This window comes from Phacochoerus africanus, chromosome 1 (assembly GCF_016906955.1).
Source record: "Phacochoerus africanus isolate WHEZ1 chromosome 1, ROS_Pafr_v1, whole genome shotgun sequence".
NCBI classification, from domain to species: domain Eukaryota; kingdom Metazoa; phylum Chordata; class Mammalia; order Artiodactyla; family Suidae; genus Phacochoerus; species Phacochoerus africanus.
Window position 1 is genome coordinate 227,734,082 of NC_062544.1, and position 72,089 is coordinate 227,806,170.

Below are 72,089 nucleotides of genomic sequence, written 5' to 3' on the forward strand. Positions count from 1 at the left end.
GATGTAAAAAGAGCTTGCTTTGGTCACTTGGGGAGGGCGGGTCCCATTTCTATGAGACCTCTGTACACTAATTCAGTTTTTTTCCTTCTGTCAATCTGCTATGTGTCAATTTAATTAGACCAACCAAAAGAACTCAAAAGGGGTAAGAGGAAATTTCCCCCTCCCCAACAGTACAGCTGACTCTTGAACAACATGGGTTGGAACTACTCAAGTCCACTTACATGTAGACTTTTTCAACAGGAAATACTACAACACCATAGGCTGGTTAGATCTGCAGCCCATGGCACTGTGGGGCTGTGTAGGGAGGCCCTGTCCAAACTATAAAATAAAAAGATATTTTCTCTCACTCCCGGCATGAGCCCCCTCCCCACTTTATCCTGGGGAAGTAAGACTTTAGTCTGGAAAACCTACGCTCAGGAAAGTAGACTCAGAAATAAATCTGTTGAGGAGATACAAATCAATGTCACATCATTGAAAAGTTTTCAAAATACTAAGCATCTCAGGGTGGGGAAGGGGAACAAAAAATCTTAAAACGCATATGAAGATTGTGTTTGATGTCCTTTGAATTAGTGCTGGAGGAAGAGCATAGAGGTACCAGCCTCCGCCCACAGAATTTTTAGGGTAGAGAGGACTTAGAAACCTCAGAGGTTGACTAATTTTTTTGTTTTCCAGGAACCTTGTCTGCTGGAGTCCTTATCTAATGGTGGCTCCTTGCCCCTTCAAATTATTACTATTATTATTATTATTATTATTATTATTATTATTATTATTATTGTCTTAGGGCTGCACGCACAGCATATGGAAATTCCCAGGCTGGAGGTCGAATCAAATCAGAGCTACAGATGACAGCCTACTCCACAGCCACAGCAACACAGATCTGAGCCACATCTGTGACCTAAACTACAGCTCACGGCAACACTGGATACTTAACCCACTGAGTGAGGCCAGGAGTCAAATCCACATCCTCATGGATACTAGATTCTCATTACCGCTGAGCCATGCCAGGAAATTCCTGCGCCTTCAAATTAGACATTGTTTTGCTGACACGTTTTGGGGTGGAAAAGAGTTCTGCGAATTGGTCCTGGCAGAGACGGTGTCAATTTTACTGAGGCTCACTCTTTGAGACAAAGTTTTCCTGAAACATGAAACAAAACCAGCTTCCCCATTTTGCCACATCCCTCTTCCCTACTCTCCTTTAATCAGAAGCATGGTGCTGTGACCAGAGCAGGGAAGAAGTGAGCTGGCTCAGTGTTCCCACTTAGTAGGAGCCTGTAGAGCACAGAACGACGGGCTCAAGATAGTCATCGTCACTACCTGCGGGCTCTGACCTGTGGCAGAAGGACAGAGTGAGGAGCAAGATGCCAGGGAGAGAAATTAAGAGGCCAGACTTAAAGAACATTCGTGAATGTTTTCAATTAAGGTTGGAGTTTACACGTATGTCAATTCTATAAATACACATTCTAGAGAAATTCTAAATTTGTTCATTTTCACAATTGAAGGCCAAATTGAAGGTATCATTTTTGTAGTAATGCAACATACCTCTGTCCCATTTCCCATTCAACCCCATTACTGCTGCAGCCAGAGGTTAAGATTTTACAAGTTGAGGGAGTTCCCACTGTGGCTCAGTGAGTTACTCGTACCCATGAGGACTCCGGTTCAATCTATGGCCTTGCTCAGTGGGTTATGGATCCGGCACTGCTGCAAGTGGCACAGATTGACAGCTGCTGCTCCGATTCTACCCCTAGCCTGAAAATATCTATATGCTGAGGCTGTGGCCCTAAAAAAAAAAAAAAAAAGATATTACGACTTGAGTTTTGACTTTTGACATTAGATATGTTTGTAAATATAAAGTAAACTGCCTTTGAAAATCTAGAAGTGAATGGCTTTTAGTCTGTCATCCACATGGAGAGAATCCGAGTTTGGGGGGCACTTTTATACATGCCCCCACCCCCTTTACCTTTCATCCTCTGCCCCGTGGACATACTTGCCCACCTCTACTCTCGCCTGCTGCCCCTGAAAGAACCTTGGTTACTGTTCACAGTTCTATGGGGTTTAATGGAAGAGTGGTTAAGGCCACATTCTGAAGGCTGGACTGCCTGAGATCAAAACGTGACTTTGCCACTTCCTGTCTGTGTGACTTTGGGCAAGTCACTTAATCTCTCTGTGCTGTATTTGCCTCCTATTTAATATAGGGGATAATTTAGTACTTATCTCATAAGGATATTTTAAGGAATAAAATAAAAGTTCTTGAAATAGAGCCTGACAATGTTACATAAAAGTTGGACATTCCATTCCAATTCTAGAATTCACATTATTCCTCCATGACCTGCTCCTGGGTTACTTTTCTCTTCGGGGATAATCTTAACCCTTCTTATTGCTTTTAATATCTGATAATGCTCCTCTCCTCTGTGAAACCATTGTCTGGACAACATACTTAATACATACCATAATTTACCTTATTGTGTTATTTATTTTTCCTTATGTACCTTTTAATCTGCTTCAGTTAGACTGAAGTCTTTAAAAAGAACTCCTAAAATAACACACACTATTTTCATTTACATGATATGGACCAAAATCAATCACATGATTAGCTCAAATTGAAAGAGATATTGATCATATGTGTTTTTTGCTCTATTCCAAGCTGAAATATGGGTTTCTAATTACTAAAGAAGGGGACAATTGATATTAAAAGATAGGTAACTGTCTCTCTCATACCTCTCATTCCTCCCTTTATTTCATATTTTATAAATTTTTTTTTGTCTTTTTGCCATTTCTTGGGCCGCTCCCATGGCATATGGAATTTCCCAGGCTAGGGGTCTAATCGGAGCTGTAGCTGCCAGCCTACGCCAGAGCCACAGCAATGTGGGATCCGAGCCGCGTCTGCAACCTACACCACAGCTCACGGCAACGCCGGATCCTTAACCCACTGAGCAAGGGCAGGGATGGAACCCGCAACCTCATGGTTCCTAGTCGGATTCGTTAACCACTGCGCCACAAAGGGAACTCCAATATAAAAAATTTTTAAAAAGCCCATCTCAATTATGTAAATGGGATCCTTTTGTATTATGGAATCTAATTCCTTTTGTTCTATTTTCCAAGGAATTTTGAGGTTTAGGTCCCCAGACCAAATTCCAGAAGGCTAGAGTAGACTGCTCTTAATGTAATTCATATCTTTCTTCCAATCCAAAGGCCAGCGATTCTTCCAGCCATTTTTTTCATTAATGATTCCACTCTATATTTTGTTATTAATAGCCATTGGAAACTGGTTAATCTCAAAGATATTCAGATTCACAACATGTACTCAAATGGCTTAAACTCTAAACTGTGCTACTCAAAGTGTGAATTATCTTTTTGAGATAATTCTGGTCAAATTCCAAAGTTTGGAATGATCATCTTGGTATTTCAGATTATTCTGTAAGGATTTTGTGAGCTATTTATGATGTCTACCATCTTTAATTTGACATGTGTTAACTCCACCTTTTTATTGTAGCTATCTTCTTAGTATTCTTAGCATTACCTTAATATCATGAGCCTTCTTCTCAACAATTCTCAAAACTTCTAGAAGAAATCCTGATAATAGAGCCCACATATGTATGAATAATAGTGTATTCCTCTTTCAATCCTCACAAAAATATCTCTGTGCCAGGAAGACATGAAAAGAGCATAAGGATTTCTAGGAAACCCTAGTCCTCAGGTATAGTCAAGTGTTCCTTTCACATGTACTTTATACATAACATTTTTGATGTGGCCAACTGATCAAAGAAAAGAACAGGGATCTGCATATTGTCCTTGTGAGATGTTTCCTAAAATCCATTTTGGTTTTGAAATAGAGGAGTTAAAATTAATTTATATAAATGAATATTTGCATAAAATTTGATTATACCTTTCAACAGGTTCTCATGGATTTTCTGGCTTATTCCTCATCAACTGAAGTTGTCGGAGTTGTTCCCTTAGTGTTGTTTTAGTGATTTTATCTCCTTTCTCTCATTATTCTGCTTCATACTCCCATATTAGAAGAGTGAAGTAAAAAAGAGCTAGAAGCACATAAAGAATAAGAAAAAATGACAGAGCTCGTAGGCAATATAGGCTATCTTATGACATTAATTAGGCAACCCTTGCCTTCAAAAATCATTATTTCCTTTCATTATAATGTGCACTCACAGGGTATATCTTGCCAAAACCTGAAGGGTGAACGTCCTCTGGGTCAACCAGCTGTGGTTATACTTTTTAGAGCAGGAGAAAACTTTAGATAGCTATTAAGGTGGGAAAGTCCAGGGGAGGAAGGGGACCAGAGAAGTTTACAAATGGCAGTAAGGACTGGAAGTAGGCCAGAGCTCCACAAAGACCAGAATCAGACAACTGAAGTGGGATGATGTTCAACCTGGTGGCCAAGAAATGATGGTTAACATCAAGGGGCATGACAGTTATAAATTCGGAGAGATCGGGACTAAGGTAAGGCAAGGAAATGGTGCTCATCACATGCAGACAGAGGTAACAGGGGTGATGGACAGAGATCTAGAGACATTTGCAAGGATCTCTTCTCTGGCTTAGTGGTTCTTGAAGGATGCTGATCTCTCTGGACCAGGGATGATTCAGAACTGCCCTGGAGCCCTGGAGTATGTCTGTGGATGCAGAGGCCCATCAAAGAAAAGACTACTTCCCTAACTTCAGAAAAGGAACTTCTGTTTATATTGAAATTGATGCAATTATTTAGAAAACTCTATTTAGAAGGTGCATTTTAATTTTTTTTAAGTTGACAGTTCAATACCCCAGATTCTGCAGCTGTCTCTTTCGAGGAGCCCTTGCTATAAAAGGGCAACAAATTTGAAGTGAGACCAAGAAGACAGTACTAAGAAAACATGAGATGATATCCTTTCAATACAGACTTTGAAAAATTTGGGTTCCCATAAATATTTTGCACTGCAAGAGTAGACACAGGAACAGAAATTTCTACAAGAGATTCTGTGTGATGTCAGTTTTGGATCACATTTTGAGAGTAATGGTTCCATCCAGGAGTGATTAGATGTTGCTAATCTGCCATGTTTTAAAAAGCTTTGTTTAAATCCTTATCACAAAGATAAGAACATGCTGCGGAAACCAAGCAGTTTCATGGGAATGGCATTAAAGGACCATTAAGCTTTGGCCTTAAGGTTTTTTGATCAAATATGCTTTGTGAAAACTAATTGTTTACCAGTAGTTTATTCATTGAGATCCACACAAAAACAAAGCAAAACACATTGTGACTAAAGACACATATTAAATAGTAAAGATTTGTTAAATATTAAACATGCAAATTAGATGATGGGTAGTAAAGATACATTAACACATCTTTGTAAAATATGAATAAACTGAATTCCTCCTTAGAAATCATGTTGAAACATACTACCTTTCAAAGTAAGTAGTTTCAGACCTGGCTTCCCAAATGTATCTTGAGAAGAATTTAAAGAAATATGTAGATCTTGTGACAAAAAGAAAACAAATACGTTAAATCATCACCATCATCATCAGATGTTATTTAACTCCATTTTTGCACACTTTGGTATGAACCAAACACAAAATTTTGGATCCATTGACAACTGCGGTATTTAAAACGCTATGAAGGAAGACTGAAAAAATACAAATTTAAAGTTACCTCTTTTGACTTTAGATATGAAAAATGCTATTAAATCAGAAGAAAATCTTTCCCCAAATTTTACGTAAAAAGAAAGTATATTTGGATAATTCAATGATATATTCAATTTTTCATTTGGATTTTAATAACTATGAAAATAAACTGTGTTCAGAAATAAAAACAATACTCTCTTTCCTTGTAAAATAGGGGAGATAACACCTCATCAGTTATTCCCCTAAATAAATCTCATCACAGGGATATTGCTCAACATATGTTCATTTCCTCTCTTCAATGACAGTGATCAAACTGTAACTATGGGAGTTCCCGTCGTGGATCAGCGGAAATGAATCCAACTAGGAACCATGAGGTTGCAGGTTTGATCCCTGGCCCTGCTCAGTGGGTTAAGTATCCCGTATTGTTATCAGCTGTGGTGTAGATCGCAGATCAGGCTCGAATCTGGCATTGCTGTGGCTGTGATGTAGGCTAGTGGCTACAGCTCCAATTCAACCCTGAGAGTGGGAACCTCCACATGCCATGAGTGTGGCCCTAGAAAGACAAAATAAAATAAAAGAAAATAAATAGAATATACAATTGAGTCACTGATTTAAAAAAATGTAATTATGAATATTCCTCTGGATCACTTAGGACAAAATAAATTGTGACCAGAATTTAATTATTTTCATTCTTAGATCAAAAGCAGGAAACTGCAGTGGTAGAGAAATCTGTAGAAAATTATTTCCCCCCTTCCAAGAGTGCACTCCCATCTACCCTCGGTAATATTATTGAACTTGGCGATACTAACACCGCATCCAGTATTTTGTAACTCTGATGTCTGTAATTAACAGAGCTAGATATTTAAGAGTTACTCTTAAAATTTATTTTTTAAGCAAAACTATAAAGTAATTCAGGGTTAAGCAATAACAACACAAAATAAAGGCAACTTGAAGACACTGATTTTATGACGGAAAACACGTAATATCTATAATCACGAGATCTGGGTTTCAATTCCAGCTACACACATAAGCACTGTGTGCTGGAAACCTAATTTCCTTTCCTGTGAGATAGAGATGATGCTTGCTGCGAGAGTAAAATAGTTTATATAGGACATCCAACCCACTGCTTATCTTATAATATTCACTCATTCATTCATTCAGCAATATTCAATGAGTTTTTACGCTATGTCCAGCAATGTGTTAGGCACTGGAAATACAACAGTGAAAAAACAAACATGGTTTTGTTCTTACGGAGCTTAAAAATTAGGGCAGAAGAAGCAGACCTTAGGAATAACACGAATAATTGTTTGATAAATAAGTAAAATTTATTCTAACTAAAAATTAATTCCCTTTTCCCTTTCCTCATTTGTCATAAAGGGAACATTTGGCTTTCCACTGTCACTTATGAGATTTAAGTGAATTAATTAATGTGAATCCACTTTTGAAATTTTAAAGCTCTCTATAAATGTCTATTGATATATTTGCCATAAAAATCTATCAAGTGCATTCTAATTGTAAGGCTGTAGTGGAAGTATAAAGATGAACTGGATGCAAGTTCGTCCTGCTCCTGCGGGGGGAGGTAAGACAACTGGCACTGTGAGCTATGATTCCAGCATAAAGTACTAAAAGGTGCTTTGAGAGAAGAAGGAGGGAGTACAGGAATTTTTGGAGGAGGCAGAGATAGGGTCAGTTAAGCCTTAATGGAGCAGGTGCAGTTGGACTTGACAGTTAGGAGGCACCTGCTCTCGAGGAGATCAGGCAATAAAATGAGCAAGAGTACAAAAGGGGAGATCATCAAGAGGCAACAAAGAAACAGTAGGCAGTGCATCTTGTCCTGACTGAAGAAGGCACTAATGGCAGTAGTTGGCAATAAGAATCTGGACAAGCAAGTTTAAGATCAGATCATAGAGGAGTTTGGAGGCCGAGCTAAAAAGTGTGTGGCCTGTATTTTTGACAGCTGCAAGCCATTAAAGGAGTTTGAGCAAGACAGTAACATGACGGGAGCTGTGACTCAGCAAGAGTAATCATCCTACAACAGCATGTCAAGTGGATGGTTACAACTGCTGCTATGATTTGGCTCAAGGGTTTGGAGAAAGAGCTTTTGAGGTCTTATATTTTGGTCTTCTTGAAATCTAGGGTCCTGAAGCCATCAGAGTTGGAGCGATCCAGGGAACTTGAAGTATTTTTCTATTTGCTGGTGCTGATGCATCTAGAAAACAAACTTCCTTTTTTGAATAATATGGAACTCATAGAACCAGAGAGCGTATTTCTTTGGTGAAAGTAAAGCACTCTGTAACTACATCTCTCATTTGCCTTAGCACAGGTCGCATTATGTATAACCTTGTATCATAGAAATAGGGAAGAGAGACACCCGGAGGTAAAAACAATTAAAAACTAAGCTGCGGAGTTCCCGTAGTCGTGGCGCAGTGGAAACGAATTGGACTAGGAACCATGAGATTTCAGGTTCAATCCCTGGCCTCGCTCAGTGGGTTAAGGATCCAGTGTTGCCCTGAGCTGTGGTATAGGTCACAGACGTGGCTCGGATCTGGCGTGGCTGTGGCTGTGGCATAGGCTGGAGGCAACAGCTCCAATTAGACCCCTAGCCTGAGAGTGCTGCCCTAAAAAAAAAAAAAAAAAAAAAAAAAAAGACAAATAGAGAAATAAAAACTAAGCTGTCATGACTCACCATTCCAAAAGGTACAGACCAGACCCTCTGCTTCACATACACATCATGCAATAATGGCTGGCTGATCAGAGCAGCTTAATGAAATATCCCTGCTCCTGGAACTCCCATGGGCTATGCACATAGGACAAGCTGACCCTGACGCCCTCCTTCCCCACCCTTGAGCCTCTCAGAGCCAAAACAGCTGTGGGAGATGAGTGGTGGCTGGTCAGCCAATCAACAAACAGCTGACAGATGACAGGCTCCATTTGTGACTTGCAGAGATGGTGGAAGAAGCCAAGTTGCCCTGCCCAGCTGGGTTCAGAACCTTTCGACTGAAAGAGAATAACAGATGTTCATTTAAAAAAAAATGAAAAAAAAAAACAAACCTACAAACCCCAAACATAATTTTATTACAAAAATTCATGCCAGTGAATATTTGGAGAATAAGAACATTTTTGCCAGCTCTCACAGGGTGTCTGGAAGACGGACAGAGAGAAGGATCTACATATTTCTAATCTCCATCACATTTCCATGATGAACTCCAGAAAGTGTGAGACATTGTCTTGGTATGTCTCACAGAGGAGTTTTCAGGGCTAGCTCTGGGTTTGTTTAGAGCCAGGGGCAAACATGGGACTGGCTTTCCTATTCCCAAGGTGAGAAGACCTACTTAAGTAGGAGCAAGATAAGTAGGTAGCTGAAGATGTTGTCCTGTTACTTCATGTAAAAGTCGTTACATTAAGTAAATGCATATTTGGCCTGCATTTACCAATGTAGAAGAAAATGATACTAAACCACCCAGAGAAGCTCAATGTCCAGTATTTAATATTCTCTTCATCCAAATAAGCAACCAGCAACTAGGGTTGGGCCCTCAATGAAGAACAGATTATGCAATAAATGGAGGCAGCCAGAGGTTAAGCCCTTTCTCCCAACAATCGCAAATAAGTGAAAAACTCCCATAAAGGGGAGTGCTACCTCAGGACCTGTTCTTCAAAAGCTTCACCTTGCTGCTTTGGCTCAAAAGCCAGTGTGTTTATGACCAGGGTGTGAGGTCATGAGGTCACAAACTCTTCAAAGGGCAAGGAAAGGGCCAGAAAGCTCTTGAAAGACTGTTTGGACTGATCATCTACATCTGAGGCTATGTCTTATCGGAAACCTCCTCCAAAGTCTTCCTAGTCCAAGTATGAAAAGACCTAAACGTCCACCTCAGTATCAGGATTTCCTGAGTTCCCAGCTGTCTCCTGGGGGATTGATTTGTAACTAGGAAAGAACCAAGTTGGCTTCTGGTAAACTTGAAGTTGTGCCTGTCCAAAGCAATCTTTCTTGATGATTTACTGTTGAAGTGGAGCCTTGGGTTAGAGATCAATTTACACCAAGAACCCTAGGCAATGCCCATGAAAGAATCTCATCTAAAATAGAACTGGAGACTATAAAGAGAATCTCACACACATGCCCTCAAGAAGACAAAACTTAAAGACTAAGGGACTAATTTCCTATAAACCTCTGATTTACAGAAAACTGAGAGTGTCAGAATTTTCTCAGATAATCCAGGCCGATCAGAGGTTGTCTCATATCAACCCTGGGAAGTTTTGTCAAAGGCACAAATAAGAGATGACCTAGGTTGCTTTGGTCTCATGAAGTGGGCTGAATTGAGCTTTGTGTGACTGAACTGATTCTGTCTGCTCAGGAAGTTTTTGAGGCTAGTCTCCATTTGTTTTTTATTTTAACAGACTCTAACTGAACTCTCCCCTCTGCTTTCCCTGCCTATAAATACTACCTGTTTCAAACTCTCAACAGACTTGCCTGTGGCTTACTGCAATTTGCCTGTCCAGAATTGCAAATCCTCTGCTACTCCCAGATAAACTCATTTTTTTGAGTTTGTCTCAGTTTACTTTTTATTTAGGTCAGCACACCTTCGAGGATTGTGGCAGCAAAATTAACGCCAGCAGGCACCTAGACAGATGTTCTGGACCCTGAAACCCTAGGGTTAGGTCAAGAGGTCAAGGCAGGGGTCACAGGAAGATGTGAAACAGCACTAATCCAGGAATAAAGGCATCTGTGAAGTTATGCTACATCGCCAGGAAATACGACCCATAGTCACACTTACTTACATTCAACAACCGCCATCTCAGGGGATGCTTCCTGCCTTGTGCGAACTGTTTTTGGTATAATTAATTGATGGAATTATCTTAGATATCCAAAGAGGCTTCTGACACAACAGGCTCAGACTTTTCCCTTTGAGGTTGACATACATAGGCTATTTCTGCTGTGGATTTGTGTACAGTGGAAAATCTTAAATAATTTCTATAAAGGTTTTAGTACAATGCACTCATTTTATATGTTTGTTTCCAGATCCTTTTGAGGAGATCTTTGTGAAAGTACGAGAGGTCCGTGTAACTCAACAAAAATTTAGTCCTGAGGAAAGATCATTAACATTAATCTACTTCAGCAGTCACTAAATGTCATAGCGAATGGTTTAAAGTTTGTTTGCAACCTTACCTTGAAATCTGACAGAAAAATATGAAATTTATTTTATTTTAGATTTGACAAATTGGGTTGTAATTGCAAATGTGCACTAAATTCTTAGGATGATGAAAAAGTGACTCACCTGTTGATTTGGGGAAGAGTAAGGTTTTCCAAACAAAATTGCAGAATGTGGCCTAGTATCCATCACTTCGCAGTTGGACTTTTACAGCACAGTCTCCATGAGGATCACATTTTTAAGCTTATTCAATGGCTTTCCTTTCTTCTTTCTTTTTTTAAATTTTATTTTTAAATTTTTAATTAAAGTAAGTTGATTTTTCTTTTTTTAAAGCATGAAACATTATTTAAATTCTACAATGCTTTACTCCTCAAAGGTTTCACACACATGATTTCACATAATCCCATAATAACCCCTTTTTAAAATTCCCTACCCCTACATTGCCTTGCCCCCATTCCTTCTCCCTACTGGTAACCACTAGTTTATTCTCTATATATGCTAGTCTTCTTCTTTATTTTATTCACTAGTTTGTGGTATTTTTAAATTCCTCATAAAGGTGATATCATACTTGTATTTGTCTTTCTCTGACTTATTTCACTTAGCATAGAGCTCTCCAAGTCCATGCATGTTGCTGCAGATGGCAAAATTTCATTCTTTTTTATGATTGTGTAGTATTCCATTGCATGTATATATGTGTGTGTGTGTGTGTGTGTGTGTATACAACGATCTTTATCCATTCATCTGTTAGTGGACTCTTAGATTGCTTCATCCATTGGCAGTTGTAAATAATTTATACTCTTATACAAAAATTTTGATAATTTAGACATATCACTCACCACAAAAAAGTGTACATATGTCGTGTTATAAGGTACCTCTATTCTGAAATGTTAAATTAAAAAGTCACAATCTGGGAGTTCCTCTCATGGCTTAGTGTGTAACGAATCCAACTAGGAACCATGAGGTTGTGGGTTCAATCCCTAGCCTCGCTCAGTGGGTTAAGGATCTGGTGCTTCCATAAGCTGTGATGTAGGTTGCAGATGCAGCTTGGATCCCGCATTGCTGTGGTTGTGGCATAGGCCGGCAGCTACAGCTCCGATTTGACCCCTGCCTGGCCTGGGAACCTCCATATGCCACAGTAGGGCCCTAGAAAAGACAAAAAGACAAAAAAAATAAAATAAAATAAAAAGTCACAATCTTTTAAAAATAACATGTTATTTTATTTCTAAAAGTAATTAAAACCACAATCTTCTTTCTGCCTTTTTTTCTTTTTCTAAGTTTTAAGTGTAATCAGGTTAATTTAGACCTACTGTGGTGAAAATAAATTCTTTCCATCTTATTCCAAGTTTACACTCCAGCAAACTTTCTTATAACCAAGTTGTTAAAACCCATAATTAATGGAATCAGTGCTCCTTGATTTCCAAATCATGCAATTAAGCTGCTCTTTAATTGGAAACAGAAGCCCTGGGGCTCTGCTTTCCCTTAATACATGGTGATGTTCTCTATTCCATGTACCCTGTTGAGATGTGTCTCTGGGGGGGTTTCATAGTTCCAGTAAATCTGTAGATCTTATAGTCACACTATATGTTCTCCTGAAGACCATGGCTTGAGGCATACACTTTGCTTGCTCCTTAAGGCATCTTCTACAACATGCTCATCTGTTGGTTTCCTTTTATGGGAGGAAATCTCAGGATGCCAAACTCCACTTGGGTATTATACTGCAGGCACACAGTCTAGACTTCCTTTCAACTTGATCCAAATTCACACCATTACCAGGTTTCCTTCAGTATGGCTGGCATTAGCACCTACTTTCCCATCTCACTTCTAGGGGTGGGGAGCCTTGAGTTTTCTCTCTGAAGTTCTCTTCTCACTGTTGAGGAACTTGTAGCAGGAATGAAACATTGCTGTTGGAAGAAAGTTATACTGACACTCATTTGGAGGATGGTTTGGAAAGGATGAGTCTGGTGGCCAGAAGACCAGTTGGAAGACTAGGACAAGCTTAGAAGTGAGAGCCAACAGGAGACACAAAGTGTAATAAACACTGCTCTGGCTTCTGATTTCATGACAGATTGGCACAAAATACATAATAGGTGAATTTCCTTCCAATGCTTAATCATTTCTCTTTGTGTTTGGTGCTTAGCACCTCTGTCTGACCCTTAGCTCCTTCTGCCACGCTGTTTTGCTAGCCTTCAACTTAGTTTCTGACTGCTCTTGTGCATACACCATATTCCTCACCATCAGCTGAGTGTCAGACAGATTTCATGCATTAAAAAAAGCATTCTCAGTCATAGAGACAGAAAGTAGAAGAGTGGTTACCTGGGCCTGAAGAAAGGGAAGAACAAGTAGCTGTTGTTTAATAGATACAGAATATCAATTTGAGAAGATGAAAAAGTTGTGGAGGTGGACAGTAGTGATGGTTGCACAACAATGTGAGTGTATTCGATGCCACTGAACTCTACACTCAACATCGTTGAAATGGTAAGTGTTATGTATATTTTACAATAAACAACAAAAAAGATAGTGAACAAAAGCTTGCCACACTTCAACATGTTTCATTTGTGTGAGCTGACAAATTTCCTGTTGTTTATAGAAGTTAGCTGTACATTTGCTGTTGTTTGAACCAGGAAGCCCTCTAATAAAATTATTTTTAGAAAAAAATTAACCCAATTATTTAAATTCAAAAAACCATTCACATTTTTATAGTTGAAGAAACTAAAGTTCATGGAGGTTGACACATTGCCCACATCACACAACTAGTGAACAGTGAAACTAGGATTCCAGTCTAAGGTTTGTATGGCTGCAAATTTTGAGCTGCTTTCTCAGAGGCAAAACAAATCTTATCCAATGAATGAGTGAAATCTCCAAACACGGAAAATGTTCTTTAATCAGGATTTTTTTTTTCAATCTAAACTGTTCCTCTCATTTTGATGTAGTTACTCACTAGCATTTATTTATACTGACTCTGAACTTTCCCAATAGTTAATGCCAAGAATTCTGCCAAAATCTGCCATTGCAAATTGTTTGTAAAGCAACCACATGCTTTTACTTTCCATACTTAATTTTAAATAAAAATATGATATAAAACTTTGGAAAGTCACCTGTTAACATATTCAGAATGATCCTACATTGAACTTTTTAACTTGCTTTGAAGACCACATGGTATTTTATCTTCATTCTGGAGTTTTTGTGACAGACTTTGGTTAAACCATTCAAGTTATAACAATATAGCTTTTAAACAGAGATTTTTGAGATATAATTACAATTGAATGTGTCTGCTTTTTTTTAAAGAAAAAAAAAGCAGAGTTCAAATTAATGTGATTGACTTCAAAGTTGTCATCTTGGGAGACTGTAGATAGTGATGTTTTGATTATTCATTCATTGAAACACATAGTAAGTATTTATTCTATGCCAGACACTCAGAGCACTTTTAAAATTCCTTTTTCATAATTCTTCCAAAGTCAGTTAATGAACCATGCAGGAAACATATTACTTTAAAAGTCATTTATTATTTTGATCCCAACCAGAAGTATACAATTTGATCACCCACCACATTCAGTACACTTAGTGACCAGAGACTTCAGACTATGACTAAAACTCAAGTCCAGCATCAAAGGTTGAAGAATTGACAAGGCTGAAGATACGCCATAGATTTCTTGCCATGCAGCATGTAACCACTTTAATGAGGCTAGCTCCCGATCATGTCTGATCACCTCATCTTAAATGGTACCTTCATTCCCTATTACTTTTCCCTGCATTGTTTTTCTTTAGAGTGTTTACCTCTCACAAATAGAATGTGAGTTGCATGAGAGCAGGAACTCTTTGTATTCCCAACACTGGAATAATGTCCATTGTTGTCCAGTGGATAACATACAGCTATTGCTGTATTCCCAACACTGGGAATAATGTCCAATCCATACAAGGTTCTCCATAAATAGTTTGGGAATGAATGAATGAATGAATAAAATGAAGATTTATATTAATTTACATAAAATATTTTGCCTCAATTTCACAGTTCCATAATTCAATGCAAGTATAAGTTTTAATTTTGATGGTTTATAGAGCTATGTCTCTTGTTTCTACTATTATTTATTTAATAAATAGAGATAAAGAGACCCTCTGGTTCATTAAAAGTTTAGGTTTTTTTCCTTATTTTCTTTCTTTCTTGAAAGGGATATGTTGTAGTTGGATTGTGTTCTAAGATTTTGCCATCTCTCCTTTTAACTGTATTTGATTGGTAGAGGCTTATAATTTTTGTCCCATCACTATAATGCAATGTGCTAGGAAGGATGCAAAATAAATTTAAGGCTATTCCATGTTCTCAGAAGCTTAAAGATCTTCTTGGAAGGACAAGAACCCATATCTGAGTATGCTCTACATGATATCTTCTCAGAGAAAGGCGAGTGCTTCTGAGAAACCCTATGGAAGAGATAGTACAGGGCCTGGACATTGCAGAATGAACTGAATGAGGACATGTGTAGTAAGGACCCACGGAGAAAGGGCCAGAGGTAACATGTGGTTCAAAGTGTGGGTGAGAAAAAAACCACCACATGCTCCTCCTGCCTTCCTTCCCCTGCCAGATGCTCCTCTTTCTGGTCCTTTACCTTCTTCTCATCTTCTAAATATTGTATGCCAGGCCAGAGAAATCTTCATCTCCACCTATATTTGCTATTTAAGTGGTTTCTCCCAGCTTCATGCATTAAATAGCCTTCCACACTTACAACCCTTGCCCAGTCCTCCTTGAAGTTCAGACTCATGTACCAACAGCCCACTCAACATCTGCTCCAGAGTGTTGAACAGAAATTTTAACTAAACTTGATTGTCTTTACCCCAAACTTCTCCTGTGGCTCTATCTTCAAAATAGATACCAAAGAGGATTCATTTTCTGCACCTACTTGGCCCCAGGCACCCAAGGCAATCCACCAGCCCTTTCACTTCCACCAGTTCAATAGTTTCCTCACTGCTCCCTGCCGCCATTCTTGCCCCCAAACCCTGTCCTCCAGGTAGCACCCATTTCAAACCAGGTCTCAGGTTTTGACACATCCTTGCTAAAGTTGCTCTTCTAAGACAGTTGTGACACAGTCCCTGCTTCAGTGCTTATGCACTTGCTGTTCTCTCTTACTTAGAATGTTCTTCCCTCCCCTAATTCTTGAGTAGCTTACTCTCCTCACTTCAGTTAGGATGATTCTCCTTGACCCTTATCTAAAATGGCCTTCTCCCTTCATCGCATTTTACTCCCCTCCCCTTTAAAAATTTCTTCCAATTAGACCCCTAGCCTGGGAACCTCCATATGCCGCAGGAGCAGCCCAAGAAATAGCAAAAAAAAAAAAAAAGACAAAAAAAAATAAAATAAAAATAAAAATTTCTTCCAAGGGAGTTCCAGTCATGGCTCAGCAGTAACAAATCCGACTAGTAGCCATGAAGATGCAGGGTTCAATCCCTGGCCTCGCTCAGCAGGTTAAGGATTGGGTGCTGCCGTGAGCTGTGGTGTAGGTCAAAGACACAGCTTGGATCTGGTGTTGCTATGGCTGTGGGGCAGGCAGGCAGCTACAGCTCCGATTTGACCCCTAGCCTGGCAACCTCCATATGCTGCAGGTGGGGCCCTAAAAAGCCTTAATTAATTAACTAAAATAAAAATATCTTCCAAGCACATGCCCAGGTCTAGGTCTATTTATTTGTTTATATTCTTATTGCCTGTTTCTTATAACTGGCACAGAAGCTCCATGAGGTCAGGGAGTGTTCATCACTGTATCCCTAGTGATTGGAACAATGCACTGAATTGCATTGTTGAATGAATAAACTGCCATCCTATTGGCCGACCTTTCCTTAAGTGAGTGATGGGATCAGAATCTGGAGTGCAAGGTCAATAAAAGAAATAAGTGAAGGACAGGGCAGTCCTAGCAGGGCAGGTGCAGGAGACAGCCAAGACGGGATCTGGGAAAGTGAGGATGACAGACCTGGCAGGCAAACCAGCACATCCTGCCAGGTAGAGTATCTTGGACTCATAGATGCTAGTGGACTTTACAGCCAACAGAACATACTAAGCAAGTTTTCCAGGTGCCACATAGTAGCTGCGATGGGAAGCCTCTTTCGTGGTAAAGCCTGCTCCAGGAATCAAAGACACAAAGTCTCCAACAGGAATGGAACCACAGCCTGCACTGAACTTTTATATGAAGAGGAAGTTGGCAGCACTGCTGAGGAGAGTTTATCTTCTCCAATAGACTATGAGCTTCTTAGAGGAAGATACTGCCTGGTTCTCAATCATTGCTGATACAGAGTCTACACTCTTGGCAAAAGAAGGGGTAAAATAAGGGAGAAAGAAATTGGATCATTGGTCTCTCCTTGGTTATATCAAAGGGTATGGAGAGACTCAGAATTGTCCCCTTGGGATAGGTATAAATCATTTGTATGTATTAAATGGCCAATGGTTAAGACTTTGATCTCAGTACTGTCTATTCCTTTTCAATTCAAAACTAAACCCCCAAGCAGCAAAATGAGGGGCTGAAGATTTAAAATGAGCCATTAAGTTATTCACATAGTTCCTTAATCTCTGCTACGGCAAGCTACTTCAATTTGCTTTAATTAAGAATTCGATATTTTCCTTGGCCATCATCAAAAAGTCTACAAACAATAAGTGCTGGAGAGGGTGTGGAGAAAAGGGAACACTATTATGCTGTTGGTTGGGATGTAAATTGGTGCAACTACTGTGGAAAACAGTATGGAGATTCCTCAGAAAACTAAAAATAGAACTACCATCTGATCCAGCAATCCCACTCCTGGACATCTAGCCAGAGAAAACCATGACTTGAAAAGATGCATGTACTCCAATGTTCATTGCAGCACTCTATACAATGGCCAAGACATGGAAACAACCTAAATGTCCATCAACAGAGGAGTGGATAAAGAAGATGTGGTACATATACACAATGGAATACTACTCAGCCATTAAAAGGAAAGAAATAACAGCATTTGCGGCTATGGACTTAGAAATTATTGTGCTAAGTGAAGTCAGTCAGACAATGAGACACCAAGGTCATATGCTATCACATGTGGAATCTAAAGAAAGGACACAATGAACTTCTTTGCAGAAGAGATACTGACTCACAGACTTTGAAAAACTTGGGGTTTCCAAATGAGACAGATTGGGGGAAGTGAAGGGATGCATGAGGGTTTGGGATGGAAATGCTGTAAAATTTGGTTGTGATGATCATTGTACAACTATAAATGTAATAAAATTCATTGAGTAATAAAAAAAACTACAAAAAAAAAGAATTCAACATTTTCTTAATTAAACAACTTTCCATTTGGAAAAAAGTCCTTTAAGTCCCCCCCCCACCCCCACCAAAAACAAACAAATAACAACAGCAACAAAAAACACAAAAAAACTGAAGTAATCAAAACTAAATGAATAAAAAAAAAAGGATGTTGAAACTGTTCTCCCCCAAAGTTTTGACCCATATCTACCAGGTAACTTTTATTTTGATTTTTTTTTTTTAAGTATACATATACCTTAACTTTGGATTAAGCCTGTGACCTTGTTGACATTTCAGGGACAAGTTCAGGGTGTTTCTTTTTGGGGATTACCCTTTCTTCGGAGCCTCCCTGGGCCACAGCAGCAGCGTGATTATGGGCTTTCCCCTTGACTTTGCTGTTTATTACTTTAGTTTGTCCTATACTAAGAAAGAGAAGAGTTCATTTTCACTCTGAACACCATAAACATGGCTGAAAACTGAATTTTGATTAAAGTCTGCAAATGGAAAAAGGGAAAAAAATGGCTCTGCTCTTTTTCCTGCTGGGTGTACCGGTTATCACAGAGTGGGAGAGGTAGTTTCCCTTCAAGACCACATGAAGAGCTTGCATCTTTTTCCTCTTCATTTGTTTTCATAGTTTCCTCTTCAGTAAATAATTTTTTTTTTTTTTTTTAGGCAGTAGAACAATGTTTTGAATCCAGTCAGTAAGATCCACCCAGTGTTGCTCTGTGCAGAGGATCAAGTGTATGTGACAGAAACGATAGTTTCTCTTGGGTGCCTGGGACAGGATATTTTCCTGAGTCTTAGTCCCAGGTCAGTGCAGTTCTGATCAGTTAGCACACCCTCCTCTGCTTGCCTCCTTATGTTTAGTATGATTTTCATCAAATAATCCCCCCTATCCCAGTGTCACTGAAGCAATTCTGTTTTGCACATTCTTTCCTTTCCTCCCTCCAAATTACTGTGTGACAAATGTCAGGCAGTGTCTTGTCAGTGTATTCCTAAATTAGGATTTCTAAAATCTAGTTTTGGATTTTATTCTTTTTACATTTCTCTCAACATTGATCTCAAAAATCTCTCTCCACTCTCTTTCTCTCTCTCTGCAATTAGTTACTATTTCTTTCTTAGGTAACAGAAGAAAAAAAAAAAAAGGAAAGATCTAGGTGGAGTGCTTTTAAAAATAGAGATTTTAGGAGGAGTTCCAGTTCTGGCATAGAGGAAACAAACCTGACTAGTAACCATGAGGTTCTGGGTTTGATCCATGGCCCTGTTCAGTGGGTTAAGGATCCAGTGTTGCTGTGACCTGTGGTGTAGTTCACAGAGGCAGCTCGGATCTGGCGTTGCTGTGGCTGTGGTGCAGGCTGGCAGCTGTAGCTCCGATTGGACCCCTGGCCTGGGAATCTCCATATGCCATGGGTGTAGCCCTAAAAAGACAAACAACAACAACAACAAAACCCAGAGATTTTAAGCCTAGAAATTGACTAGAAATGGACTAGAAATTGAAGATCATTGCAAATCATATATCGGTATGGGCTTTTCCAGAAAGAGGTGCATGCTAACTCGCTTCCTAACTGCTCTTAACAGACGTATGCTCCCTGGACTTTCCTGGGAATATTTTCTGAGGTCCCAGGAGAGGCTTTATGTGTTGAGGTTGAAAAATGCTTGTGAGTCTGTGAGAGGGTGCGGTGGGGAAAACTGGGGAGACACTGAGGTGGCAGTTAGGTTTTCTCCCTCCTGTGTGTTGAGCGTGCCATCTAGTGGCTGATGCTTACAGGAGGGAAGAAAGTCTGAGTCCCCCCAGGAAGACACAGGTCAGGATTGGGCTGGCTTTCCCTGTACAATCCGGGTTGCTAAAGTGACTTGATTTCAACTTTACCAGTGCATAGGTGACGAATGTTATGCACATTCTGTAGAAGTTAGTGGAAGCCATGGGATATTCAAGAAAAAGAATAAAAGACTTTAAGGACCTATTAAGAAAGGCAAAAAGGATGGCTACACAATTATTCCAGAATGAAGGACTCTAAAAGTACAAGTGCTCTGGCTAAGCAAATAAATGAAACTCTTTTATGAATTGGGGAACACAAAAAGAAATTGAAGAAAAAGGAAAAAGAGAAGGCAGAAGGCATGGGAAGAAAATGATGGGGGGGGGGACAGTTTAATACAATGCTTTGTAGACACCTGGGTTCAAATTTCAGAGCCACCTCTTAGCATCTGTGCGACAGTAGGCAATACTTCCGCTCATTCAGTCTCAGGTTGTTTATCTGTAAAATGAGGACCATCCCATCTATCTGTTAGGGATGTTGTGAGGGTTAAAGACTACATGAAAGTGTCAAACCCAGAGCCTCACGTGAAAGTGCTCAATAAATGGTAGTTGTTGTTAGCAGGGAGAGGCGCAAAGAAGGAAGGGAGGCAGGCCAGTAGGGGATTGTGTGGAACACATGATGATGTGAGAAAGAAAATCACATCCAAGACTGTTCAATTTAGCATGGGGCATTTGATCAACTTAACAGGTGAATCCCAGGAAAGGGGAAATCTCTAACTCCACTGGACAGAGGATTTCAGCCTGAAGCCCACCTTTGTTCTGTGCTCATGGGTGTCTGAGAGGGCTCCACAGGAAGGCCTTTTCCTTGGCACCGTTTGGTCTTCATGCTGTGGTCTGAGAACCTGACAGTCAACCCCTCCAGGTGGTCAATTCACTGCTGGGAGCTTATGTGAAAGAAAAGTAAATGACCAGTCTGAGGTGGGGCTGATCAAAGGGAGTAACTAGGCAACATGTTTTATCCAGAGACAGTAGCCACTGATACAGCCTAGCTTACAAGGATCCTTCCGAAAACCCTGGGTCACCAATCTCTATGGCAGTTAATACTGCTTGAATGCACTTGGAGAGGCTGGAAGAAATATCTACATAACCCAAGGCACCTTCCCTCCCCACTAAAAGCTGAATCCTCATGGCAGATGCAGGAGGCATACTCACAGAGCTGCCTCATTCTCTCCTTTGGGATCTGACATGGTTACTTCTAAGGATTGCCTAAAACCCTCTGGACACGCAAAGCCTCTGGAGAGCAAGATATTGCAACACACACACATGCACACACACTCATGCATACATACTTGTGTCCTCTGAGGAAGCTCTCGGCCTACCTTCTCTAGCCTGAACCCAGAACTGGAGGTCATAATAGCCTTTCCCCGTGTAATGGCTGACCACAATCTCAGGAGAACAGCAGCCACTGCCTGCATTTCTAACCTTTTACCAGCTTCCTTTCATGCCAAGTAGAAACTAGGAACAAGAACACAGTAATACGATCTCCAATTAGCATAAAATAAAAACAACACCAGCCATGTTTTCCATGGACTTTTCCAACCTCAAACTAAACTCATGAAGCAGGGAGAAAGAGATAAAAATATACCCATGGAACTAATATATATATACTGTCTGTGTACGTACAGCCAAGCACTCTGAGCCAAATGAGTATCTGTCACTAGGAAAACCAAGCAATCAGATGTAGAAATCTGAGAATTTTCCCTTTTCCAAAGTGCAGTGTAAGTACAAACAGGAAGGGACAGTGTCCTGATGATTCGGTGGGGAAGGGGTTAAGTCCTCAGCCATCCAGTTCTTAAGTGATTTATGATGATGTGCAATGTTTCAAAACTTTCCCCTACCCCAAAGAACAGCCCCCTCCCCTACACCCCCTCCCCAGTCCAGGCTCACCGCTCACCGCTCACCGTGCTGAAATGGGAAGGAGGCGGTGTTTTGCTGATCTGTTAAATTCTTAGTGAAGTTTCCTTGATTTCCAGTGGCTGCTGTTGTTTGAGTTTGGTTTGGATCAAAACTGAGGTTGTCCTGGCATTTCTGGGATTGAATCCAGGCAAGAGGAAGAAGAAAAAAGGAGAAGGAAAAAGAGGAGAGGAAAAGGTGGCGAGAAATAAAGGGAGGAGAGAAGCCTAAGGAAAAGAGAAAAGTACTTTTTCAACATCACATTCCTGTGTTTTCCCTCAGCCTGGAAAACATATTAATCCCAGGGCTTTTACGCTCGGAAACAAAAGGACGAAGCCAGACTGTGGGGGAAAGGGTGATAAGAAGAATCCTGGAACTGGAAAGAGAGAAAGAGCAAGATTCAGAAAGAGCTGGGGCTCCACTTTAAGGGGCGTCCAGTGCTGTCGGCTGGGGGGACTGGCACACACAGACACAAGAAGCCCCAGCAGAAGCTGCAGACACATGGAGATGCAAAGACTTAAAAGGACAGCTCCTTTCACCGCATCCTACTTGTCAAGAAGGTAAAAAGGCACGCCAGAAAGAAAAGAAGACAGCTCAGCCGTCAGGTCCGGACAGGCGGTGGTCTGTGTGCGGCTTTGGGAGCTGGAGCTGCAGCACACCCCTTTGTATCAGCCAGCCTCTCAAAGGAGAAGAGAGTTCGGAGGAAAAGTATTTCATCTAGGAACTGTCCCGGGAGCACACTTCAGATTGCTTTTTAAACCCTCCACATTCCATCTCCATGAGCCACCATGTAAGTGTGTAACCCTGCCTGTCTTTGCTGTGTCTGTTTGTTTCTTTGTTGCTTTTTTTTTGAAGAACTGCAATAGGAATGTTGTCATAATTAATATGCTCAGTGTGCCTTTTCTCTGGAGCATCAGTCAGTTGAAACAGTGCAAGCATGCTGAATGGGGAATTGAGTGGAGTTTCCTGCTTAATGTAACTGTCTCTGCTAAGCACGGATAAATTACAGGGACTAAAAAGCAACAGGATCTCATCCGATTTTCCACTCCCTGACCTCCCTCCTTCTTCCCTATCCACCCCTTCTCCCTCCCCCTGGCGGAGATAGTGAAAGAGATAATGCCCAGCTCTGTTTGCAATTAAATGATTTTCTTTCTTTCTTTTTTTTCTCTGGCCTCCCCTCTCTGTCTTTTGACCCTGCCGGCTCCTCAAAGTGGATTGCACAATGATATGGAGAATGGGACCCAGTTTTACCATGCTGTTGGCATTGTGGCTGGTGTGCGGATCAGAGCCCCACTTGCAGGCCAGGAATAGAGTGAGCCACGGAGGGCGGAAAGCGCCTCTGGTTTCCCCCACCAACAGAAGGCCAGCTCGGTTACTGAGGCACACAGGGAGGTCTCAGGGAATTGACAGAACCACTCTGGGAGAACCAAACCTTCAGTCTCTCCAAAGAAGGAGGAGCATACCGGTGTTGAGAGTGGCTCACACAACGGCACCGCCAGCCTCGCTGGGCATCAGTGGGGCCCCGGTGAGAACTGAGCAGAGACCAGCAGCCCAGAGCTCTCCCCGTCAGATGGTCCGAGATGAGGGGTCCTCGGGTCGGTCAAGAATGTTGCGCTTCCCATCTGGGTCCAGCTCTCCCAACATCCTTGCCAGCTTTGCTGGGAAGAACAGGGTGTGGGTCATCTCGGCCCCTCACGCCTCGGAAGGCTACTACCGCCTCATGATGAGCCTCCTGAAAGACGACGTGTATTGTGAGCTGGCGGAGAGGCACATCCAGCAGATCGTGCTGTTCCACCAGGAAGGAGAGGAAGGAGGCAAAGTGCGGAGGATCACCAGCGAAGGCCGGGTCCTAGAGCAGCCCCTGGACCCCAGCCTCATCCCAAAGCTCATGAGCTTCTTGAAGCTGGAGAAGGGCAAGTTCAGCATGGTGCTGCTGAAGAAGACACTGCAGGTGGAAGAGCGCTACCCTTACCCCGTCAGGCTGGAGGCCATGTACGAGATCATCGACCAGGGCCCCATCCGCAGGATAGAGAAGATCAGGCAGAAGGGTTTTGTGCAAAAATGTAAGGCCTCTGGGGTGGAGGGCCAGGTGGTGCAGGAGGGGAACAATGGTGGAGAGGCAGGAAGACCAGGCCTGAGCAGTGAGAAGAGGAAAGAAGAGCAGAGGAGAGCACAAATGCCACCAACCAGAGAAAGCCGGCTGAAGGTGCTGAGAAAACCGGCCACCCCGACGGGGGCCCCTCCCCCACCTCCTCCAACCCCACGGGCCACCACCCTGCCTCCTGCTCCAGTCACAACAGTGACTCGGGCCACCTCTCGCGTGGTGACCATAGCTGCAAGATCTACAACCACCACGGCCTTTCCAACCACCCAGAGGCCCTGGACCCCCCGGGCCCACCCTTCCGACCACCCCCATAGGTCCCCTGCAACAGCCGAAGTGACCACTGCCAGGGGATCCGTGGCCTCAGAGAATCTCTACCCTCCACCCAGGAAGGAGCAGCCTAAGGAAAAGCCGCAGACCACCAGGAGGCCCAGCAAATCCACCAGCTTCGAGAGCTTCACGGCTGCCCCTCCCACCACCATCACCATCTCCGAGCCGAGCACCCGGCCCGGTGCGGGCCGTTTCCGGGACAACCGCACAGACAAGCGGGAGCATGGCCATCGGGACCCAAATGTGGTGCCAGGTCCTCACAAGCCAGCAAAGGGGAAACCTCCCAAAAAGAAAACCCAGGACAAAATTCTTAGTAATGAGTATGAGGATAAGTATGACCTCAGCCGGCCGACCGCGTCTCAGCTGGAGGAGGAGTTGCAGGTGGGGAACCTACCCCCCAAAAAAGCAAAGGAGTCCAAAAAGCACGAAAAGCTTGAGAAACCCGAGAAGGAGAAGAAAAAAAAAGTGAAGAGTGAGAAAGCAGACAAGTTACTCAAGAGTGAAAAACAAGTGAAGAAGGACAAGGCTGAGAAGAAGAGCAGGCAGGAGAAAGAGAAGAACAAGAAAAAAAAGGCTGGGAGGACAGAGCAGGATGGGCAACTGAAACCCACCAAACATTTCACTCAGAGTCCCAGGAAGCCTGTGACTGACCTGCTGGGGCCCTTTGAAGGCAAACGAAGGCTCCTGGTAAGTGATCTTCTCCTTGGCTTTGTTCTGTGAGCTTGAGGCAGTGTTAGGGTTTGGTGTGTTATTTTTCTAAAATCACATTGTTGGATGGCAGGCTGTGTCAGAACATGTACTATGTTAAGATCAGGAAGTTTGTCAAGGAAGGGCAGCCAGGCCAGCAGCTTCTTTTGGTTTAGATATTCTTTTAATTTTTATCCCCACAGACTCATAGGCTGTACAGAGTCAATGGCTGGGGAATCTTAGATATGAGCCCAGGAAGCACCTGTACCCACCTTCTTCCAAACCCATCAGCCCCAGCCTCATCCGTACCTCTCTTTTCCATGGGACAGTTCTAGGTAGAGCTCCCTTTTGCCAAGTTCAAAGAATAAAAAAAAGAGTTCCTAGAATGGAATATGTTGACTGCTGTCACAATTTAGGAAAATGGTTTCTCTCAGTATGAGGTTATGAACTAGAAGCATATGTGTGGGGAAATGACGAGTGTCTTCCTTTCCCCCTTAATTAGGTGTGTATCAACAATTGGAAGACTCTAAGGAGAAAGTAGCTCAGCTGGGGGTGGGGGGGACTGGGAGTGGGGAAGGGTCCTGGTTGGTCTGTCCCCATGAATACTTTTAAGAATACAAACTATTATATTTAGAATGGATAAGCAATGAGGTCCTACTGTACAGCACAGGGAACTATATCCAGTCTCTTGGGGTAGATGATGGAAGACAGTATGAGGAAATGATTTTATATATATATATATATGGCTGGGTAACTTTCTGTACAGCAGAAATTGACACAACACTGTAAGTCAACTATACTCTATAAGAAAAAAAGCCAAACAGTTGGCTAAAATCTTCTCTCCTAAGGCCGCCTCCCTATGACTTCCCAACTACCAATAAGAAGCAAAAAGGATGGAGTATAGGGAACTGGGTTAATTGTTCCAATTTCTGATACCCCAGAGACACAGCTGGATTTGGAGTCAAGATGTCACATCAGTTTCTCCTGAGGCTCTAGAAAATGAGTGTGTGTGAGAAAAGGAGATAAGCAGTCCTTACTTGTACTTGCCCTCGGGTTCTGAGTGCCCTAAGTGTTGAGCAAGTCACAGGTCCATTTCAGTAACTCTTTTGGAAGTTCCTTGCCATTGTCCAAAGAATGATACCAGAATCTAGTCAGACTGCAAAGGGCTTTGGACGGGAACAAGCCCCATGTTAAGTGTAAGGACAATTCTCATCAGCAATGAGAGCAGCTCCTTCTTCTCTCAGTGTCTCCTTGCCCCTCTTTTAGTGCTCTCCCAAGATTTTACCCCTAGCTTCTTAATGCTATCATTTTACTCCAGACTGTCTAGGAGGAAGAGGTATGAGGCAGTTACTCCAGAGGAAAAGATCAGTAAGTTAATGTTGGGTCTCCAGAATCAGGAATGATTCTCTCAGAGAGCTGGGTGGGAGGGAGCCGTCTCCTGCAATTGGTGCAGCATCTGTTCTGCTGAAGGAACAGAGTGCCTCCATACCCTGCTTTCCTGCCACCAAAAGAGATAGACACTCTTCTCTTAACACATCTCTCAGAGAGTCTTTTAATTTTTTCAACTAAATTTGGACTAATGATCTGAACAAAGCGACTCTGCTGTCTGCTTATCTTTAGTGGTTTTAAAAAGCTAAACGAGCATTTGCATTTGAAACACTATTCAGAGCAGAGTGTGTTGTGTTTTTCATGGCTGGGGCATGATCCCAGATTCTCTTAGCTGTTCCATCCAAAGCTTATCTTTGTATTAGAACAAAACCTAACTTTTGGTTGATTCTACAGGTTTGTGTGTGTGTGTGTGTCTTATTATATATTTTTTGTATGTTGTTACTCATTTTTAACCAAAGCTTTAAAGTAACTATGTAAACAGATTAGCAGAGGATAGGCTGACTGTTAGAGTAGTTTAACAGCTGCTTGGTTATTCCCCGAGTATATAAGTTTAAGTTGAAATCTTCCATTCAGAACCAAAAGAATCACTAACTTCAGACTAGAACTCTACCTGGTACAGAACCTACAGGGGGCAAACTGCTCTCCTTGGGGTGTGGGAAAGTGTTAGTGCTCTATTGCTTAGAGTGCTCTAAGTGTTTTATTGCTCTCTTCCTGAGAACCTGTGACTTCGTCCACCCTGCTAAAGCACATCACCCAGCCCTGGCCATTTGGTTAACAGGGCAGGCATCATGTTCCTCATGGTCAGGTTTAAACCAGGGGGGAAATAATCATGGGTAAAATGTCAGGATTGTTATTGTGCACCCATCTGGCGAATACTTCCACTGCCTCTCGTTTGTGAGTCAAAAGAAAGGGGTTTTCATACGATATCCCTGATATTAGTCATGCCTTTTTTTTTTTCTCTCTTTCTTTCCACTCCCTTAGTCAGGGGTTTGAAAACCCAGCTGGGTCTTTTCTGCCTTTAACGGTATTCCTTGATCATAAATTTCTAGCAAATGAAACTCAAACAACAGCTTCTAGCTGATGTCATGTGAGGCAAAACAGAAACCAGCTGGGATTGCTCGTGGCAGTGTTACACTTTGGGGCTGGACAGAGAACCAGGATTGTTATTAGAAAGAAAGTACCAACAGGAGGCATTTCGATTTTGTGATCCCACGTGAGCCCAGCTGATGATCATAGCAGAACTGTGTTCTCTGAAGAGCTAAGGATGTCTAAAATAAGAATGAATTTGAAAAGATATGATGAAATAAACAATGTAAAGTCAAAAGATGGAGAGAAAAGAGTATTTTCACCAGACAGAGAAGAGACCAGTGTTTCTGGGTGAAAGATACTGCTGGTGCCATTTATCTTTTTATCCATTCATTTTTCCCTTCAAACATGACTAATGCATTCAGGAAGTTTCAGTGATTCAATTAATATTCATTATGGCTTTGTGGTCTCCAAGCTGTTAAAGTACAGCTGATAACATATCCATCCCTCCAACTGACCTCCACCTAACCCAGTGCACTAGAACTAAAATAAGGCTTACATTCCAAGAAATTCTGCAGGCCTTTTAGCTCATCTTTCCAGATCTTCTACCTTTAATCATAAACCCCTAGTGTTTTGCATTTATTAATATCATTCTTTAGTTATGAAAATATCACATAATTGCTACTTAACCAATTACTTAGAGAAACACTAGCCATGACGGTTTAAGTTATGATAGAGTGAACAGCATCCTAGTGGCTGTAGATAGAGCTAGGCATCCTATTCTTAGGCCAGAGGTCAAGCCTCCAAACCCCCTGCCTTTCAGCCTGTCAACTAAAAGGGGCACATCCTGCAAGGTGCTTTGCTGAGTCTGTGTGGGTTACTCTTCAGAACAATTCTATGAGGCAGGATTTATTAACTCCATCCATAGAGGAGGAAACAGAAGCTTAGTAAGATTGAGAAGTTTCCCGAGGTGTATAACTAATATGGGACAAAGCCAAAAGTACAACTGAGGTCTGTTTAATTTTAAAACTCAAACTCAAGCCGCTCTCCCATGCTGCCTTCTCACGGGTATGAGCTTATCGTGGGCATCAGCCATAAACTGAAAAGGAAACAGAAATTAACCTGTTAGTTAATAATACAAAAGTTTGGGAGTTCCTCTGTGGTTCGGTGGGTTAGGAGTCCAGTGTTGCAGGGAGTTCCTGTTGCGGCTCAATGGAAACGAATCTGACTAGTATCTGTGAGGATGTAGGTTCCATCTCTGGCTTCACTTAGTGCGGTTAAGTATCTGGCGTTTCCATAAGCTGTAGTATAGGTTGCAGACACTTCTCTGATCCCATGTTGCTGAGGCTCTGGCATAGGCCAGCGGCTACAGCTCCAATTTGACCCCTAGCCTGGGAACCTCCATACGCTGCTGGTGCATCCACCCTCAAAAAAAAAGACAATAATAATAATAATAATAATAATAATCCAGTGTTGTCACTGCAGCAGCTAAAGTCACTGCTGTGGCGCAGGTTCAATCCCTGGCCTGGAAACTTCCACATTTCCACATGCTGTGGGGCACAGGAAAAAAAAAAAAAGGATGTTTTAAAATTCATTCTCAACCTTAAATTACTCAGATATATGGTAAGATATACTAATGGACAATATTTTGTGCTGAGCACCAGTGTAGTGTTTCTGCCTTTGATACCCAGCTAGTTCTCTGCGTCTCAACTTGGTGGTTTTCCACCCAGTCCACGGAGAACAACAGATTGCATTCCAGTTAACCTAATCCCTCAGACTGGTTGGTGTCCATTTGGGACTGACGACAGTGAGAATACAGATAAGCTGTTTATCACGGAAACATTGGACTCTGTGTGTATAAATAAAACTAGGACTAAAATGCAGGACTCCCAGTTTTGACCGCAATCCCCTTTCTCTGTACCACTCTGCCTAGATTTCTCTCATTTCATGATATAGATTGGCTATAGGGTAAAGAGGTCATGCAAGGGAGGTATAGCAGGAAAGATTAGCAAGAGAACCCATGTGTATAACTGAAAAGCCATCATGTTGGGCCCTGAGATTTTCCTACTTGTCAATGAACAAGAGGACTCAGCGTGCTGAATTCCATGGATTCGAGTTCAGGTTTAAGCATTCTTTGGAGAGTGCATCTCCCGTAATTCAAGTCTGCTAAGACTTTTAACCTAACCTCAGAAATGTGGATATTGGGACAACAATCTACTTATTTGGTTTAATTTTAGAAAAGGATATGAAGCTCCGGTTTACTAAGGCAGGCTGGAATGTTATTTCTCAGAATCCTGTAAAAATCTAGTGTTTTGAGTCTAACGCAGTATTCAGAATAAGATAAGCCTTCGAACAGCCTCTTCCCATTCCTGCTGGCGTCCTTTACTTATGCAAACTGGCTTCATTACACTCTGAGGCTCCTTGTGGCAACACACCAGTTGGAACAGAAACATAAAAAAGAGCAACACAATTCTAAATTCATGAAACATGTTCTGATTTATCACCAGCACACTGGAAAGAGGCCAGATGCGAGACAATATGTTTACCAAGATGTTCTAGAATGCTCTTTTTCGGAAGAGGGGACTGGAAATGGTTACCATGTTAAATACTGTTTGAAAGGCTGGCATCATAGAAAATGAATGGTATGAAGATACCAATACACAGGGAAAGAGTTGCTGAAATACGCTCAGATGATGAGCCTCCTCCATTCTCCCTGATGCAAACTCAAGGAGCAGATTGAATGTAAGGGAGAGTATCTTTACCAAGAGTTTGTGGGCTGCATGTGGACCTCCATAACCACGGGAACCAGTCCTTTGGCTGGACTGATCTGTGCACCTCGAGGAACCTGGGCCGGCACTGTGCTCCTGCTCTCTGCACAGCAGTGATAGGACTGGGGCTTCAGGGCCTTGAAGAATTTATACTCTGGTTGGGTGGAATGTGACATAAACATAAGCCAAAAAGGTAAATCAAGGAAATACATAAATTCCAGGTGAGCGGTGCAGACAGTAGGAACAGTCTTTAAAAGGAGAAAGTGATGGTTTAGGGCTAGAAGAGACTTGGATGCTGTAGCTGAAGAATAACTCAGATTCTGATAAGGGGGAAAGGAGGGGAGGGCTTCCTGGATGGGAAGGGTGATGTGGGTCAGGGCAGAGGAAGGAATACGAGTGAGTTATTCGGAGGCAACATCCATCTTACAGTGCTCTGGTGAACACAGCCTGTACATATACCTTTTTTTTTTTCTTTTCTTGATTCTCACTACTTTATGAGTTGGTAGGGAAGTGGTTCCATTGTAAAGGTGAGAAAGCTAAGATCCAGAAGGTTAAGTGGCCTTGTTGAGGTTACGGAGTAGCCAAGGGTTGAACTAAGACTAAAATGCAGGACTCCCAGTTTTGACTGCAATCCCCTTTCTCTGTACCACTCTGCCTAGGTTCCTCTCATTTCATGATGCAGATTGGCTATAGGGCAAAGAGGTCATGCAAGGGAGGTATAGCAGGAAAGGTTAGCAAGAGAACCCAAGGCCAGGCTGTGGAGGGAAGCTAGGAAGTGAGTCATGCTAAATGAATGTCACCTCAGGAGTGGGTCAAGGCTTCCTTGGGCAAAGGGCCTGAGGTGAAAACAAACATCAGAGCTCTTTATTTATTTAAGTGCAATTCCCACTGGGTATCCATGGCCCAAGGCTACTGTGTTCAGAATACTTGGAAGAAACTGCTTGGAAGAAAGAATGAGGTTCTGTATGACTATATATTCCCTAAAATTCTCAATTATGCACAAGGGAGAAAAAAAAAGACCAGAGGGAGCTTTGAGGACTCTTAAAATTATGTCATATCAGTCTGTCCATGGACGAGGGTCCATAAATGAAATGCAAACTCTGTATGGATTTGAAGTTACAGACACAAGTAATCATCAGTAATCTAGCATATATTCTAAATAAAGCCTAATTCTTCATTTAGAATAAGGAGTCCAAAATCACTACCAGTAAATCTTACCTTTGTTTTTGGCCATTTTCTGTTCTCACTTAAATAGTCACTTCATATATTCAAAATAACACATTTGTGAGCAGAGAAAAGCCAGAAAGAAAAACCTAAAGCATACCACCTAAAAATAAAACTCTAAGATATGGGCTACCATCAAAACCTAAAGAAATATTTTCAAAGGTCGAGTAGCTAATTAAAAATAACAAAAAAAGCAAAGATACCATCACTATATCTTTTAATAGCCACCTTAAATCTTTTTTTTTTAAAGCTCGGTATGAATCCATGAATAAATTAGGGGAAATTTTATTATTTTTCCTCTTGGAAAACTATATTTCTAAAACAAGCATTTCCTACCCACCCTGTCCATCTGAAGAGGCATATAAACACAAAACCAAAAATAGATGAAATCATGTGTACTTTAAAATAAATAACAACCTGCGAAAAAAATAACTTCATCCTGGAAAAACCTTTCTTAATATCCCACTCAGAAGCTGTTGAACTCACTTTGATTTCCATGAAGGATAGTATTTTGTCAAGCACAGAGAATTCTTAGACGGGAAAGCCTGCAGGCAGCAATAAACACATCTGTGACAGAGAAAAATAAACAACAGGATGAGCTGGGACCAGATTTATTACCATTTTGATGAAGTATTTGATAAAGAGGCTAACGGCAACTTCCCCTCTGAAACATGCTGAGACAATAGCCACAAACTTCAGAAATATTTTATAAGGTTAGATGGGTAAGTAGAAAAGTGGCTAATAAATTTGAATTGGTTAAATGCAAGAAAGTGTGTAGAGGCTGGCCTCTGAGCTGATGATGAGCCTGAAAAGGGTGACTCGACAGTGTTTACTGCAGATGTCAGCCTAGTGAACTATTTGGGGTCGAAGAGATCAACAACTACCTGGTTGGTCTTCATCAGAATAAAACTTCATGTCCTTCCACCTCCAGGCTGAACAGCATATGTCCACGCACACATGAGTATGGCACACAGTTTGGTGTCTGCTCAGGAAAAACCTGGTAAAATTGGGGAAGGCTCAGGAAAAGGCAACAAAAATAATCACAAGAGTGAAAAGGCTTTTATATCCAGCTAGATAAAAACACTGAGGCATTCTTAGAGTTTAAGAGGAGCCCTAAGAGTTCCCATTGTGGCTCAGCAGCTTATGAACCCAACTAGCATCCATGAGGATATGGATTCCATCCCTGGCCTTTCTTGGTGGGTTAAGGATCCAGCCTTGCCGTGAGCTGTGGTTTAGACTGGCAGCTGCAGCTCTGATTCGACCCCTAGCCTGGGAACTTCCATATGTCGCAGGTGCAGCCCTAAAAAGCAACAATAACAACAACAACAACAACAAAAGTACCTTTCTTTTACCCAAAATAATGAAATATATGTTTTCTCAGGTAGCTGGTGACTAAAATATCTCTTTCTATTGCTCTTTTTGTTTCCCCAGATGTTAGGGGTTCAAAGAGAGACACAGGGGCTAGGCAAAAAATACTGGGTTTGAATTGGAGAGAAGTCTGAACTGAAAGAGGAAAATCCATCCTGTTGGAGGACTCCAACATCAAAGACATCCACCACAAGCTCTGTACAGTTCCAATATGACAATGATTTCATTCTATGTGACAAAATTGGGCCCAAAATCCATCCTAAAAATTCTTTGCAAGGTTACTGAAAAAAGATTCTAAACCATTGAATGTCCTGTAGTGCCCAAGGCCTGGCTCTGAAACTTAACCCTGTGAGACATGAAATAATAGTAACCACTGAACTCATGAATGTCTGACCAACCAATTAAGGTAATGAAGATCAAAATAAAAGAAGAGAGCATTTGGAGGTCCCGCTGTGGTGTGGCGGGATCAGTGGCATCGCTGCAGCAATGGGACGAAGGTTTGATCCCCAGCCAGCATAGTGGATTAAAGAATACGGCATTATGGCAGCTGCAGCATAGGTCTCAGCTGTGGCTCAGATTCAGTCTCTGGTCCAGGAACTCCATATGCCATGGGTGGGTCGGTGGTGGGGGGGGGAGGCAGGGGGAGTCCTTTCCAAATGGTCTCTTTTTGGCCTTAATTGTGTTAACTATCCAACAAAACAATTTAGTCTGGTTTCTTTAGCATAGGTGTCAGGCACTGCCAGTCCTCTATTCCAAATCATCCCTTTGGATATTGCCTCAGTGTGAAACTAACACTGTGAGTTAACATTTGCTTGCTTTTACCCTCCTCCTCCAGCTAATCACGGCTCCCAAGGCTGAGAACAACATGTATGTACAGCAGCGAGATGAGTATCTGGAAAGCTTCTGCAAGATGGCCACGAGGAAAGTCTCCGTGATCACCATCTTTGGTCCTGTCAACAACAGCACCATGAAAATCGACCACTTCCAGTTAGGTATTCATTTTAATTATGTTATTGTTTTTCTCATGGCTCAAGTGGGGCACACCTTATGGGAGAGGTTGGTGAGGAATCGGAAGGAAATTCAAGAGGGCTCTTTTCTGCTAGTTAACAAAGGTCAGCCTGCCTAACCTTGTATAACCATTCTGGATGGTTCTGGTTGTTTGGGCACTTTATTTATTTATTTATTTATTTGCAGCATGTGGAAGTTCTTGGGCAAGGGATCGAATCCGAGTCATAGCAGTGACCCATGCCACAGCAGTGACAATGCGGGATCCTTAAGCACTAGGCCACCAGGGAACTCCCTGTGTGGGGCACTTTAAAATGAAAAATTTTGCATGCCCTCTATGCTTTGAAAGTCGGTAAGGTAGAGGAGATTGGATGAAGTGTTACAGTGTGGGGAAACCCAAGAGAGGTATTCTGACACTTTTTTTTTGGTCTGGATCCTGGGTCTTCTTGCCTGTGCGCAACATCTTCCACCCTCCTGCGGCCTCTATGCTGTAGACAACGCATTCACAGATGGGGTCCCGTCAGACCCTCGGGAGTTCTTGACTCTGGCAAGGCTGGGGAGGGAGTGAACCAGGACTGAGAGAAGCCATGAAGCTAAATGAAAAGTCATTGGAAATATGGACTGAACTGCGCCCACGTCCTTGTGGAAAGCAAAAGAATTTGGCTGAATGTAGTTTTCACAATTTTTCATGTTAATGATGCGTGTAAGGTGTACAGCTCAGCACTGGGCAGCTGAGGGCTAACTCATTGCAGTTCTCCTGGGAACCTTGCAAGCCTTACTGTGAGTGGCTATGCCTCATAGTCAGAAGCTCTAGATCTAACCCACCCAGTTTCTTTCTTTCTTTTGTTCTTTTTCGGCCACACCCATGGCATATGGAAGTTCCTGGGCCAAGGATCAAATCCAAACTGAAGCTGTGACCTAAGCCACAATTGCAGCCATGCTGGATCCTTAACCCACAGTGCCAGACCAGGGATCAAACCCATGCCTCCACAAAGACAATGCCAGATCCTTAACCTGCTGTGCTACAGTGGGAACTCCCACCCAGTTTCTTTTAAAACTATTCCATCTCTAGAGCTTTACTTTTTTTTAACTTTTTTCTTACATGGGTTCTGTACTTTTGTTTATTGTTGTTTCAATTATAATGAAAATGCTTCTTCTTGTACTATTTGCACAGTTTGCCTATTTTTCATAAAATATATTTCATCTGAAACCACCTAAAAGAATATAAAACATACTTTCCCCATTAGTTAACATTTAACTACAACACATAATACATATTACCTCACAGATTTTTCTGGCATGTGATCTTGATATAATTGAACACATATCAGTTGTAATTATGTCATGATAATGTCCATTTGATTATAATATAGCCTAGCTTTCTAAGTCATGTATTTTTATTGTGGTAAAAACACAGCATGAGATTTACCCTCTTAACTAATGTTTAAGTGCGCAATACAGTATTGTTTACTATAGGTACGATGTTGGACAGCAGGTCTCCCAAATTTATTTAGGTATGAAGCTTCAGTTATGCCTTCTCTATTTTTATTAGCTCACCTTTCCCTGAGATAGTTCCAAATGAAAATAAATAACATCATTATTTCCAATGTTTTATCATAAGTCATGGTAGATCCATGATTGTTTTGTGAACATTTATCCCTGTGCTGTGTCTATACTATGGCGGGAGAACAAAAAAGAGAGAGAGTGAGAGAGAAAGAGTGTATGTGTGTGTGTGTGTGTGTGTGTGTCTCCTTACCAATAATAACAATAATCATACAAAGGGAAGACACAAAAAAAGTTCTAGAGTCATACAAACAGGTTCAAATCCGTAGTCATAATGTATTTGTTGTGTGACCTTGGGAAAGTTACTTTCTAAGTCTCAGCTTAGAACATAGTTATCCATTTCACAGGTGATGGTGAGGATTTAATAAGATCAGGATGTAGATACCTGTCACAGAGTAAGTACTCTTATTGTGGTCATCACCACCACCATGATCTGACTGGCATCTGGAGATCTGTGAGGTGTCATGGGACTAGAGCATCCCTAATTGAAAAATCCTTATTGGTGCTCTCTGCTAATTACACAATGTTGACAGGGAACCTTCACAATTGCTCCTCACGGTCAGGCTGTGTTACTACTTTTGGTGATAAAACTGAAGCCTGAGGGCCATATTACAAAGCCTCATATTTAGTGGTTAACTGATTTCAACTATTGGCTTCCTGGATTTTCAAATAGTAGCATGAGCCAGTGAGTTTGGTTGTAATCCAGATGTCTAAAGAGGAAGTAGGTATTCAATCCAGTACAGAAACTGATGCTGGCTGGTGATGAAAGCCTTCCTCCGCCAGGTGTTCCCACTGTCAACTGTGTAACCCACCAACTCACGCAAAGAGTTCTCATTCTTTATTTCAGAGAAGTTTGGAAAAATCATTATATCTTCCACCTCAGCCTCTGTATGGTCCTAACTGTTACAAGCGTCTGGTGCTGCTTTGGCCAAATTTTAACATTAATCCTGCTGTTTGTTAGACATCTGGATTGAATATAAACTGAAGAGGGCTGAGGTTTTCTCTTCTGCCTTATTGGAAATCAGGTATTGTGATTTGGGTGTTTGCCACTCACTGAATGGCAGCTTGGACATGATTTGGGGGGCCTTTTATTTTGTTCCTCAACTAATTCCTGGAAGGCCTTTCTCTCCTTGTGTCATGTCCCAGGTTACCCTTATGGGAAAGGCTGTGGTACTTTCAGCCAAGACTGGGAGTCAGCCATGGGAAAATAGGAATTGGCATGCGCCATGGTCCCAGTGAACCAATCTCCAGCCCTGACCGATTTTCAGCTGGAAATCTATCAGATGGCCTTACTTTCCTTAAAAATAAATCAAGTATTCTCTACTCCTCCAGACTTTTACTGGGCCTTAAAAGCAGAGGCCCATATCCAGCTACAGTGTGGGCTGTTTCACCAGCTGGTCCATCTTGCTAAATGTATTTGAACATCGATGATGGATCTGCAAACACCAGGAAACTTTAAGATTTTAATCATTATTCATGCTTGGGCAAATTCCAGGGCAGAAGAAGCCCATCTGGTTTTGTCAGTCCAAAGCATGTTATATGTGAGGGTTTAGAAGGACCTAAACAGAAAAAGAAAAATTAAAATTTTTTAAATAATTTAAATATTAAGTTTAAAAAAATAGAATGACCTAACACATAAAGGTATTCTTAATTGTTAGATGTTAGAAATATCAATCTGGGAGTTCCCATTGTGGCTCAGTGGTAATGAATCCAACTAGTTTCCATGAGGATGTAGGGTTCAATCCCTGAGCCTGCTCAATGATTTAAGCATCCAGCATTGCTCTGAGCTGCGTGAGCTGTGGTGTGGGTTGCAGATGCAGCTCGGATCTGGCATTGCTGTGGCTGTGGCGTAGGCCAGAAGCTGCCACTCCTGTTCAACCCCTAGCCTGGGAACTTCCATATGCCATGGGCGCAGTCCTAAAAAGACAAAAAATAAAATAAAATAAAATAAAATAAATTTAAAAATATCAATCTAAGATAGGAATATTGGTGTCTATGGGAAGGATTTGCTGGAGAAAGGCACTTTATTACAGATGAAAAGAGAAGTGGGAGGAAAACACAGCAGGCATGTATATATAGATATACATATATACTTACATGATTAGCAACTTGTAGAGATGAAAAATATTTTGATGCTGGTACTGATCACTAGATTTTAAGGGCTAAAACACAGGACATTTTTATGGGCCAAAGGCAGCTCTTTGATAGCTTCTTTTGAAGGAAGGAAAAAAGGGAGGTAGAAGCTTGATGGAGGGTGGAATGTGGCCACATGCAGAGAAGGTGTTGATTCCTTATTCATATGAGTAAGGAATTCCTAGGTGAATCTCTAAAATAACTTTTATAAGGGAGAATGGTAGAATACGTTTCAGCCTGAAATACTCTTCTGCCTTTGATGCTGTTGAAGGGACTTGTTCTTTATGGACAACCTCATAACCATAAAAAATGCTGCTCTCCCTCTGGAGCACCTGAAAACTTGACCCTTTGCCCCAATCCCTCCTTTCTTCAGTGGTGACAATGCCCTGCAGCTGCTTTCTCTAGACCCTGCTGCCCTGTGCTGGGAGACAAAGCTGGCTGAGTGATCAGATTTCCAGACACTGCCCTTGGGGTCCCTCTCTGTTTATTCAGTCTTTGATTATCAATCACTCCGTGCCCTAGAGGCTAGAGAAACTGTCCCCTAACTCGTCTAGTCATGCCATGCCACTGCCCTTTGCTGCCTCTAACATCAAGTGTATCAGTGTCAAGATCAACCCCTGACAATCAAGGGGTGAAAAGCACCTGATAAATGTACAAAACAAGTGCTTAAAGAATGTGGTGGAGGGATAAGCTCTTCCAATTGCAGTCATCACAGATGGTCCGCATGAGAGAATTTTGAGAAGTGAGTGGACTTGAAGGAAGGGCCTGGAAACTGTAGGTTTTTTTGATAGGTGATGGCTCTATCAAAAGCACTTTTTTTGTTTTCACTCATTTTTTTTTTTAAAAAAGATACATTTTTTTGGATCCAAAGCTACATAGAAAGGCATACATGGACAAGTCTTACACCCATTCCTGACCCTTTACCTTGAAACTCTCTGCCCCCAGAGAAATATTTACGATTCCTTATTTATCCATTTAATGCTTTTTCATGCAAACACAAATAAATGTAAATACCTATATTCTCCTTTTTTTAACAGTAAAATGTTTTATTATCTTGAGTAGCAAAGACTTTTTTTTAAATTGAGGTATAGTTGGTTTACAGTGTTGTATTAGTTCTAGATATATAGCAAAGTGGTGATTCAGATACATATATATGTGTGTGTGTGTATACACACATTGTATTATATACACACATTGCGTATATATAGATATATACACACAATGTTGTATTAGTTCCAAGTGTTTAACAAAGTGGTGATTCAGATATATATATTAGATTCTTTTCCATTATAGGCTATTAAAAAATATTATATATAGTTCCCTGTGCTATACAGTAGGTCCTTGTTGTTTTCCCTTTCTTTTTATACAGACTATAGTATATTATGTATACTGTTTTGCATTCTGCTTTTTTCACTTAAATTTTTTCCTGGAGATTTTTTCTTGTGAGTATATACAGAGATTGCCTTCATTCGTCTTCATTCTTTTCTTTTATTTTTTTGCTTTTTAGGGCCACACCCACGGCATATGGAAGTTCCCAGGCTGGGGTCAAATCAGAACTACAGCTGCCGCCCTATACCATAGCCACAGCAACACTAGATCCGAGCCACATCTGTGACTGTACCACAGCTCATGGCAACACCAGATCCTTAACCCACTAAGCAAGGCCAGGGATCGAACCTGCGTCCTCATGGATACTAGTCAGATTCACTACTGCTGAGCCACAAGGGGAACTCCCACATTTCTCTTTTTATGAATAAGAGTGAACAACTTTTCATATGTTTCAGGAACACTCTTGCTTTGTTTTCAGTGTCCTTTGCCCATTTTTTCTATTGAGATCTTTTCAATCTCAACTTATAGGTATTCTGTATCAATTAGAATAAAAATTCAGACTCCCAGGTGCCCTCCCCACTCCACAATACTGACTCAGTTTAGAGATGGGGTCCAGGAATCTGTTTTTTAAATGTTGCTCAAGTGATTCTGCTTTGCATCTAGGTTTGCTCTAGAGCAGAAGGTTGGGCGTAGGGTAGAAGGGAAGGGGGCACTAGAAATAGAGATTGGCACCCAATATTAGAGGATTTCCAATACCAGGACAAATAATTCAAATTAGTTGGTAAATCATGTGGAGTAAATAAAGATTTCTAAATATATTTTTTGAATCAATTTTAGATAACTTTTAAGGTGTAGTAGTCAGTTTCTAGGGCAGAAAAGCAGCCTGGCAGGACACATTCTTCATAGATGAGACAAACCACTCCTTCTAGGAATCAGATGAGAGCAGCAACTTTGTGATCAGGCATGGCCGGGGCAATCCCATCTATCTATTTAATCCATCACTCATCCCACAGTGGGGTGCTAGGCAGCCAAACCACCCATTCAGAGTAAAATAGGAGCAAGTGGGTCAAGGACAAAGTTATTTAAATTTATTCCTTTCCAATCAAAAGGAAGTAAATCCCATAACTGGAAGCCAAGATTATCCTAACTAAAATAATGTACTCCACACTGCTTAGCAATCCTGGGAATATTCTTGAGATAAAAGCAATTCAGCTTTGTTGGAGCCTTTGCCTCCAGATGACTCCAGTGCACAACCAAGAGACTCTTGGCCTGTACTGACTTCTTGAGCAGGACAGTTGTATTTTAAATGCCTTATGAATATGTTTCAGTTATGTTGGACATTACTCCAGGACAGAGTTTAAGTTATGGTGCTGTGGCATAGTGAATCACACTCAAGAGATCAGAATGCCAAAGGAAAATAGAGTTTATTACTCACGGGCCCTAGAGGGGAAACTGCAGCACATCTCACAAGGCCATGGGAGGGACACCAAGTTTTGGTCAGGAAGCAGAAACCAGAATGAAAGGAGAACCTGGATTATGGCCTTTACTTGGGGTTTCCATGGGAAAGATAAGGCGAGCAGGGTGAACAGCTGGATGGGCTACTTTGAACAGTTTTGGTAGGCTTGACACACTAGGGTGTTTCCTAATTGCCCAGTATCTGGCCCTGGGACCACTGATTAAGGCAAAAGAATATTGCCCCCCCCAGGGGAATGGGCCAGATAGACTAGATAGGGCTCTGAATTAGGAAGGTGGCATAGAGCTGCTTCCAGCTGAGCCCTTTGCTATCTCTAAGAACTGGCTAGCCCAAGGAGGGGCAGACTCTCCCTAGCCAGAAGGATTTTTTAAGATGTCAAAACCTCATAATATACAGTTAATTAAAAATGGGATTAATAAAACTGAAAAGACCTCATACATGAAAACCCAAATTTAGAAAAAAATTATATATGATGTGTTTTCTCCAATTGCACTTAGCGGGGCTGTATTGAATGCTCACAAAATCATGAGGGTTTGGTGATGGGTTTCCTATGAGACTCTAGGATGGCTTACCTTCTTTCCTCTATCCTTCACTAATCTCTTTCTTCATGTGATATCTTTCTTAGGGGAGAGTTTTCACATTACCACATCTGTGCTGAGTGCTCACTGTGGGCCAGGCTATAACGATACTGAAGAGGATTCGAAACTCAGTCCCTTTTGTTGAGTTGCTCATAGCTAGTGAGAAGACAGACATGCAAGCAGTTAGTTAGCAATGCAAGATGATAGTCATTGATGTAAAAACTTTTATGAGTGCACAGGTGAGGTAAAGACAGGTAACTAGGAGTTCCTATGTGGACAAGAGTAGGGGTAACATTTCAGAAAGAGGAAGAATGTTTCTAGAAAATAAAGGGCTAGAGCATAATGCATAGTCTCTATGGTCTTTTTTTTTTTTTTTTTTGGTTTTTAGGGCCACACCTGCGGCATATGGAGGTTCCCAGGCTAGGGGTCCAGTTGGAGCTACAGCTGCCAGCCTATGCCACAGCCACAGCAACAGCAGATCTGAGCCGCATCTGTGACCTACACCCTAGAGCAACGCCAGATCCTTAACCCACTGAGCAAGGCCAGGGATTGAACCCACAACCTCATGGTTCCTAGTCGGATTCGTTTCCGCTGCGCAACGACGGGAACTCCCATAACGTGTGGTCTTAAATTTGGATTTTATCCTGTGGGACAGTAGTTCCCTGTCCTTAGTGTTCATTACCATCACCCAGGAAGCTTATTAAAATGCAGATTCTTGGACCTCACCATTAGTGATTCTGATCCAGTTGATCTGGATCCAAGGATTGTAATTTTAACATGTGCTCAAGGTGTTTGTGATGAAGGTAGACGATGGATCATACTTTGAAAAACTGCAGGAGACTGGGAACTTCTGAAGCAATGGGAGAGCTGAAGTGGTCCTGGGACATTAAAAGAGTAGCCTGCATTTAGGGTCAAGAGAATGGGAGGAGGAAAAACCGTGGACATCACAGAAATGCAGCAGTCACAGAGAGAGGCCTCAGACATAATGGCTGGCACACAGTGGGTGCATAATAAGTTGTAATTGAAGCTGAATTTTTCTGCAGTATCATTGCTGTCTATAGTCAGTCGTGGAAGAACAAATACATGAACAAATATGTAAATTCAGAAATACCTGAATTTAACACTGACTCTTGGAGATGGATTTCTTCAAGGATGGGAAATGAGACATGTTTTGCTCCTCATCAGCACACAGCAGAGTTCACCCTTCCTCCTGTTCTTCCTCAAAAATCTTAGGTTCAGGAGCAGTTTGTGTGGAATGGCCAAACCCCACCAAATGGGCTTGGATCTCTGAATCATTTTAATCATTTTAGCTGGATCAAGACCAGGGGGACAGTTTATAGGATGTGTTCTGAAGAATGTTTGCTTTTAAGCCCTGTCACCCTTGACAAGGACTAGAGAGCTTTGGCAGAACTTGGATAAATTTAGTAAGAAGCTGCCAATTTTATATTGCTTTCCCAGACTGAAGAGAACCTCTTGTTTGCCCAGCCCTAATTTAGATGGAATGCAGAGTGGAACAGAAACTGTGTTGGGAGCAGGCAGCTGGAGATGAGGGCTGGCCTCACGCATACCCTCCTCAGAATTCAGCCAGAGGTGGACTCTATTTTGCTCTAGAGTGCCCCCCATTCTAGTTGGATCCAGTGTTCATCAGGGCTTTCATTGTTCTTCTTTCTCAGATGTTCTCAGTACAAACTTTCAAGATGTAGATATTTCTATAGTGTAGATATTTCTGGGAGTTCAAAATGCTTCATGTATCATTTTTATTTCTATCAAATAATTTCAGAAAATACTTCCAATGAAAGGAGAATCCAGACCATGAAGCTGAATTTTTTGCCATGTCATAGTAGTACAAAGTTTGACTTAAATCTTGATCCTGGTCCTCTTTATCCTTGAGTGTGATGTATTTTGTCAAAGTAGTGAGAACATAGGATGGGAGTGAGGTCGTATTACCTGAGACCTAATCCTCACTCTGTTATTAATTAATTAATTAATTAATTAATTAATTTATTTATTTATTTACTGCTGACCATGACATGCAGGTGTTCCTGGGCCAGGGACTGAACCTGTGCCACGGCAGTGATCCAAGCCAATGCAGTGACAACACTGCATCCTTAACCTGCTGAACCTCCAGGGAACTCCTCCCTCACTTACTACTTTTTGTGTGTGTCTTTTTTTTTTTTAGGGCCACACCCACGGCACATGGAGGTTCCCAGGCTAGGGGTCTAATCGGAGCTGTAGCTGCTGGCCTATGCCAGAGCCACCACCACACCAGATCCGAGCCACATCTGCGACCTACACCACAGCTCACAGCAACGCTGGATCCTTAACCCACTGAGCAAGGCCAGGGATCAAACCTGCAACCTCATGATTCCTAGTCAGATTCATTTCCGCTGTCCCACAATGGCAACTCCTCCTCCCTCACTTATTAATTAGCAATATGAACTTGAGCAGGTTGCTGCCTCAGCAGTTTCTGTGATAGGTTGGTTCTCTGGGAAATAGACTCTGATTTGTATGCAAGAGGTTAATGGGGAATATTGTCAGAAATAATGATGGGTGAGGAATACAAGATGACAAAACGAGCATTTGAATATAATGCAATTGCCCCTTCAGAGTTGTTCACTTTGAGGCAAGGAGGACAGCTTTTATATCCACTCCCTCCCCCACTGCAGCAGACATTGAAGGTGGGCTCTCCTTGTAAGGGTGTGACTTGGGGAAAAACAGAAATTGCTTTTCTAAGGAAAGCAATTTTCAGAGAGGGATTCAGTTGCTAACTTTTTTTTTTGTCTTTTTTGCTATTTCTTGGGCCGCTCCTGCGGCATATGGAGGTTCCCAGGCTAGGGGTCTAATTGGAGCTGTAGCCGCCAGCCTACACCAGAGCCACAGCAACGCGGGATCTGAGCCGCGTCTGCAACCTACACCACAGCTCACGGCTGTGCCGGGTTATTAACCCACTGAGCAAGTGCAGGGATCGAACCCACAACCTCATGGTTCCTAGTCGGATTCGTTAACCACTGCGCCACGATGGGAACTCCATCAGTTGCTAACTTTCAAAGCAGCCTCAGTTCTAGAGGTAGGATGTGGGCAGCACACCAGCGTGTCCACTACCATCCTTAGTTTCATCCTTGGTAATATGACTGGGTTGGACCAGATAACATCTATAGCAGTTATCTATTGCCAATAATAAGGCTGTATAATAAAGACCCACACACACCTCAGTGGCATATGACATTAAACGTTCATTTAGTCACAAGTATGAAAGGTTCAGCTGATTTAGGCTTGGCATGGTAGATTTGCCCATGGGTTTTCAGTCAATTGCTGGTTGGCTAGGTGGTTCTGCTGATCTTGGCTGGGCTTGCACACGTTATGGGTCAACTTACTGTCAGTTGATAAGGGGTGGCTCTGGCTGAGATGGGAGCAGAGTAACTTGGCTTGCTTAACCCTCCAGAAGGCTAGTATGGGCATAATCTCATAGCATTGGCAGAAGCAACAGTAATCCCAAATGTACAAGCCCATTTCTAGCCTCTGTTTGTGTCACTTGTGCAAAGGTTGGCTTACCCTGGCCAAAGCAAGTTGTATAGATGAACTTTGAATTAAGAGGCAGAACAACTCAACTCATCCACCATAACAGGCAGCTACAGTTACTGGGCAGAGTATAGGGAAGGGTGAATTGGGACCATTTTTGAAATCTACAATCTCCAACTTTCTTTCATCTCAGCCATTCAGTGGTTTTTGTGACTTCATATGTTAGGTAGATGTTAATGTTCTAATTTTGATTCAATTAGGAGTTTGAACTCTGTCCAAGTTACTTATCTCTGAATCCAGCACCCAGCACAGAATCAGCTCAGGACACTGGCAGCAAAAGCAAAAATGAATGTATGTTGAAGATTGAAAATAGCAGTTGCTAGGTTCAAAATAAAATCTGGTTTGTAAAGTCTTAGAATCAGAACATTAGTTGTTAAAGACAAATCAGTTTTTTTTAATGATTTCCTATATTACTGTCATCATTAATTACAAAATAAAATATGCTCCTTGTTACAATTTAAATAATTATGGACTTACAGAGAGTAAACAGTGAAAGTTTCTACCTCACCTCTTCTCACTCCCCAGAGGCAACCACTGTTATCAGCTGTATGTCCTTCTGGACTTTTTCTTATGCATATTTCCATTTAGAGGTATTTTCTTTTGCTTTATTTCCTTTTAACCAAGAATAAAGTCACACTATGCATTTTATTCTGTAAGTAGATGTTTTTATTCAATGAGATATATTAAACACAAACCAACAGCATGACTTTAGCAAATTTTGTATTAATTTATATTTTATTAATGACAGAAAAGAATATACATTTAAAAATAGTTTAGGAGTTCCCTGGTGGCTCAGAGGGTTGAGGGTCTGCTATTATCACTGCTGAGGCTTGGTTCACTGCTGTTGTGTGAACCTCTGCTTCCTGCAGGTGCACTTAAAAAAACAGTTTATATGTGTAAGGCATATCATTTTTTATTGCAGACAGTGCTTGGTCCTCACATAGGCTCTCAGCTCTCATGGTGTGGGACCACTTGCATGAAGAACTGTTATGAATTTAGGGAAGAAAACAGATTCTTCCCCCTCTTATTCTGATCTGCTTGAGAGAAGCAAGTTCCTTGTTCATATACTTTCAGCAATCCTAATCAAATAAACCAAAGTAATAATTAAATTGTAACTGTCCCCTTTTTATTAATAAAAGAGTAATAGTCTGTTGTACTCAAGCTGTATAGCCTCTGTATCTACAAAACTGTGGTTGTTTCTACTGCAATACTAGTCATTGGGTAACAGTGTTGATATTAACTGATAGTTTCCCTTCTGTGATAGATCTATAATCACATATTTGCTAAAAAAAATACGGGGGATTATTTTGCAGATAAAAATGTTAGTAGGGGAGGTCCCGTCGTGGCTCAGCAGTAACAAACCTGACTAGTATCCATGAGGATGTAGGTTTGATCCCTGGTTTGCTCAGTGGGTTGGGGATCCAGCATTGCCATGAGCTGTGGTGTAGCTCACAGACGCAGCCTGGATCTGGTGTTGCTGTGGCTGTGGCGTAGGCTGGCAGCTGTAGCTCCGATTTGACCCCTAGCCTGGGAACTTCCATATGCTGCAGGTGTGGCCTTAAAAAAAAAAAAAATGTTAGTGGGGTTGAGGAAAACACTGACTTTTATGGGAGGGGAGAAGTAAATAAACAAAATGCTTTCCAGACATAGTAGTTTTCCAGGTTCACACTTCCCATTAACCAAGTGGGACCTTCAGGAACCATTCTGAATTATAAGTTACTTTTTAGGGTTTGATGTTTGGAAAAATACCTAACATTAAAAACTTCCATAAATTCAGTAACATTTTCTTGAAATTGTATTCACTCACAAAATTTGTATTATGAATAGCTTGATTTTTTTTTTTTTGGAGCCAAATGACCAGATTTGAACATAGACTTTTTATTTTCCTCTGTAGCAATGACATAGTTGATTGAGTCCCAAAGTGATTCTCTAGTAAAAGGGAGGAAGAGATACCAGTTTTAGACTTAACCAAATAACTAAAACTAAAATAAATTTTAAAATGAGGTAAAACAACTAGAAAATCTGGGTCTAGCCCCCTGGTTAGCTAGGGTGATGACTCATTTCCAGGTGAGTTGACATTCTTCCAGGGATGACTCAGCAGCTTCACTGGTTCCCTATGACCTGGGTGGGCAGACATGGGGCTTGATCATCTTTGGAAAAGTGACTTTTGAAATGAGTTTACCTATTCATTTGTTTCTATGTTTATTAATCCACTGGAAACTTTTGTTCAAATAAAATGCTAGCTGAATATATGCAACTAACAAAAGCTGTTCAAATTAACTCAAGATGGAGGCTCGCAGTCTCCACCCTTTCATTTTCCACTGTTTTGTCACACCCATATTTATTCACATTTCATCTGCCTTAAGACAACGAGAAACCCATGCGTGTGGTGGATGATGAGGACTTGGTAGACCAGCATCTCATCAGCGAACTGAGGAAGGAGTATGGAATGACCTACAATGACTTCTTCATGGTGCTCACGGATGTGGACCTAAGGGTCAAGGTACAGGTTCCTGTTTTGAATGATTCAGTTCCCTTCCTTAGGAGAACAACTCAATTTTTTTTCAGTGAGTCTATTATACATATGAGAACACACTAATTATTTCATAAATGGGAAGGTTTTGCAATGGTCCAAAGAGTCCACATTGTCCTGTAGAATTTGTGTCTAGAAATGTGGTCAATCGAAAACACTGGATTGGATAATCCTCTGTGGTCCAGCTTGACTCAGACTAAATTATTCTGTAACATCAAAGTTATGCATTTATCAGATACTTGTTGAATAGTTATGCTGTGCCAGGCTCCGGTGATAAAAAGAGTATTTGGCCTGTGTTTCCAGAAAACCCAGATTTAACATAAGCTTACTTTGGAAGGGCCTGGAAGTTTACCTCCTGATACAACATGGGCAAGACAGTAGGTTTTTTTTTTTATATCTACTTTCTTCCTATGATAGGGACAAAGGTTCTGAACCATGAAAAACTGTGCTATGTAGTAATAATAATAACTTTATGGAGTGCTTTCATTATGCAAGGCAGTCATCTCAAATGTTTACAATCCTTATCTCAAATCTCTATGATAATAACAAGTATAATCTTTGCTTCACAGAAGACAGAGACCCAGAGTAAAGTAACTTGCCCAAATTCACCTAGTTAATGTTGGAATTCACACCCATGCAGGTTGGCTCCAGATACCATGAAAATCCTTAGGAAAAAGGCTGCCTGGGCTATTACAATAGCTGAATCAACCTGCAGTATTTTTCTGAATCTGGAGATAGATCCCTTCAGTAATTCATTCCGCATTTGTGTTGTGCCACTTCTAACATGAGAGGTTGGACTAGATGATCCCTAAGGTATCTGCCAGATTTCACATTCCATGATTTACTGAGTTCCCATTGAGGGGGTAGTTCCAGGACATGTCCAGCCTTCTCTCTCTAGCTTATGCTGATTATCTCAGTCAGCACCCCCATCTATCTCAGGTTGCTGTTGTAAGTCCGGACAGCTTTGATGCAAGGAACTGAATTTTGTTATCCTTAAGTTAGATTCCAACTTTTTTTTTTTCTTTCTGAGAATACATAGGCAAACATGACCTAATTTTAAGTAATGCTCACTCAATTAAATAGTTTCTGGGAATCACAAAGAGTTTATGTAGTTCTTTTTTTTTAAGGGCCACACCTGAGGTATATGGAAGTTCCCAGGCTAGTGGTTGAATGGGAGCTGAAGCTGCCAGCCTATGCCAGAGCCACAGCAATGTGGGATCTGAGCTGAATCTGCAACCTACACCACAGCTCACAGAAATGCTGGATACTTCACCCACTGAGTGAGGCCAGGGATTGAATCCACATCCTCCTGGATACTAGTTGGGGTCATTACCACTGAGCCACGATGGGGACTCCTATGTAGATTCCTGATGACCACAAAGCAGGCCTTCTTCTGGTGGAAAATTACCCTTATTACTCAGATCAGATGCTCTAACATGTGATTCCCCTTAGTTTCTTGTGTTGAGTACAGTGTTTCTGACTTTCTCTCCAGTTGTGTAGTGAACAGGAACCAGCTTTGTCCCAGAGGCAGGGAAGGGACATTTTCCAATAAAAAGAATGATGTTAAGGGAGTTTCCTGGTGGTCTAGTGGTTAGGGGATGTGAGCTTTCACCACCGAGGCTGGGGTTCAATCCCTGGTCTGGGAACTGAGATCCCACATCAAACTGCTGCCCGCCATAGGCCAAAACAAACAAACAAAAAAAACAAAAACAAAAAAATAGAGAAATGATGTTAAGAAGAAATCCTCATGGAAGTAAAAGTGGTTGTTTTATGGGTGAGAACCTCAAAACATCAGCAGAGGTCCTACTGCAGGAGAGAGTTTATAAATCAATGAGGCCCCAGCCTGATTTCTCCAGAGCTCCCCTGAATTTTCTCAGGCTCCCTATCCTCTGGACAGTGGGAAAAAAAACCCTTTATACATTATATACTTCCTATTTTTTCTTCAACAGCAATATTATGAGGTGCCTATAGCCATGAAGTCTGTGTTTGATTTGATTGATACTTTCCAGTCCCGAATCAAAGACATGGAAAAGCAGAAGAAGGAGGGCATTGTTTGCAAGGAAGATAAGAAGCAGTCACTGGAGAACTTCCTATCCAGGTACATCACCTTTGCAGACCCCAAGGCGGCAGATGGGAGTGTGTCCTGAGTGAGCTAATGAAACCACAAAGAAATACAAAGCAGACACACATGCCAAGTGACCTTCCCTGGTGAGAGGTCTGTCATGGTACTCTGGCCACTAGTCTTGTCCTCTTGGAAGTGGCTCTGGTTGTAAGGCTGGCTGGGGTCAGCGCCAAGCTTGAGTTTTGATTTGATAGCTTTGTTTCTGTTTTTGCTGCACTTGTGGCAGGTAGAAGTTCCAGGGCTGGGAATCGGACCTGAGCCACAGCAGCAACCAGAGCCACGGCAGTGACAACACTGGATCCTTAAACTGCTGTGCCATCAAGGAACTCCTTGGTGGCTTTGGATAGGTCTTTTCTCCCTTTTATGCTCCTTTTCGAGGGACACAGATATAGAATTCTGACTTTTTATGGGGGTTAATTTATTCAGCTCATCAATTTAGAGGGCTCTGTATACAGTACTTTTATTTTACATTTTTATTGGGCCTCTTTTAGTTCCAATCAGGATTTGGAACACTGTGCTTCAGTTTCTGCTTTCTTCAACTCTTCAGAGATCAAAAATTCCACTAAGACCTGACAAGGAGAAAGCCTCTTGACCCAGCTCCCTGATTGCTCAGAAAAGCATGGTTTATTGAAAACCATTGTAGAGAAACTCTGGTACATACACAAAAAAGGGTGTGGAAAAGAAATCAATTTTCTTCCCTTCACTATCCCTTCCCCATGTTGAATAAAAATTTTACGAATCTTTGGGACCTTAAGAGGTGCAAAGCTGAAGAAAATTTCACCCACAACATCAAGATTTCCATGATTAGTAAATGGATAATCTGAATTCCTGTAGATTCAGGAGGCTTGGGTCTCTTCAGAGAGAACATGATGATGTATAAAGAGCATAGGACTTCACCATTCATCCGGGTTTTCAGCTTGCAGTTTCCTAGGTATGTTGCCCCTCTGTGTTTCAATCAACCTGCCTTAAAAAAAATCTCTCACTCATGAGAATAACGATAGCAAGTAGTCTTACCTCCATCTCAGGGCTGCCATAATCATCTTTTGTGTGCTGACCTCTATGCCAAGCACTTCATATTTCCTTCAGAGTCAAATCTTCAGAACAGTCCCATGAACTAAGTACTGTAACTGTTGTCGATGTTATAGACAAGACAGTTGGCCCTAATGGAGATTAAATAATTTTCTTTCATCACTGAGCTAGTGTCAGTTCTAGAATTTAGTGTTCCCAGAATAATCTGGCTCCCAAAGTCCATGTTCTTAGTCTAACACTTTTTGAAAATATAAATGTGAATTTATTTTTAGTGTGAACCCAGAGGACCAGAGTTTGAAGTGAAGAAAGATACTCCTAAAACCACAGATTTCAGAGCTGAAACTAACCTGAGGTTCTTCCTTCATCCAAATTTTCAGGGCAGTGCAGATATCTGGAAAGGAGATAAAAGATGCATGTCTCCATAAGGACTCAAAGCAGTCTTCAGGCTGAGAAAGGGCTCTAGGGCTCTCCTGGGCAAATGGCTTCTTGTCCAGTCCTGGGAGCAGCAACTTCTAGTCCAAGGTCATCCTTGAACATGGTGTTGATTTAGAAGGTTGATGCTAAGAGCTTGTTCTTGCCCTTCAGGTATTTTTTCCCCTCCCCCACCCTCCCCTTCCTTTCTCTTTACTTCTTTACCTTTCTCTCTACTTCTTTACCTTTCTCTCCTTTTTTTCCAGACAGGAAAGATTCTTTAGAAGTTTACTTTTGATTTTAACAATTAGTGTTAAATATATCCAAGTTATAAATTCAAGACCTTAGTTTTCTCTTAAACTTTTAAGTTAGGCTTTTAAATCTTATCATTCTCTTCATAACCTAGCAAATTTTAACTATCACTTTTAAAGAGCTTTGAATGTTTGGTCTCACTTATAAACAGTAATTAAACAACATCATTATGTCAAACAGCCATTTTACATTTAATATATTTCTTTCAATTGCTTGAAATAAGCAAACAAAGCTTTTCTGAGTAAAATGATCCATAAGTTTAATAAGTTAATCTTATAAATACAATGAATCTAAAGTTTTCTGAGATGTTCCAATAATTGCCTATGCTTAGTAAGATTTCAACCTAAAACCATACATCTAAACCAATTACTCAATTACACTTTCAAGGTTATCATTTTATTAAGCCAAATTCTTTAGTTTTATAAGAACATAAATTAAAGAAAACCAGGATCCTTCTTACAAATGTATATTATTACCATGATTTTGATTCTTTGCAAACTTCCTCTTCTTAATTCTAAATCTTCCAGGACTGAAAGATGCATTCTTTCTGAACCAACTCGTTAAATTCAGAAAACCTGATTTTTAAAGCAGTTACCATCCAGTTCATTGATATTATTTATAACCAAGGATTTGCCCAGCCATGAGACCTGCAACTACAGACATTCTGAGGGATTATTCTCACCATTTCCAGATAGAATGTCTTTTTATAATCACAGCGTCATGGGTTTCAAAACTTGGAAGGGAGAGCTGACATTATCTCACTTTGTTCACTCACAAAGCTTGCAATGCTCATTCAAGTTGGTCACTGATTTGGATTTGCATTTTTGATGCTACATTTTGCATCTAAAGTCTTTTGAACTGCATAGGTAAGCCATATGATAATATGTAAATGTATCTTCCTTCTAATGTAAGAGCCTTATGGGCTTTTATATTTATTACTATTTCAGGAACATATATTTCTTATGGCTCTTCAGAATGGCATATGGTTATAATTTAGATGTCCTATAGCTATATATGACTTGTCACAATTCATGAAATCATCGTGCTGATAATTATCATAGATCATAAAAATTTAAATGAAATAGTGTATTACTAAAAGGCATGAGCAAGACAGCCCTGAAGTTGATTCCTGGTTTCTCCACTTATTAGCTGTGTGACCTTGGGATAATTGCTTTAATCTCTTTGGGCTTTAGTTTTTTCGTTTGCAAAATGGGAATAATAAGTTTATCTATTTTTAAGATTGTTATGAAAGGCAAATTCAATGTTAAAGGTAATAACAGTCTAGAACCTAACACAAAGCAAGTCATCAATAAATGCTGGCTATTAGTAGTATTAGGACCAGTTATTCAGGTCCTAGTTAGAGAACTTTCTCATCAAAGAAGAGCTAAGAGGAGATTTAATAAATACCTTCAGAATTGAAACCTAGGCAAAGGGAACTCAAAAAAAATTTTTCCCCCTAAATAACAATTCTATAAATATACTGGTGTCCAAATGGGAATTTTCCTTCAAATTTGCTGAGTTGTTGGTGGGTCTATACAGCCTGGTTTCAGCTGACCAAACTCTGAGCCCGTCTAGCCTTTAGCAACACTCATCTGGTTCAGGCTATAATTACCTTTCTCTGAGACAGAAGCCCCAAAGAGTGGGCGAATGCATACTAATTTGGGAGTGCCAGTTATGAGAAGCAAACACATGCATAGCTTGTAGAATTTTTATTTACTGACAAGCTTAAGTGTCAGAAAAACAATCTGTCCAAAATCAGCGTCTGGGTCACATTCACATCTCTTGTTACTTCCCATAGAAGGTGGTTCCTTTGGTGCTGTGAGCTGGGGCCCTCTATCTTACTGTGAAGGACTGTGGGATAAGAATCATTACTTAGGGGAAATGACCTTCTCTTGGTTGTGTCTGTGAAGGGAGTCTCCCACCCCATGCCTCTCCAATCCGACAGTATTCAGTGGTGCATACAGGTAAACAAGCCAAAATATACCTCACCCAAAATAGCTCCCTCCAGGATACCCCGTAGCCCTGTGTGGGGCCAGGAAGGCTGGCCTGGTGTGGTTGCTGGCTGGGGGGCCAGGGCTGGTCTGGCATGCTTCCTAAGGAAACAGGGAAAACACAGGAGACCGTTTCTGTGATCCGATGCAGTCGATGCTCTCTTTCCCAGGAAACCTCGGACGGTCACAGACTCTCCTCTCCCCTCCTTTGTGCCAAACATATTCATCTTCCTATTCTCAGTGGAGATTTCAGTTTTTCTTTCCCTTTGAAGGAAAACAAGCAGGGGAAGCTAATGTAATGTCACAGCAAGCAATTCTTGGCGAGCCTAGCTACAGGCGCCCATTCAGAGGTTGGATTTCATCAGACTATCATTTTCTCTCATTCACCCAAACCACTATTCCCCCAAGAGGCCATTTTCTTTGGGACTGAAAACTCTCATGTTCTCTCCGAGGCTAGAAGGGGCACAGGGAGAGAAACCATGAATAAAACCAACTGGCTTCCAGCTCGGTGAGTGCACTAACACCCCACCATCACCAGCACTGAAGGCAGAAAGCAAAACCCCTTCTCCAAGTGAAGGTGGAACTCGAGACAAAGGCATTCAGCTGGCCCTTGGGTTCACACCCTCTCTCCTTCGCTTCCTCTTATGGGCCCTGACAGCACCAGCCAAGCATCGGCCCCTCTGAGTGGGGTGGACTAGGGAGAGAACTGAACCAGGGGTCAGAGAAATCTGTCTTTCGGTACCACCTCAGATTTGCTAGTTAGCAAGTTTTGTTATCTGTAAAGTGGGGAAAACAAGCCATACCCTCACTGAACTCTGGTGTGGAACAAATATTGTGTAGATGAAAGTGAGCTATAAAATGATGCATAAGAGTTCCCTGGTGGTCTAGTGGTTAAGGATCCAGCATTGTCACTGCTGTGGCTCAGGCCACATCCCTGCCTGGGGAACTTTTGTATGTCCCAGGCTCAGCCACAAAAAGAAAAAAAAAATTTACGCGCAAACATAAGGGTTAAATTGATTATCATATGGTATCATGGTAGATAATGTCCAAGGTCTGTTAATGGAAATTATCCAACTGTAGGACAAAGTTTTCCATCTAGAAGCCTACAGATTAAGACATGGTCTGTATTCATGCCATCAACCAGATGACTTATATTGATGGTTCTTAGAGTTTAATTCTTATAACATCTCTTTGAATAGATGCTCTTTTTGATTCTAGAGATAAGGGGAAAAAAATGTGACTTAGACAAATTGAGTGTGACATGCTCAAGGAACCCAAAAAGTAGCAGTGACAAAATGTGGACTCAGGTTTCTCAGCTACAAGACAAAAGCTCTTTCCCCTGCCCTACTGTGTTGGAGCTGTAAGAGCAGAAAAGTTTACTATATATATATATATATATTCTAAAATTCTATGGCTCTAGGTTTAGCTCACTTTTATTCCACAGAGGTACTCCATAAGTGGTGGTTCTTACCATCATTTTAGAACTAGTTTTTGCTTCTGAAAGAACCACTGGCTACTGAGAAAGGTACATAGGGCTTTGTTTTCCCAGGAGCCCTCCTTGACCCTCTGAGACACTTTCCCATTTTCTTTCTTCCTGTCACTGTCATCTACTTACAATGCAATCTTTTTTGTTGTTGTTGTTGTTGCTATTTCCTGTCCTTATATTCATTTCTTGGCTCCCCGACTCCCTGCCAAACCCTAGGGAACTCTACCAGAACTTGAGTTTCCTTCATTTCTCTTCTGATTCCCTTATTTCTGCTAATATAATTTACTGTACAATATAGGCCAGTTTTCATTGCATCTGAGAGCTTCATCTCTCCCTGAATGACCTCATCAGGCATGGTGACCAGACTCATGCCTGACACATTATGCAAATGCCACCCTACCAGACTGTGAAGTTACAAGAGAAAAAGTACAAGAAATGTGGTAATGAAGCTTAATATCAGGCTTTGAGAAGCTATGACATATTTCTAAGGGCAACTGTTTTTTTATTCTGGGCACAGGAAAAAAAAATGACAGCCAAAGTTACTCTGCTTTTCCATAGTGGCATCTATTGTTTGAAGCAGTAATTGTAGCTTTCTGCCTCTTTTCCAGGTTCCGATGGAGGAGGCGGTTGCTGGTGATCTCCGCTCCTAATGATGAAGACTGGGCCTATTCACAGCAGCTCTCTGCCCTCAGTGGTCAGGCATGCAATTTTGGTGAGTGGGAAGCCTCTTCATCACTGCTTTCCCATACCACTCTCTTCCCGGTCAGTTCTAAAGTGGGACATAGAGGCTTAGGTCATCCAAATATTCCCCAGGCCAGACTGTAGATTCCCAGACTCTTACTCAGTTATATTGAGTAGAAAGTTGCTTTCAGACTGGAGCCTTAGTCAACTGGAGTCTGTTTCTCTTTTCTCTCAGTATTCTTCCCTCTCAGGTTCTTTACTGAAGCATTTGAAAATACCTGCTGCTTTACCTTCAGTGATCTGTATTAGGTGTCTTTTTGTTTGCTTTTTAAAAGCATATCTCAAGATCATAAAACTCAGGTATCATCATTCACTTAGGTAATACTTAGGTACCAACACTGAGTACTTCTCCATAGATTAAATGTCTTTTGTAAAACACAAATGTTTTTGGGAATTAATGTATGAATCAAAGCATACTATACTATATTGCCACTCCCTTAGAAAGGATTTTGATCTACAACTGGACACCAAAAAGACAGAAAGATCTGTTAAAAGAACAAAAAAGAAAACAACAAAAACTTATATTTGAAGACAAACCATTCAAAGAGAAACATAGTTTATTATTACTATTATTATTTGTAATGAATTACTCAGTGTTTTGTAAATGCTTTCCTTACCAAACATTATTATCCTAGTGGCCTGAAAGAGCTAATATTATTTTGAATATGGACATATGGAAAGGAATGCAAATACACAGAACTTATTACCAAGTTCAGTGGTGAACCAAAGAGACAATGGCAAATTTCAAAAGTGGAAATCACAACTGAAATTTAATTTAAGAAACACCTCTGCAGAGGAAGAATTTTGAGAGAGTTATTAGAAGAGAGATAAAGTAGCTAGGGGTCACAGATTTAAAAAATCATAATTAGAACCTAGGTAAAGCACCATTATTTTGATGCCTTTATTAGGGAGAAGAATCATTGACTAGTTTTAAAGCTGTGTTTGACCTATAAAAGGTAGGGGAGTGGGTATAAATTTTGTAAAGTATTAACAAGGCCAGGGCCCTTGTTATGACCCAGTATCTGTAAATTATAAATATGTTTCAAGTTTTGTTGTTGTTGTTTTTTGTTTTGTTTTGTTTTGTTTTTTTGCTTTTTAGGGTTGCACTTGCAACTTATGGAAGTTCCCAGGCTAAGGGGTGAATCAGACCTGCAGGTGCCAGGCTACACTAAAGCCACAGCAACCCCAGATTCCGGACCCACTGAGCAAGGCCAGGGATTGAACCCGCATCCTCATGTATATTAGTTGGATTCATTTCCACTGCACCACGGCAGGAACTCCCAATGCATTTCAATTTTAAGGTGTGAAATAATAACTCAAAGGAAGGCAGGAAAACAAGCTCATAACAGAAGAACAATTAGAAAATTTGTGAGTTTTTATTTACACTCCTATCATGAAAGTTAATGCTTTAAGAATTTATATCAACATACGTAAGATTTGATTGTGCCAGTGTTAGGAATAATTTATTTATAGCCACAAATAGTGCTGGTTAAGATGGAAGTTCTTAGAGCAGTTAATAACCCTTCACAATAAGAGTCAATAAAATCATGGTTTGTTAATTTTCTAAAGATGTCTTTGCAGTAGCTACTAAGTGGAGTTTAATCTTGAATACTTGCACACAGACACTAAGTTAAACTCTTGTAATAGACAGGAAATGTGAACAGGAATAACTAAATTCATGATCTTCTCTTTTGAAAACGTGACTCAACAACATGTAGAACAAAAAAATGCTTCACTTCTCTGGGAGAAGATAAAGGGCACAGCATTGGTTTGGAAGAGCATTTTGCCTGGATTTCAGCTCTTCCTTAAAAGAGCCCTTCATGGTAGCTTTCAATTTTCTCCCCTGGACAACACCCTCAACATTCATCTGTAGTAGTTCCAAGTTACTACTGTCACTAGGCTCGGATTTTGTCCAAAACCATGAAATCTTGATAGGATGAACTGACAGCCCCCCTGTACTTCTGTGTTCTTTCTCCTGAATCTTTTTATGCGTGCTTCATCTTCAAAAGAATTCCAACAAGCTACCAAGGCATGACCTTCTCTCCTTTCCCGAAACTTTAGCTGAGGGTGGGAAGCAAGCTGTCCCCGCCTAAGCACTGCCCCTTTGAGTCATCCAAATAAGTGATGAGAACCCACCCTTTAAGCTGACAAACTTTTGTGTGGGGAAGCCAAAAGGATTTCTTAAACAATCACAATGGCTGGGGTGTGTAGTCTTTTCTTTGAGAGAAAGTTAAATTCTCCACATAAGCTGTTAATACTTTGGGCATGATTTTTTTTCTAGAATGCTTAGATCTCAGCTATTTTACAGTTCCAATGGTTTTGTTTTTGTTTTGTCATTTACTAGGGTGAGAATCACAGTTTAAGAGCAAGTTCTTTTTCAATCTATAAAAACAAAACAAAACTACATCTGACCCTATTGCTAATCCTAAAATCTGTAATTGGTCTTTTTCAAGGTTTTTTAGGTAAATACTTTTCTTAAGGAAAAACTTTATCAAGTGAATTATTTCACCTAATCAGATTATGTACTACATTCTTTTTAAACTTACAGACATCCAGTCTTCGGAAGTGAAAGAAGACTTATGGATTCTATGGCTTTCTTTTTTCTCCTAGGTCTGCGCCACATAACCATACTGAAGCTTTTAGGTGTTGGAGAGGAAGTAGGGGGAGTTTTAGAACTGTTCCCGATTAATGGTAAAGTGTTGTTACTTTAAAACAGTATGAACCACTGATAAGTTCAGTTAAATTATATTAAGCTGCATGTAAGCAGTGGGTGTACCCCTCGCATGAAGAAAGTTCACTAAACCCTCCCTTCTCGTGTATTTGCCTGCGCGTGTGTGTGTGTGTGTGTGTGTGTGTGTGTGTGTGTGTGTGTGAACAGCATGCATGTAGAAGGGGAAGGGGAGCACAGGCGCTAATATTATTTTTTAATGAAAAATTATTCCTAAATGATGGCAAAAATATCCATTTTCTTAACTAATATATGTAATTCTTTTTTGTATGGGGCATTATTGGTTTATAAGCATTTTCATCTATGTTATCTCATTTATTTATTTATTTTTATTTTTATTTTTGTCTTTTTGCCTTTTCTAGGGCCACTCCTGCAGCATATGGAGGTTCCCAGGCTAGGGGTCAAAATCAGAGCCGTAGCCTACACCACAGCAACAGCAACGCCAGATCCAAAATGTTCCCGTTGTGGCCCAGTGGTTAACAAATCCAACTAGGAACCATGAGGTTTTGGGTTCGATCCCTGGCCTCGCTCAGTGAGTTAAGGATCCAGCGTTGCCATGAGCTGTGGTGGAGGTTGCAGATGCGGCTCGGATCCCGTGTTGCTGTGGCTCTGGCGTAGGCCAGCAGCTACAGCTCTGATTAGACCCCTAGCCTGGGAACCTCCATATGCTGCAGGAGTGGCTCTAGAAAAGGCAAAAAGACAAAAAAAAAAAAAAAAAATCGCTGGCACAAATGCTGGACAGAGCAGATGCCCAGAAAATGTCAGCACCCTTCCCCAGTTCCCTTTCTTCTTTTCACTAATCATAATAGTTTAAATACACTCATCTAGCTCTTAGGTAATTGGCATTTTTCACCTTTGGCAATGAAATAAGATTTTTGTTATAAAGATAACAGAAACAAAAGGAAAACTTGTAATTGCCAAGAAGAAACTAAGCTAACTGGATATAAACTTACAATCCAATCTTTGTTAGTGACAGATTTTAAAGAAATTGATCTTGCCAGGATTAAATGAAGGGACTAGCCATATATGTATATATAAAGTGTGTGTGTGTGTGTATGTGTGTATTTAGTTGTTTGTGGGTTTTTTTTTTTCAGGGCTGCACTTGTGGCATATGGAAGTTCCCAGGCTAGGGGTTGAATGGAAGCTGCAGCTGCTGGCCTATACCAGAGCCACAGCAACGGCAGACCGGAGCCACATCTGCAACTATGCCGTAGCTCTTGGCAATGCATCCTTAACCCACTGGGTGAGACCAGGGATCGAACTAGCATCCTCATGGATGCTAGTCGGGTTTGTAACTAGCTGAGCCACAATAGGAACTCCCAGGACTGGCTTTATATTTTGTAGCACTCCTATAAAGAGACGTTATGTGCCCTGAAGTTTGACAGTAATGAGGTTGCAGAATAGCAGGGATATTTCATTTCTAGTAGAAAAATCAGCAAACTTTTTTTTTTTTTCTTTTTAGGGCAACAGTTGTGGCATATGGAGGCTTCCAGGCCAGGGGTCTAATCGAAGCTACAGGCTGTCAGCTGATGCCAGAGCCACAGCAATGCCAGATCTGAGCCACGTCTTCAATCTACACCACAACTCATGGCAATCCCGGATCCTTAACCCACTGAGCGAGGCCAGGGATCGCAACCTCATGGTTCCTAGTCAGATTCGTTTCCACTGCACCATGATGGGAACTCCGCCAAACTTCTTTAATTAGATTTTTGAGCTAAAGAGAACAGAGTCCTGGGTCCTCTCTTTATTCTCACAGTGATTTTTTTTTTCTCACTCTGATGCTTTGCTGAGTGTTGCTTCTTTAATCTACTAGCAATTTTTCTAATCCTATTCTAGGGAGCTCTGTTGTGGAGCGAGAAGACGTACCAGCCCATTTGGTGAAAGACATACGTAACTATTTTCAAGTGAGCCCAGAGTACTTCTCCATGCTTCTAGTTGGAAAAGATGGAAATGTGAAATCCTGGTATCCTTCTCCAATGTGGTCCATGGTGATTGTGTACGATTTAATTGATTCAATGCAACTCCGGAGGCAAGAAATGGCCATTCAGCAGTCACTGGGGATGCGCTGCCCAGAAGATGAGTATGCAGGCTATGGTTACCATAGTTACCATCAAGGATACCAGGATGGTTACCAGGATGACTACCGTCATCATGAGAGTTACCACCATGGATACCCCTACTGAACAGAAATATGTAACCTTAGCCCCAGCCAATTTTCCTTGCAGCTGTTAAAGCCACATGTGGCCAGCTATGTAAAGGAATGTTCTTCCACACTGCCTACATTCCCTGCCTTTTTCTTTCAGTGTTCTTCCAAGATGAAATAAATAGCAAACTTTTGCCTATTGATGAGTTTTTATTGAAGCCTTTAATCATAAAGACCTTTAAAAGAATTGTTTCTCTAACTGGAGGGGATCTGGTGCTGAATAATGGTAATGAAAATGGATATTTTCCTCTTCTTAATATGGTGGCCATGATTTGGAATACAAAATTCTATAGACTATATCTCTCTTTTACTTTTTTTTTGTCTTTTTGCCTTTTCTAGAGCCACTCCTGCAGCATATGGAGGTTCCCAGGCTAGGGGTCTAATGGGAGCTGTAGCTGCCAGCCTACACCACAGCCACATGGGATCTGAGCTGCGTCTGTGACCTACACCACAGCTCACGGCAATGCCGGATCCTTAACCCACTGATTGAGGCCAGGGATCGAACCCAAAACCTCATCGTTCCTAGTCAGATTCGTTAACCACTGCGCCACGATGGGAACTCCTCTTTTACTTTTTTTTTTAGTATGAAGTGGTAAGTGAAATCTATGATGGTTAAAGAAAATTAATGATCATAGCACAGATGTTTCAGGTGAACATCTGAGCAGATGGAACAGACAGAGCAGATAGTTTTTTAACCCTTTTTTTCTATATATTTTTTTTTCTCTTTTTCTGCCACAACCATGGCATATGGAAGTTCCAGGCCAGGGATCAAATCCAAGCTGCAGCAGTGACCTACATTACAGCTGAGGCTATGCTGGATCCTTAGCCCACTGTGCCAGGCTGGGGATTGAATTGGTGCTGCCACAGGGACAAGCTGGATCATTAACCCACTGCCCCACAGTGGGAACTCTTTAACTCTTTGAAATGCCAGTCTAAAAATGATTAAGATGGCTCTGCTTTATACTGTGTTTCCTTCCTGATGCTTGATACCACAGGGTCCAGTGACATTGGCTACCAAAGCCAAAGAAGTACTAAACTCAGCTTTGTTATCTTAGCCACTTCCTGCCCTGTTGCTGTTACCTTTAGTGTCTTTTCAGGGAAAAGGAACACTTAAATCACCACTGGAATCTGGCTTTGCAACTTTCAGAGTTCTCTCAGGTACCTGGAATGCCCTGTATGGGAAACCTTGACTCTTAACACTTGACTCCTTCTACTTATCTGTTAATGGGCCCATGGCCACACTGGTACCTTGTAAAATAAAATTACAAAGAAGGAGTTATTTCCAAGTTTTTTTTTATGTTTTCAAAGGAAAATGTTACTAAATTACAGTGGTAACATGATAACTGGAATGAAAAATATAATACTTATCTTTGAAATAGAGCATTGATTTTTTACATGTGGCATGTAAGTATTCTCCCTTCCTCCTTCTTTCCCTTCTTTCTGTCCTACTTTTCTTTTTTACAGCAAACAATGGCCAAGTAATGTTACCAACTAATATGTATGAAATTGTCCTCAGGCCTCCCTGGCATTCGGCATCCTGATGGTGCCAGCCTCTGTCAGTAATGGGGATGCTTATTTTTTGTCACTGTTACTAAATCATTCTCCAAAGAATCTTCATATTGGTTATTAACTCTAGTGAGCACAGATATTAATAACTTCATTCAAACCACATGTACTCCCAGCATTTGTCTGTGCTTATATGCACAGATGTGACTTTCCATCATCTGAATATTGTTATAATTACAGTAAAAGTGGAATCTGTACCTCAAGGAACTTCAGGAATCACTTGTTTTGCCCCTTTTTCTCCATGAAGACGATTCATTCTTACCTGCTTTTCAGGAAACTGAGGTCCTGAAAGTTGTGACTGCAGAAAGAGTTTTCTTATTGTTATCAATTATGCTCCCATTGCACCCCTCCCCCATGGTGGAGAGCTTTCCTCCTCTCACCCACAGAGTCTGTACCAGCCACTTGAGGAGTGCAGGTGCAAGAACCAGGTGGATATGCATTGCTCTTAAATTTTTCTCAAGGTGAGGCACAGCTTAAAATAGCCAATAACAATGGATTTGTTTATGATTGCTTTGGAATCATGTAGGGACAATTTCTAAGTAAGAGGCTCAAATTGTCTCAATTTCAGAAACTATAATAATATGGGAGTTTCCTTTCCCAAGGAAACTAATTAGATAAGAATAATAGAAAATTTATTTACAAAATAATAATAAGTTTCTAGCTCCTGCACACCCAAAGAAAGACAATACATTTTCATAACCTGAAATTACTTTTTCAAGCTGCCTTCTGGTTTCACTGACACTGAGATGATTGTTACCAATACATCTGAACACTCCTTTCTCTAACGAGTGGGCAGAGAAGTCATGGATAAACATTCGAGGTTCTGCAGAATAAGCCATAAGTCAGTAAAGGGGAACATTCGGAGGAAGATACGATTAGTAAATCTCCTCAAATCCTATCATCTGGAAAAATACAGAATAAATCTCAGCAAATGGAAAGATTGAATTAGGTAACCTGAATCTGTCTTCTAGGGGTATAATCAGGTATTTGGAAGTCTGGGTATTGTTTTTTCTTTAAAAGCACTTCTTTCCAGGAGTTCCTGCTGTGACACAGCAGGAATGAATCCGACTAGTAACCATGAGATTGCAGATTCAATCCCTGGCCTTGCTCAGTGGGTTAAGCATCTGGCACTGCCATGAGCTGTGATGTAGGTCACAGACGAGGCTTGGATCCTGCATTGCTGTGGCTGTGGCTGTGGCTGGCAGCTACAGCTCCCATTTGACCCCTAGCCTGGGAACCTCCATATGCTGCCAGTGAGGCCCTAAAAAGAAAAAAAAAAAAGAAAAGAAAAGAAAAGAAAAAGAAAAAGCACTTCTTCCCCCAAAACAGCAACAACAACAAAAGGACAAAAGGTAAGAAACAAACAAAATATAGCGTTTTGAGGATTATCGAATTATGGTATTTAGAAGAAAAGCATCCAGTTGAGTTAGAGAAATATGGAACACTAAAAAAGACAGCCTCACCAAATTTGCTGGTTGTCACAACTCCCTTCTGTGAATTTCCAAGAATTGTTTTGCACCAGAGAAATCCCAGGGCTCTAAGGTGAATATTAATACAGGAGGGAGATCTTAATGCTGCTATAGAGGCTGGTGGCCCAGACAAAGCAGAGTCAGTGGAGCTCGTGGGTCTCATCTTCTGGAGTGTAGTTAATAATAAAGCTCACACCTTCTCAACATTTAATAGCCTTGAGGATAAAACAGCTCAAGGCCAGGGCGAATGATGGCCTCAGCCGACCCTGACTGATGATCCAGTACTCAGCCCTGGAGAGTCCAGAAAAAAAAGAGATGCCTCTTGAAAAGAACCTCTGTCCTTTCTCTGCCACCACTAATTCCCCTTTCCCTGCTGAGGAATCCTTTCTGCTCCATGGCTGCTCTGTACTTAATGGTTTGGGGTATGCAGACAGAGGGTATGGTGGTGAGTACTCTTTATTTCAGGTGAAGCTCAGTTAAAATGCTAACTACTTCTCTTCAGTCCTCTCAGAGTTGGTGCTAAGCTCTCAATGTCAGACTAAATGTCATAGTTTTAACGTGTTATAAAGAACTTAAGAATTGATGCCTGGGGGCACTAACCTGGCCTGTACCACTTTGTGGCGGTCCCCGCAGACATTTCCCAAATAGGAGTCGATGTTGTTGGCTGGATGGGCCCTTGCGGTTCTTATTATGATCACAAAATGCACTTCAGCAACTACCATGTTGATGAAAAATTAATCAATAGCCGATCTAAGAAAGAAATGGAAACTTTATTTGAACAAAAGTGAGGATTATAACCTGGGAGAGAAAGCTCTGAGGACTGTTTTGCTGGTTAGAGGGTCAAGGCATGGTTTATATAAATTTTTGAGACAAAGCATTTTATGTCAAATGACTTATTATTGACAGTTTACAGATCTACACTTACAAAGTGAGTAGTGGGTCATAGCTCATGGTGGGGCCTCTTACAAGATTAAAAAGGAAGGTTATCTCCTAAGGACGTCTGGATAATGTGGATGCACAATACACACTAAAGGGGAGAGAGGAGGCCCAAGCAACAAAGGAAAATTTTTAAATTTTCTCATCTTGCCATAAAAAATACAAGTTTTATGTCATCAACCATCAGGAACTTTTGTAAAAAAACAAACAAACAAGATTTATCACTCAGGTCCTGGAGGATACACACTGCTCAAGGTTGCAGGTATAGAGAGAGTGCAGACCTGGGGTTCTGCCTGTACTGGGGTTGAGGGTGGGGTGACTAGGGTTTCACAGGTTTACTCTTTATTGATGAATTTAAAACATAAGACTGGGAATTAAAGCACAAGAAGAGAAAAGTGGAGTCACTCAAGTGGCCAGTTGTCTAGGTCACCCAGGGCTTTCCAACAGGGGACTTCAATGAGTCTCCTGGATCTTTAGGTAGCTGTGTAGCCGGCAACATGTTTATTCCAGATGGATGTCTTTGAAATGGATGGCTTGATAATCAAAAGCTTAATGTTAACCATTTACATTACAATCAAAAAACTAATTGTCAGGCCCTTACACTAAGGATGGTGAGGGTTAAAGGGCCAGTTGTAACAGAATTCAATGGGTGTTTTAAAAAGGCCACTGGACTTGGAAAAACTACTGGTCCTTGCCCTGACCTGAGATGAGTCACTTTACTTCTGGGACTGTTTCTCATCTCCAAATGAGAAAGTGGGACTAGAAATTCAAGTTTCCTCTAATTCTGTGACATTTATGAATCTGTCTTGGCCTTTAGGAAATGGAATGCTAGGCTCAGAGATTTCTTATGATCCAAACAATACCAAATTCTCCAGACTTCGTAGTTCAGAATCCAGTTCCAAGTTTTTATGGGGATGGGGAAAGGTATTAAGCAACTTCATTGCATCCTTCCCAACATTGTGCACTGCCATGGCCGAGATCCAAAGGGGTCATCACCTCTAATACTCAGAAACCCTCATCATCATTATCCTTAACAGCCAGGCTGGAGCTTCCAAGGAACACAGGCTGGCAAGGACTATGAGCTTCCTGAACTTTTCTGGAGTCCCTTCAACAGGGCATACGCTTGTGCTTAAACATGAATTTCCTTATTTGGGGACCACATGCATCACCTGAAGCTTGGAAAACTGGACCATCCCTGGGCAGACTGCAGAGACGTTAAATATTAGTACTTCCTTCTAGAAAGTGAAAGAATGGTCCTCCATCCTCCAATCCATGAGTTGATATATGTTGGACTTCCCCTGTAGCTCACATCATGGGTTGATACTTGTGCCAAGGAGGCAGGGTGAAAGAGTGGGTGATTTTAAATAGCTGAAACTGGCCCTGTGCAAGAATTTCTTTGGTTTCCCTTATCTCCCATAAGCATCACTTTCCTTCCTCCTTGCTCTTTCCTCTTTTCCCAGGCTCCTCTCTCATGAATCATTCTGGCTCACAGATGGCTGCAACTGATTCCATGTAACTGAGAGGCTAAAGGTGCCATCCTTTCCAAGGACATCTGCAATGCAAAAGGAGATCCTTGGAGGGTGGTAGAGAACAGCTTGGCAAAACATTTCTGAAAGATTGTTAATCTATGGAAGCTAGCCTCACTTTGCTTCTCAAAAAGTTTAGAGAAAGAGTAAATTCTTCCTGTGGACTTCACCATCATTCCGTTGGTCTCTCTTAGTGGTCTTTTCTATCTTTGGCTTGCTTCTTGTCGTGAACAGTCTTTAGAAAGCCATATTAGAAGAGGGTAGACAGAAGCAGGAATATACCCAAATTTGGCAAGACTTGATCAGGAATAGCTGAAAACCTTGATGTGGGCAGAGAACCATCTAACCATTCCAGTTATTAATCCAAGATACTCATTTTCAGGTTATATTCAACTTATATGATGATTCAAACATTTATTGTATTTATATTGTTTTTCTATGTACTCTGCTAGAAACTAGGGATACAAAGCTGAAAAGACATTTCTCAGTACAGATGAGTAGACAACAGCCATGTACACAGTTAATGGTAAGTTATATATAATCAGTGATGGGTCCTTACTGGGGGGGGGGTAGGGATAGGAGGAAGGGACCAGGGAGAGATAAGTGGTGAGTCCTCCAGACTTTTCAGGCTCCACATGATTTAAGCAAGTACCTCACACTGACTCCATTGTCATCATGGTCAATGGCTTTCGGATACGCACAGTACAGGTGCTGCGCCTCCTGGGAACTTCTCTCCCAGATTTAAGAAGTTGTCTGGATGTCCACAGAAAGATGGTGGTACTAAAATTAATTCATTCATAAACACTACCCCCTCCCTGAAATAAACCAAAATAAACAGTAAGTAGTGAACTGATAGAAGAAAACTTCTATCAAGATTGAAACTAGGGAATAACCTTAATCTCAGAGCATCAACTTCTGAGTAACATGTACCAATTGACAGTATTGCCCAAGCAAGGATCAGCTATACATATGGAGGATGGAGTTGGTTTACAGCTAGATTGGAAAAGCTCTTTTTTTGTCTGGGGACATGATAGTGTCTGCTTCTCAACTCTTGGCCAAGTAAAGGCTGTGGGATTTATGATGTGCTCTTTAAAGTTTAAAACTACCCTGGGGATCCCCAGGGTTAATTTCTTTAACGATGGTTTCCAATTGGCCTAATAGATTACATAAACCTGACTGATTGCATGGCCAGAGAGGCATAAAAATTCTACTCTGAGCTCCCCCAAAGTCAAGATTTCCCTTCCACAGATATTGGTAGTTCCAGCTGGAAACAGTGCGGTCTCTGTGTAAGAAGGACCCTGGGGAGCTTAGGCATGGCTCCCTCTTGGACCCCCAATGTCTACACTCTCCTTTTCTTGGTGCACCACATCTTTTGTCTTAAATAAGTCTTTTTTTTGGGGGGGGGGGGTCTTTTGAGGGCCACACCCACAGCATATGGAGGTTCTCAGGCTAGGGGTCCAATCAGAGCTGAAGCTGCTGACCTGCGCCACAGCCACAGGAACAGCAGATCTTTAACCTACTGAGCAAGGCCAGGGATCGAACTTGTGTCTCATGGATACTAGTCTGATTAGTTTCCGCTTAGCCACGACAGGAGCACCAATAAAAGTCTTATGTGAGTGTGTTCTGTGGATTCTGGTGAGTCCTTTCAAATCTACAAACATACAAAATCTTTGCAGCAGGTCAACATGTGTAAATTTTACATATCAAAGTTTACAAAGTATTAAATATTAAAATATTTTATTAGTGTGTTAAATGTATGTAATACATTAAGCATAAGAATATATAAACTACTATATAAGAATTCTGGTAGCAAATTTCACAACTGTAGAGAAAGCTCATGTATTGCTTTCAAAGCACTTCACTTAGCCTGACTTATTACCAAAGCAGGGGGCTCAGTCTCAAATGGAGGGACAAAGCAAAACAAGTGATACCCCCTTCTCACAAGCAGGAGACATCCTGGGGTATCTTTATAGAACTGACTCTCAAAGCAGGAGTTTCAACCAAGAGGAGAAATACACACCCAGGAAATTACACTTCACCGTGATTTGCTGTGGTCCTGCTTCCGCTCCGTCTTCTTGAAGCAGCTTCTAGTCTTTAGCAGAACTTCAAAGATGGCATTTAGGGTCCAGCTAAAGAGCAACTGGGTAAGGAAGGTTTTACCTACAACACTTGGTGACAAATATTGGGCCTGATGAGAATGTTAAACTTTGTTTAAAGATGAGTACACAGAAGTTCCTGTCATGGCTCAGTGGTTAATGAATCCGACTAGGAATCATGAGGTTTCGGGTTCGATCCCCGGCCTTGCTCAGTGGGTTAAGGATCTGGCATTACCATGAGCTGTGGTGTAGGTAGGAGACGTGGCCCCGGATCTGGCAGCACTGCTGTGGCTCTGGCATAGGCTGGCGGCTACAGCTCCAATTCAACCCCTAGCCTGGGAACCTCCATATGCCATGGGCGCAGCCCTAGAAAAGACAAAAAAAAAAAAAAAAAAGAAAAAAGAAAGAAAAGATGAGTACACACAAAGTTTATAGAAAGGATTTATACAAAAGACATCCATGCACCGAGGCTCAAAAAACAGCTCACCTACAAAAAGGAAACAAATTATACGCACACACGCATACATAACATACATAATACAGCAGGGAAATATTTAACTTCTTGGTAACATTAAACGATAAAAAAGAGATTTCTGATGGAAAAAAAAGTGACTTAATTATTTTTAGGGAAAGTCATCATTTATATTAAATGGCTATATAAATTAATAAAAATGTAAAACCTCTTTGAGCAATAACATGACTAAAAATCTTGCACTTAGTAAATAGCTATTAGATGCGGAAAAAAATAAATAAATAAAACCTCAGGAAGAGTATCTGCCAAAAACACTTTCAGAAGAGAAAAATCTATTTTAAGACAGCTCCCAGCTGAGAAATGAACTTCCATTTAAAATTTATGAATAAGTTATATCATGCACAAATAAAGTTTAATTAGCTGTGATAATGGGATTACAAACTAAAAGCCAACCTATCAATTCTTGAAAGAAAAGGTGCAAAGGAAAACATTTAAAAAGAACTTCCAAATTACATCGTATTCATGACAGCATCAAATCTAAGAGGTACCACGTCCTGCTAAGAAACACTCTTAATTAAACAGATTACTTTTTTGTCATTTAGAATTTTCATTTTATATCTTGCTTAAAGAGCTTTTAAAGACTTTGTTATGTAGCATTCTGATTACATAAAAAAGGAAACTATAAGTTAAATAAATTAAAATATTTCTAAAACGTCTTCCCATTTCGAGGCTGTATCTCTTGAGTCACATTTTGATGCAGCATCATAGACGTCTGAGGTTTTCCAGGCAGATGGTTCTCTCCACCACTGAGAGATGTGATGATGATGAAGCATTTTAAGAGAATTTCTCTGCTATCTCCAGGGTTTTCTTCTAATCTACTGACATTCATTGTGTAAAATTTTATGCTGGCATGTTCTTAATCTTACCAAGAGGTATTGATAAAAGATTTTCAGACAACAATTAGGACTCTTATCTTCCCCTCAAATGGTCCTTAAGTGGTTTGTTGACTGAAACATCAGGAAGTGGTATTTATCCAGCTATGCCAAATGCCTGCATGTGCAAGCAAAGACAATTTCATCCTTACTGCTAGGGCGGAGCAGCTATATTAACATGCCATTGCTTAAAGCACCCCAATTTCAGAGATGGTAATGTGAAAACACAGGAGTCTTAAAATAGATGAAATCAAGTATAGTAGACCTGGATAAAGTTCTCAGAGCTTATTAAGAAAAACTGGGAGTGGGAGGAAATGTAATACCTAATTTCCCCATCTTTCAGTGAAAGGAGTCAATAACCATATTTTAATTTTTGAGGATGAAACATTTATAAATAAAGTTCTACATTCGTTTTAAAATATGTAACAGTAACTACTAGAAATGAAACAGATAAAAATGCAAGTTGAGCAAATCTAAAAAACACCAAAAATCTTTCAAACTGGTTCAAAATATCCAAACCAATACCAACTTTCTCAAAAAAGTTTTTGTACAGAGGACAGGCGAAACAATAATAAATTCAATAAAAATATGCAAATGACAACAGAAAGAGTACAGATCTCATTTTCTAACCAAGTGTATAAAAACTAGAAATTACCAAAAGTATGAGTAAAATCCTTAATGACACTACCCTTGACTCAAAACAGATTTAGAAAATAATGATAATGCTGTATTTTAAAGTCTTTGCTGACTGGCCTAAAGTCTACTTACTCCAAGAAATTCTTCTACTAGCTATAAACATGCTCTTCAACAAGCAAGAAAATAAATGCATTTGAAGTAGATCAGATGGAAAAAAGATCAAAACAAACTTTAGAAAAGCAGAACACAATAAACTTCAATAAAGTAAAAATTAATTAGAAAATGCTCATTAACCTATTTGAAAAAAATAGAGACACTATTCATACACAAAGTTAAAAATGAGAAAGAAAACACGACTCTGGCAAAAGAGGAAATTAAAAGAATTAAGAGAATGATTCATAAATTTCTAAGCAAATATGTTTGAAAATCTGGATGGTTAATTTTTTGGCATCTGTGTTTTAAATGATCAAGAGTGAACCAAGAAGAGGATGAAGAAGAACCAGAGAATGTTGCAGAAAAAAAAGTGCTTCTCAAAAAAGTACCACGCCTAGGCAATTTTATTGGTGAGTTCTTTCAAAGCTTCAGGGAACACAGAAAGCTGACGTTTTAAAAAATCTTTCCAGGGCGTCTCGGCCAATGGGAGTTGGCAGCTTGAGCCACACCACATCCGTGCGGGATTGTTAGGGACATGGGGTGATAAATCCCAGCAGGATTAAATGCATCATCAGCATTGTCAGCAGGTTTCAGTTATCTGGGCAGAGACAGGATGGCGCTTGAAGCAAGTAAAATCGCAAGTGAGGACAGTTCTGCAGGACTGTTAGGGAGTTTATTGTGATTCTATTTGAGCGATATTATCACCTCACTAAACTCCTATCTGAATTGAAAATTGACTGGTTTAATAGCTTGATATTTTAATTGTAAATTTGGTTTTCATATAAAAACTGTAAGCAAGGAGTTTATTCTCCATGTTTGTATCCATTTAAATAATAGTAAGGAAGAAAAAAGGTCCACATTGAGATCTGTGAGAGGTTTTTTTGTTTCTGTTAAAGGAAGGATACCTATTACTTGATTTCTGAAAGTCTGCTCTAGGCTTCAGAGAAGGAAAACAACTCTCCTTTGCATTTGACTTTCTCTGCCTCTTATCCACACTAGAATGCTAAGAATTCTCAGGAAAAACCAGGACTTAGGTAAAAGGAGAAGTTGCCAAGGAGACCCTGGGCTGTTCCAGTCAAGGCCGGGCCTGTACAAGGGCAAAAGTAGTCCCTGCAGCTCCACAGAACCTAATCCAGTACACAAGCAAACAGGGCTTCCACATGGTGGTTTAGAGACAAAAAGCCTTAGAGTTGTAAACAAAGTAACTCTGCCCCAGAGCCTCCTCTGCACTCCAACTTGAAAACCTACCGCAGCAGGACAGAGCCAGCCGAGGATTTGAGATCCTGGGTCTCAGCCACATCCTGCTTCCCCCCAGGATCAGGCATACTGCTGGACAGAAGCCTGGTCCTTTGACCAGTGACGGAGCTGGAGTCAGGTCACTGCAGGCCACACCTGTGGTCCAACCAAAGGCTATTCAGAAACTATGACAGGAGCAAATTCAGTGCATTAGTGGTAGGTCATAACTGCTTAGAAGAGACTCTAAAATTAGGAAGGGACTTCAATCACTTAGACCAACTTCTGTACTAGTGATGGACTCTCTTCTAAAACATCCTGCTGATAAAATCTCCCCTTGAACACTTGAGTGATGGAGAATTTACTACTATTCTCTCCTACTCTTCAGAAAGGCCTTCTCGTCTGTTGGGAAGCATCATTTGTTAGGAGCGTTACCCTATAACTTGTAGTGTAGTTTGGTTCTCTAGGACAGGAAAGAAGTCTACTGCTCTTTCCACATGACAAATCATTCCTCTCCCCAGGTCAAATGCTTGATCCAAGATGACAGGATATAGTTTCTAGAACTCTCAGCTTCTAATTCCTCTCCTATTAAAACACTGGCACCCACAAAGCCCAGGCTTTCCTTAGTATCCACAGGGGATTGATTTTAGGACCTACTGCAGTAGCCGGCCCTCTGTGCCTGTAGTTCCACATTCCAGGATTGAACTAACTGATGATTGTGTTGTACTGTATGTATTTATTGAAAAAAAAAAAATCTGTACCTTTTAAAATTGCACCTCACAAAATCAAATACCTCGGAATACACCTGACCAAGGAGGTAAAGGACCTATATGTCGAGAACTATAAAACTTTAATCAAAGAAATCAAAGAAGATGTAAAGAAATGGAAAGATATTCCATGTTCCTGGATTGGGAAAATCAATATTATAAAAATGGCCATACTACCCAAAGCAATCTACAGATTCAATGCAATCCCTATCAAATGACCCAGGACATTTTTCACAGAACTAGAACAAACAATCCAAACATTTATATGGAACCACAAAAAACCCAGAATCGCCAAAGCAATCCTGAGAAACAAAAACCAAGCAGGAGGCATAACTCTCCCAGACTTCAAGAAATACTACAAAGCCACAGTCATCAAAACAGTGTGGTACTGGTATCAAAACAGACAGACAGACCAATGGAACAGAACAGAGAACCCGGAAATAAACCCTGACACCTATGGTCAATTAATCTTTGACAAGGGAGGCAAGA

General features: G+C 41.0%; 1 protein-coding gene across 1 annotated transcript; it reads left to right on the forward strand.

The window, feature by feature from the left end:
- Nucleotides 1-21,689: 21,689 nt before the first annotated feature.
- CCDC80 (coiled-coil domain containing 80) lies at nt 21,690-59,953 on the forward strand. Its single transcript, XM_047792576.1, has 8 exons — nt 21,690-22,494; nt 22,916-24,822; nt 33,433-33,589; nt 46,625-46,761; nt 48,741-48,889; nt 54,751-54,854; nt 57,494-57,574; nt 59,448-59,953. Exons 2-8 carry the CDS (start codon nt 22,927-22,929, stop codon nt 59,792-59,794), a joined length of 2,871 nt encoding a protein of 956 aa, XP_047648532.1. The 5' UTR covers nt 21,690-22,494; nt 22,916-22,926; the 3' UTR covers nt 59,795-59,953.
- The last annotated feature ends 12,136 nt before the right edge of the window (nt 59,954-72,089 follow it).

Excerpts from the sequence above, each read along its gene's own strand:
- CCDC80 (XM_047792576.1), top strand. The coding sequence starts at position 22,927 with ATGATATGGAGAATGGGACCCAGTTTTACCATGCTGTTGGCATTGTGG. Across the intron at positions 46,762-48,740 it reads ATGTGGACCTAAGGGTCAAG|CAATATTATGAGGTGCCTAT; the intron begins GTACAGGTTCCT and ends TTTCTTCAACAG. Across the intron at positions 48,890-54,750 it reads CTGGAGAACTTCCTATCCAG|GTTCCGATGGAGGAGGCGGT; the intron begins GTACATCACCTT and ends CCTCTTTTCCAG.